The sequence below is a fragment of the Triturus cristatus genome, chromosome 1_1 (genome assembly GCF_964204655.1).
Source record: "Triturus cristatus chromosome 1_1, aTriCri1.1, whole genome shotgun sequence".
NCBI lineage: Eukaryota > Metazoa > Chordata > Amphibia > Caudata > Salamandridae > Triturus > Triturus cristatus.
The window spans coordinates 762,516,589-762,582,083 of NC_140579.1; positions in this window are offsets into that span (position 1 = coordinate 762,516,589).

The window sequence follows — 65,495 nt, forward strand, 5'->3', positions numbered from 1 at the left end:
AGTGCAGTGGTGTTTGGGCAGTGAAGGTGGTGATGCTGTGGGTAGTGTTTCAGGGTTTAGGGCAGTGCAGTGGTGTTCAGGCAGTGTAGGGGGATGTGCTGTGGGTGGTGTTTTAGGGTTTAGGGCAGTGGTGTTCAGGCAGTGTAGGGGGTCTTGCTGGGGGTGGTGTTTCAGGGTTTAAGGCAGTGCAGTGGTATTTGGGCAGTGTAGGGGGTCATGCAGGGGGGTGGTGTTTCAGGGTTTTGGGCAGTGCAGTGGTGTTCGAGCAGTGTAGGGGTCATGCTGGGTGTGGTGTTTCAGGGTTTAGGGCAGTGCAGTGGTGTTCGGGCAGTGAAGGGGGTCATGCTGTGGGTGGTGTTTCAGGGTTTAGGGCAGTGGTGTTCAGGCAGTGTAGGGGGTCTTGCTGGGGGTGGTGTTTCAGGGTTTAAGGCAGTGCAGTGGTATTCGGGCAGTGTAGGGGGTCATGCAGGGGGGTGGTGTTTCAGGGTTTAGGGCAGTGCAGTGATGTTCGAGCAGTGTAGGGGTCATGCTGGGTGTGGTGTTTCAGGGTTTAGGGCAGTGCAGTGGTGTTCAGGCAGTGTTAGGGGTCATGCTGTGGCGGGTGTTTTAGGGGTTAGGGCAGTGCAGTGGTGTTCGGGCAGTGTAGTGGTCGTGCTGGGGCTGGTGTTTTATGGTTTAGGGCAGTGCAGTGGTGTTCGAGCAGTGTTGGGCTTGTGCTGGGTGTGGTGTTTCATGGTTTATGGTAGTGGTGTTCGGGCAGTGTAGGGGGTCATGCTGGGACTGGTGTTCTAGGGTTTAGGGCAGTGCAGTGGTGTTCGGGCAGTGTGGGGTTCATGCTGGGGGTGGTGTTTTAGGATTTAGGGCAGTGGTGTTCGGGCAGTGTAGGGCGACATACTGGGGGTGGTGTTTCAGGGTTTAGGGCAGAGCAGTGGTGTTCTGGCAGTGTAGGGGGTCATGCTTGGGGTGGTGTTTCAGGGTTTAGGGCAGTGCAGTGGTGTTCGAGCAGTGTAGGGGTCATGCTGGGTGTTGTGTTTCAGGGTTTAGGGCAGTGTAGTGGTGTTCGGGCAGTGTAGGGGGATGTGCTTGGGGTGGTGTTTCAGGGTTTAGGGCAGAGTAGTGGTGTTCGGGCAGTGTAGGGTGTCATGCTTGGGGTGGTGTTTCAGGGTTTAGGGCAGTGTAGTGGTGTTCGGGCAGTGTAGGTTGTCATGCATGGGGTGGTGTTTTAGGGTTTAGGGCAGTGCAGTGGTTTTCAGGCAGTGTAGGGGTCTTGCTGTGGGTGGTGTTTCAGGGTTTAGGGCAGTGGTGTTCGGGCAGTGTATTGTGTCTTGCTGGGGGTGGTGTTTCAGGGTTTAGGGCAGTGCAGTGGTGTTCGGGCAGTGCAGGGTGTCTTGCTGCGGTGGTGTTTAAGGGTTTAGGGCAGTGGTGTTCGGGCAGTGTAGGGGGTCTTGCTGGGGGTGGTGTTACAGGGTGTGGGGCAGTGCAGTGGTATTCAGGCAGTGTAGGGGGTCATGCAGGGGGTGGTGTTTCAGGGTTTAGGGTAGTGCAGTGGTGTTCGGGCAGTGTAGGGGGTCGTGCTGGGGGTGGTGTTTTAGGGTTTAGGGCAGTGCAGTGGTGTTTGGGCAGTGTAGGGGGTAGTGCTGGGGCTGGTGTTTCAGGGTTTAGGGCAGTGGTGTTCGGGCAGTGTAGGGGGTCTTGATGGGGGTGGTGTTTCAGGGTTTAGGGCAGTGGTGTTCAGGCAGTGTAGGGGGTCTTGCTGGGGGTGGTTTTTCAGGGTTTAAGGCAGTGCAGTGGTATTCGGGCAGTGTAGGGGGTCATGCAGGGGGGTGGTGTTTCAGGGTTTAGGGCAGTGCAGTGGTGTTCGAGCAGTGTAGGGGTCATGCTGGGTGTGGTGTTTCAGGGTTTAGGGCAGTGCAGTGGTGTTCGGGCAGTGTTAGGGGTCGTGCTGTGGCGGGTGTTTTAGGGGTTAGGGCAGTGCAGTGGTGTTCGGGCAGTGTAGGGGTCGTGCTGGGGCTGGTGTTTTATGGTTTAGGGCAGTGCAGTGGTGTTCGAGCAGTGTTGGGCTTGTGCTGGGTGTGGTGTTTCATGGTTTATGGTAGTGGTGTTCGGGCAGTGTAGGGGGTCATGCTGGGACTGGTGTTCTAGGGTTTAGGGCAGTGCAGTGGTGTTCGGGCAGTGTGGGGTTCATGCTGGGGGTGGTGTTTTAGGATTTAGGGCAGTGGTGTTCGGGCAGTGTAGGGCGACGTACTGGGGGTGGTGTTTCAGGGTTTAGGGCAGAGCAGTGGTGTTCTGGCAGTGTAGGGGGTCATGCTTGGGGTGGTGTTTCAGGGTTTAGGGCAGTGCAGTGGTGTTCGAGCAGTGTAGGGGTCGTGCTGGGTGTTGTGTTTCAGGGTTTAGGGCAGAGCAGTGGTGTTCGGGCAGTGTATGGGGATATGCTTGGGGTGGTGTTTCAGGGTTTAGGGCAGAGTAGTAGTAGTGTTCGGGCAGTGTAGGGGGTCATGCTTGGGGTGGTGATTCAGGGTTTAGGGCAGAGCAGTGGTGTTCGGGCAGTGTAGGGGTTAGAGCTGGGGGTGGTGTTTCAGGGTTTAGGGCAGTGTAGTGGTGTTCGGGCAGTGTAGGTTGTCATGCATGGGGTGGTGTTTTAGGGTTTAGGGCAGTGCAGTGGTTTTCAGGCAGTGTAGGGGTCTTGCTGTGGGTGGTGTTTCAGGGTTTAGGGCAGTGGTGTTCGGGCAGTGTATTGTGTCTTGCTGGGGGTGGTGTTTCAGGGTTTAGGGCAGTGCAGTGGTGTTCGGGCAGTGCAGGGTGTCTTGCTGCAGTGGTGTTTAAGGGTTTAGGGCAGTGGTGTTCGGGCAGTGTAGGGGGTCTTGCTGGGGGTGGTGTTACAGGGTGTGGGGCAGTGCAGTGGTATTCAGGCAGTGTAGGGGGTCATGCAGGGGGTGGTGTTTCAGGGTTTAGGGTAGTGCAGTGGTGTTCGGGCAGTGTAGGGGTCATGCTGGGGTGGTGTTTTATGGTTTAGAGCAGTGCAGTAGTGTTTGGGCAGTGAAGGGGGTCGTGCTGGGGGTGGTGTTATAGGGTTTAGGGCAGGGCAGTGGTGTTCGGGCAGTGTAGGGTTTATGCTAGGGGTGGTGTTTTAGGGTTAAGGGTAGTGCAGTGGTGTTTGGGCAGTGAAGGGGGTCATGCTGTGGGTAGTGTTTCAGGGTTTTGGGCAGTGCAGTGGTGTTCGAGCAGTGTAGGGGTCATGCTGGGTGTGGTGTTTCAGGGTTTAGGGCAGTGCAGTGGTGTTCGAGCAGTGTAGGGGTCATGCTGGGTGTGGTGTTTCAGGGTTTAGGGCAGTGCAGTGGTGTTCAGGCAGTGTAGGGGGATGTGCTGTGGGTGGTGTTTTAGGGTTTAGGGCACTGGTGTTCAGGCAGTGTAGGGGGTCTTGCTGGGGGTGGTGTTTCAGGGTTTAAGGCAGTGCAGTGGTATTCGGGCAGTGTAGGGGGTCATGCAGGGGGGTGGTGTTTCAGGGTTTTGGGCAGTGCAGTGGTGTTTGAGCAGTGTAGGGGTCATGCTGGGTGTGGTGTTTCAGGGTTTAGGGCAGTGCAGTGGTGTTTGGGCAGTGTGGGGTTCATGCTGGGGGTGGCGTTTTAGGGTTTAGGGCAGTGCAGCGGTGTTCGGGCAGTGTAGGGCGACGTACTGGGGGTGGTGTTTCAGGGTTTAGGGCAGAGCAGTGGTGTTCGAGCAGTGTAGTGGGACGTGCTGGGGGTGTGGTTTTAGGGTTTAGGGCAGTGGTGTTCAGGCAGTTTAGGGGGTCTTGTTGGGGTGGTATTTCAGGGTTTAGGGCAGTGCAGTGGTATTCGAGCAGTGTAGGGGGTCATGCAGTGGGGTGGTGTTTCAGGGTTTAGGGCAGTGCATTGGTGTTCGGGCAGTTCTGGGGGTAGTGTTTCAGGGTTTAGGGCAGTGCAGTGGTGTTCGAGCAGTGTAGGGTTTATGCTGGGGGTGGTGTTTTAGGGTTAAGGGCAGTGCAGTGGTGTTCGGGCAGTATAGGGCGACGTACTGGGGGTGGTGTTTCAGGGTTAAGGGCATAGCAGTGGTGTTCGAGCAGTGAAGGGGGTCATGCTGTGGGTGGTATTTTAGGGTTTAGGGCAGTGCAGTGGTGTTTGGGCAGTGTAGGGTGTCTTGCTTGGTGTGGTGTTTCAGGGTTTAGGGCAGTGGTGTTCGGGCGGTGTAGGGGGTCATGCTGGGGTGGTGTTTTATGGTTTAGAGCAGTGCAGTAGTGTTCGGGTAGTGTAGGGCGTCGTGCTGGGGGAGGTGTTTTAGGGTTTATGGCAGTAGTGTTCGGGCAGTGAAGGGGGTCGTGCTGGGGGTGGTGTTATAGGGTTTAGGGCAGGGCAGTGGTGTTCGGGCAGTGTAGGGTTGATGCTGGGGGTGGTGTTTCAGGGTTAAGGGCAGAGCAGTGGTGTTCGGGCAGTGAAGTGGGTCATGCTGTGGGTGGTGTTTCAGGGTTTAGGGCAGTGCAGTGGTGTTCAGGCAGTGTAGGGGGATGTGCTGTGGGTGGTGTTTTAGGGTTTAGGGCAGTGGTGTTCAGGCAGTGTAGGGGGTATTGCTGGGGGTGGTGTTTCAGGGTTTAAGGCAGTGCAGTGGTATTCGGGCAGTGTAGGGGGTCATGCAGGGGGGTGGTGTTTCAGGGTTTTGGGCAGTGCAGTGGTGTTCGAGCAGTGTAGGGGTCATGCTGGGTGTGGTGTTTCAGGGTTTAGGGCAGTGCAGTGGTGTTCGGGCAGTGTGGGGTTCATGCTGGGGGTGGCGTTTTAGGGTTTAGGGCAGTGCAGTGGTGTTCGGGCAGTGTAGGGCGACATACTGGGGGTGGTGTTTCAGGGTTTAAGGCAGAGCAGTGGTGTTCGAGCAGTGTAGGAGGTCGTGCTTGGGGTGGTGTTTCAGGGTTTAGGGCAGTGCAGTGGTATTCGGGCAGTGTAGGGGGTCATGCAGTGGGGTGGTGTTTCAGGGTTTAGGGCAGTGCATGGTGTTCGGGCAGTTCTGGGGGTAGTGTTTCAGGGTTTAGGGCAGTGCAGTGGTGTTCGAGCAGTGTAGGGTTTATGCTGGGGGTGGTGTTTTAGGGTTAAGGGCAGTGCAGTGGTGTTCGGGCAGTATAGGGCGACGTACTGGGGGTGGTGTTTCAGGGTTAAGGGCATAGCAGTGGTGTTCGGGCAGTGAAGGGGGTCATGCTGTGGGTGGTGTTTCAGGGTTTAGGGCAGTGCAGTGGTGTTCAGGGTGTGTAGGGGATGTGCTGTGGGTGGTGTTTTAGGGTTTAGGGCAGTGGTGTTCAGGCAGTGTAGGGGGTCTTGCTGGGGGTGGTGTTTCAGGGTTTAAGGCAGTGCAGTGGTATTCGGGCAGTGTAGAGTGTCATGCAGGGGGGTGGTGTTTCAGGGTTTAGGGCAGTGCAGTGGTGTTCGAGCAGTGTAGGGGTCATGCTGGGTGTGTTGTTTCAGAGTTTAGGGCAGTGCAGTGGTGTTCGGGCAGTGTTAGGGGTCGTGCTGTGGATGATGATTTAGGGGTTAGGGCAGTGCAGTGGTGTTCGTGCAGTGTAGGGGTCGTGCTGGGGCTGCTGTTTTATGGTTTAGGGCAGTGCAGTGGTGTTCGAGCAGTGTAGGGGTTGTGCTGGGTGTGGTGTTTCATGGTTAAGGGTAGTGGTGTTCGGGCAGTGTAGGGGGTCATGCTGGGACTGGTGTTCTAGGGTTTAGGGCAGTGCAGTGGTGTTCGGGCAGTGTGGGGTTCATGCTGGGGGTGGTGTTTTAGGGTGTAGGGCAGTGCAGTGGTGTTCGGGCAGTGTAGGGCGAAGTACTGTGGGTGGTGTTTCAGGGTTTAGGGCAGAGCAGTGGTGTTCGGGCAGTGTAGGGGGTCGTGCTTGGGGTGGTGTTTCAGGGTTAGGGCAGTGGTGTTCAGACAGTGTAGGGGGACGTGCTGGGGGTGTGGTTTTAGGGTTTAGGGCAGTGGTGTTCAGGCAGTGTAGGGGATCTTGCTGGGGGTGGTATTTCAGGGTTTAGGGCAGTGCAGTGGTATTCGGGCAGTGTAGGGGGTCATGCAGGGTGGTGGTGTTTCAGGGTTTAGGGCAGTGCATTGGTGTTCGGGCAGTTCTGGGGGTAGTGTTTCAGGGTTTAGGGCAGTGCAGTGCTGTGGTGTTCGAGCAGTGTAGGGGGATGTGCTTGGGGTGGTGTTTCAGGGTTTAGGGCAGAGCAGTAGTGTTCGGGCAGTGTAGGGGTTCAAGCTGGGGGTGGTGTTTCAGGGTTTAGGGCAGTGCAGTGGTGTTCGAGCAGTGTAGGGGTCGTGCTGGGTGTTGTGTTTCAGGGTTTAGGGCAGTGCAGTGGTGTTCGAGCAGTGTAGGGGTCGTGCTGGGTGTTGTGTTTCAGGGTTTAGGGCAGTGTAGTGGTGTTCGGGCAGTGTAGGGGGATGTGCTTGGGGTGGTGTTTCAGGGTTTAGGGCAGAGTAGTAGTGTTCGGGCAGTGTAGGGTTCATGCTTGGGGTGGTGATTCAGGGTTTAGGGCAGAGCAGTGGTGTTCGGGCAGTGTAGGGGTTAGAGCTGGGGGTGGTGTTTCAGGGTTTAGGGCAGTGTAGTGGTGTTCGGACAATGTAGATTGTCATGCATGGGGTGGTGTTTTAGGGTTTAGGGCAGTGCAGTGGTTTTCAGGCAGTGTAGGGGTCTTGCTGTGGGTGGTGTTTCAGGGTTTAGGGCAGTGGTGTTCGGGCAGTGTATTGTGTCTTGCTGGGGGTGGTGTTTCAGGGTTTAGGGCAGTGCAGTGGTGTTCGGGCAGTGCAGGGTGTCTTGCTGCGGTGGTGTTTAAGGGTTTAGGGCAGTGGTGTTCGGGCAGTGTAGGGGGTCTTGCTGGGGGTGGTGTTACAGGGTGTGGGGCAGTGCAGTGGTATTCAGGCAGTGTAGGGGGTCATGCAGGGGGTGGTGTTTCAGGGTTTAGGGTAGTGCAGTGGTGTTCGGGCAGTGTAGGGGGTCGTGCTGGGGGTGGTGTTTTAGGGTTTAGGGCAGTGCAGTGGTGTTTGGGCAGTGTAGGGGGTAGTGCTGGGGCTGGTGTTTCAGGGTTTAGGGCAGTGGTGTTCGGGCAGTGTAGGGGGTCTTGATGGGGGTGGTGTTTCAGGGTTTAGGGCAGTGGTGTTCAGGCAGTGCAGGGGGTCTTGCTGGGGGTGGTTTTTCAGGGTTTAAGGCAGTGCAGTGGTATTCGGGCAGTGTAGGGGGTCATGCAGGGGGGTGGTGTTTCAGGGTTTAGGGCAGTGCAGTGGTGTTCGAGCAGTGTAGGGGTCATGCTGGGTGTGGTGTTTCAGGGTTTAGGGCAGTGCAGTGGTGTTCGGGCAGTGTTAGGGGTCGTGCTGTAGCCGGTGTTTTAGGGGTTAGGGCAGTGCAGTGGTGTTCGGGCAGTGTAGGGGTCATGCTGGGCCTGGTGTTTTATGGTTTAGGGCAGTGCAGTGGTGTTCGAGCAGTGTTGGGCTTGTGCTGGGTGTGGTGTTTCATGGTTTATGGTAGTGGTGTTCGGGCAGTGTAGGGGGTCATGCTGGGACTGGTGTTCTAGGGTTTAGGGCAGTGCAGTGGTGTTCGGGCAGTGTGGGGTTCATGCTGGGGGTGGTGTTTTAGGATTTAGGGCAGTGGTGTTCGGGCAGTGTAGGGCGACGTACTGGGGGTGGTGTTTCAGGGTTTAGGGCAGAGCAGTGGTGTTCTGGCAGTGTAGGGGGTCATGCTTGGGGTGGTGTTTCAGGGTTTAGGGCAGTGCAGTGGTGTTCGAGCAGTGTAGGGGTCGTGCTGGGTGTTGTGTTTCAGGGTTTAGGGCAGTGTAGTGGTGTTCGGGCAGTGTAGGGGGATATGCTTGGGGTGGTGTTTCAGGGTTTAGGGCAGAGTAGTAGTGTTCGGGCAGTGTAGGGGGTCATGCTTGGGGTGGTGATTCAGGGTTTAGGGCAGAGCAGTGGTGTTCGGGCAGTGTAGGGGTTAGAGCTGGGGGTGGTGTTTCAGGGTTTAGGGCAGTGTAGTGGTGTTCGGGCAGTGTAGGTTGTCATGCATGGGGTGGTGTTTTAGGGTTTAGGGCAGTGCAGTGGTTTTCAGGCAGTGTAGGGGTCTTGCTGTGGGTGGTGTTTCAGGGTTTAGGGCAGTGGTGTTCGGGCAGTGTATTGTGTCTTGCTGGGGGTGGTGTTTCAGGGTTTAGGGCAGTGCAGTGGTGTTCGGGCAGTGCAGGGTGTCTTGCTGCGGTGGTGTTTAAGGGTTTAGGGCAGTGGTGTTCGGGCAGTGTAGGGGGTCTTGCTGGGGGTGGTGTTACAGGGTGTGGGGCAGTGCAGTGGTATTCAGGCAGTGTAGGGGGTCATGCAGGGGGTGGTGTTTCAGGGTTTAGGGTAGTGCAGTGGTGTTCGGGCAGTGTAGGGGGTCGTGCTGGGGGTGGTGTTTTAGGGTTTAGGGCAGTGCAGTGGTGTTTGGGCAGTGTAGGGGGTAGTGCTGGGGCTGGTGTTTCAGGGTTTAGGGCAGTGGTGTTCGGGCAGTGTAGGGGGTCTTGATGGGGGTGGTGTTTCAGGGTTTAGGGCAGTGCAGTGGTGTTTGGGCAGTGTAGGGTGTCTTGCTTGGTGTGGTGTTTCAGGGTTTAGGGCAGTGGTGTTCGGGCAGTGTAGGGGTCGTGCTGGGGTGGTGTTTTATGGTTTAGAGCAGTGCAGTAGTGTTCGGGCAGTGAAGGGGGTCGTGCTGGGGGTGGTGTTATAGGGTTTAGGGCAGGGCAGTGGTGTTCGGGCAGTGTAGGGTTTATGCTAGGGGTGGTGTTTTAGGGTTAAGGGTAGTGCAGTGGTGTTTGGGCAGTGAAGGGGGTCATGCTGTGGGTAGTGTTTCAGGGTTTTGGGCAGTGCAGTGGTGTTCGAGCAGTGTAGGGGTCATGCTGGGTGTGGTGTTTCAGGGTTTAGGGCAGTGCAGTGGTGTTCGAGCAGTGTAGGGGTCATGCTGGGTGTGGTGTTTCAGGGTTTAGGGCAGTGCAGTGGTGTTCAGGCAGTGTAGGGGGATGTGCTGTGGGTGGTGTTTTAGGGTTTAGGGCACTGGTGTTCAGGCAGTGTAGGGGGTCTTGCTGGGGGTGGTGTTTCAGGGTTTAAGGCAGTGCAGTGGTATTCGGGCAGTGTAGGGGGTCATGCAGGGGGGTGGTGTTTCAGGGTTTTGGGCAGTGCAGTGGTGTTTGAGCAGTGTAGGGGTCATGCTGGGTGTGGTGTTTCATGGTTTAGGGCAGTGCAGTGGTGTTTGGGCAGTGTGGGGTTCATGCTGGGGGTGGCGTTTTAGGGTTTAGGGCAGTGCAGTGGTGTTCGGGCAGTGTAGGGCGACGTACTGGGGGTGGTGTTTCAGGGTTTAGGGCAGAGCAGTGGTGTTCGAGCAGTGTAGTGGGACGTGCTGGGGGTGTGGTTTTAGGGTTTAGGGCAGTGGTGTTCAGGCAGTTTAGGGGGTCTTGTTGGGGTGGTATTTCAGGGTTTAGGGCAGTGCAGTGGTATTCGGGCAGTGTAGGGGGTCATGCAGTGGGGTGGTGTTTCAGGGTTTAGGGCAGTGCATTGGTGTTCGGGCAGTTCTGGGGGTAGTGTTTCAGGGTTTAGGGCAGTGCAGTGGTGTTCGAGCAGTGTAGGGTTTATGCTGGGGGTGGTGTTTTAGGGTTAAGGGCAGTGCAGTGGTGTTCGGGCAGTATAGGGCGACGTACTGGGGGTGGTGTTTCAGGGTTAAGGGCATAGCAGTGGTGTTCGAGCAGTGAAGGGGGTCATGCTGTGGGTGGTATTTTAGGGTTTAGGGCAGTGCAGTGGTGTTTGGGCAGTGTAGGGTGTCTTGCTTGGTGTGGTGTTTCAGGGTTTAGGGCAGTGGTGTTCGGGCAGTGTAGGGGGTCATGCTGGGGTGGTGTTTTATGGTTTAGAGCAGTGCAGTAGTGTTCGGGTAGTGTAGGGCGTCGTGCTGGGGGAGGTGTTTTAGGGTTTATGGCAGTAGTGTTCGGGCAGTGAAGGGGGTCGTGCTGGGGGTGGTGTTATAGGGTTTAGGGCAGGGCAGTGGTGTTCGGGCAGTGTAGGGTTGATGCTGGGGGTGGTGTTTCAGGGTTAAGGGCAGAGCAGTGGTGTTCGGGCAGTGAAGTGGGTCATGCTGTGGGTGGTGTTTCAGGGTTTAGGGCAGTGCAGTGGTGTTCAGGCAGTGTAGGGGGATGTGCTGTGGGTGGTGTTTTAGGGTTTAGGGCAGTGGTGTTCAGGCAGTGTAGGGGGTATTGCTGGGGGTGGTGTTTCAGGGTTTAAGGCAGTGCAGTGGTATTCGGGCAGTGTAGGGGGTCATGCAGGGGGGTGGTGTTTCAGGGTTTTGGGCAGTGCAGTGGTGTTCGAGCAGTGTAGGGGTCATGCTGGGTGTGGTGTTTCAGGGTTTAGGGCAGTGCAGTGGTGTTCGGGCAGTGTGGGGTTCATGCTGGGGGTGGCGTTTTAGGGTTTAGGGCAGTGCAGTGGTGTTCGGGCAGTGTAGGGCGACATACTGGGGGTGGTGTTTCAGGGTTTAAGGCAGAGCAGTGGTGTTCGAGCAGTGTAGGAGGTCGTGCTTGGGGTGGTGTTTCAGGGTTTAGGGCAGTGCAGTGGTATTCGGGCAGTGTAGGGGGTCATGCAGTGGGGTGGTGTTTCAGGGTTTAGGGCTGTGCTTTGGTGTTCGGGCAGTTCTGGGGTAGTGTTTCAGGGTTTAGGGCAGTGCAGTGGTGTTCGAGCAGTGTAGGGTTTATGCTGGGGGTGGTGTTTTAGGGTTAAGGGCAGTGCAGTGGTGTTCGGGCAGTATAGGGCGACGTACTGGGGGTGGTGTTTCAGGGTTAAGGGCATAGCAGTGGTGTTCGGGCAGTGAAGGGGGTCATGCTGTGGGTGGTGTTTCAGGGTTTAGGGCAGTGCAGTGGTGTTCAGGGTGTGTAGGGGATGTGCTGTGGGTGGTGTTTTAGGGTTTAGGGCAGTGGTGTTCAGGCAGTGTAGGGGGTCTTGCTGGGGGTGGTGTTTCAGGGTTTAAGGCAGTGCAGTGGTATTTGGGCAGTGTAGAGTGTCATGCAGGGGGGTGGTGTTTCAGGGTTTAGGGCAGTGCAGTGGTGTTCGAGCAGTGTAGGGGTCATGCTGGGTGTGTTGTTTCAGAGTTTAGGGCAGTGCAGTGGTGTTCGGGCAGTGTTAGGGGTCGTGCTGTGGATGATGATTTAGGGGTTAGGGCAGTGCAGTGGTGTTCGTGCAGTGTAGGGGTCGTTCTGGGGCTGCTGTTTTATGGTTTAGGGCAGTGCAGTGGTGTTCGAGCAGTGTAGGGGTTGTGCTGGGTGTGGTGTTTCATGGTTAAGGGTAGTGGTGTTCGGGCAGTGTAGGGGGTCATGCTGGGACTGGTGTTCTAGGGTTTAGGGCAGTGCAGTGGTGTTCGGGCAGTGTGGGGTTCATGCTGGGGGTGGTGTTTTAGGGTGTAGGGCAGTGCAGTGGTGTTCGGGCAGTGTAGGGCGAAGTACTGTGGGTGGTGTTTCAGGGTTTAGGGCAGAGCAGTGGTGTTCGGGCAGTGTAGGGGGTCGTGCTTGGGGTGGTGTTTCAGGGTTTAGGGCAGTGCAGTGGTGTTCAGACAGTGTAGGGGGACATGCTGGGGGTGTGGTTTTAGGGTTTAGGGCAGTGGTGTTCAGGCAGTGTAGGGGATCTTGCTGGGGGTGGTATTTCAGGGTTTAGGGCAGTGCAGTGGTATTCGGGCAGTGTAGGGGGTCATGCAGGGTGGTGGTGTTTCAGGGTTTAGGGCAGTGCATTGGTGTTCGGGCAGTTCTGGGGGTGGTATTTCAGGGTTTAGGGCAGAGCAGTAGTGTTCGGGCAGTGTAGGGGTTCAAGCTGGGGGTGGTGTTTCAGGGTTTAGGGCAGTGTAGTGGTGTTCGGGCAGTGTAGGGTGTCATGCATGGGGTGGTGTTTCAGGGTTTAGGGCAGTGCAGTTGTTTTCAGGCAGTGTAGGGGTCTTGCTGTGGGTGGAGTTTCAGAGTTTAGGGCAGTGCAGTGGTATTTGGGCTGTGTAGGGTGGTTGTGCAGGGAGTGGTGTTTTAGGGTTTAGGGCAGTGCAGTGGTGTTCGGGCAGTGTCATGGGTCATGCTTGGGCTGGTGTTTTAGGGTTTAGGGCAGTGCAGTGGTCTTCGGGCAGTGTAGGGGGTCGTGCTGGGGGTGGTGTTTCAGGGTTTAGGGCAGTGCAGTGGTGTTAGGGCAGTGTAGGGGGTCGTGCTGGGGCTGGTGTTTCAGGGTTTTGGGCAGAGCAGTGGTGTTCGGGCAGTGTAGGGGGTCGTGCTTGGGGTGGTGTTTCAGGGTTTAGGGCAGTGCAGTGGTGTTTGGGTAGTGTAGGGGGGTCATGATGGGGCTGGTGATTCAGGGTTTAGGGCAGTGTAGTAGTGTTCGGGCAGTGTATGGGGTCATGCAGGGGGTGGTGTTTTAGGGTTTAGGGCAGTGCAGTGATTTTCAGGCAGTGTAGGGGGTCTTGCTGTGGGTGGTGTTTCAGGGTATAGGGCAGTGGTGTTGGGGCAGTGTAGGGGATCTTGCTGGGTGTGGTGTTTCAGGGTTTAGGGCAGTGCAGTGGTTTTTGGGCAGTGTAGGGGGTCTTGCCAGGGGTGGTGTTTCAGGGTTTGGGGAAGTGGTGTCCGGGCAGTGTAGGGGGTCTTGCTGGGGGTGGTGTTTGAGGGTATAGGGCAGTGCAGTTGTGTCCGGGCAGTGTAGAGGGTCTTGCTGGGGGTGGTGTTTCAGGGTTTAGGGCAGAGCAGTGGTATTGGGCCGTGTAGTGTGTCATAATGGGGCTGGTGATTCAGGGTTCAGGTCAGTGTAGTGGTGTTCGGGCAGTGTAGGGGGTGGTACAGGGGGTGGTGTTTCAGGGTTTAGGGCAGTGCAGTGGTGTCCAGGCAGTGTAGAAGGTCTTGCTGGGGGTGGTGTTTGAGGGTATAGGGCAGTGCAGTGGTGTTCGGGCAGTGTAGAGGGTCTTGCTGGGGGTGGTGTTTAATGGTTTAGGGCAGTGGTGTTCGGGAAGTGTAGGGGATCTTGCCGGGGTGGTGTTTCAGGGTTTAGGGCAGTGCAGTGGTATTTGGGCTGTGTAGGGGGTTGTGCAGGGGGGTGGTGTTTCAGGGTTTAGGGCAGTGCAGTGGTGTTCTGGAAGTGCCGGGGTGGTGTTTCAGGGTTTAGGGCAATGCAGTGGTGTTTGGGCAGTGTAGGGGTCATGCAGGGGGTGGTGTTTCAGGGTTTAGGGCAGTGCAGTGCTGTTCGGGTAGTGTAGGGGGTCGTGCTGGGGCTGGTGTTTCAGAGTTTAGGGAAGTGCAGTCGTGTTTGGGCAGTGTAGGGGGTTGTGCTGTCTGGTGGAGTTTCAAGGTTTAGAGCAGTACAGTGGTGTTCGGGCATTGAAGGGGGACGTGCTGGGGGTGGTGTTTCAGGGTTTAGGGCAGTGAAGTGGTATTTGGGCTGTGTTGGGGCTTGTGCAGGGGGGTGGTGTTTCAGGGTTTAGGGAAGTGCAGTGGTGTTCTGGCAGTGCCGGGGTGGTGTTTCAGGGTTTAGGGCAATGCAGTGGTGTTTGGGCAGTGTAGTGGTCATGCTGGGTGTGGTGTTTAAGGGTTTAGGGCAGTGTAGTAGTGTTCGGGCAGTGTAGGGGGTCGTGCTGGTGGTGGTGTTTCAGGGTTTAGGGCAGTGCAGTGGTGTTCAGGCACTATAGGGGGTCGTGCTGGGGTGGTGTATTAAGGTTTAGGGCAGTGCAGTGGTGTTAGGGCAGTGTAGGGGGACATACTGGGGTGGTGTTTCAGGGTTTAGGGCAGAGTAGTGGTGATCGGGCAGTGTAGAGGGTCGTGCTGGGGGTGGTGTTTCAGGGTTTAGGGCAGTGCAGTGGTGTTCGGGCAGTGTTTGTGTTTTAGGGTTTAGGGCAGTGCAGTGGTGTTCGGGCAGTGTAGGGGGTCATGCAGGGGGTGGTGTTTCAAGGTTTAGGGGAGTGCAGTGGTGTTCAGGCAGTGTAGGGTGTCGTGCAGGAGGTGGTGTTTCAAGGTTTTGGGCAGTGCACTGGTATTTGGGCTGTGTATGGGGTTGTGCAGGGGGGTGGTGTTTCTGTGTTTAGGGCAGTGCAGTGGTGTTCTGGCAGTGCCGGGTGTGGTGTTTCAGGGTTTAGGGCAGTGTAGTGGTGTTTGGGCAGTGTAGTGGTCATGCTGGGTGTGGTGTTTTAGGGTTTAGGGCAGTGCAGTGGTTTTCAGGCAGTGTAGGGGGTTGTTCTGGGGCTTATGTTTTATGGTTTAGGGTAGTGCAGTGGTGTTCAGGCAGTGCAGGGGGCTTGCTTGTGGTGGTGTTTTAGGGTTTATTTATTTATTTTTTATTTTATGGTTTTCTAGAGCGCGTAGTCACCCAGAGGGTATCCCAGCGCTGAAGCTTTTAACTCACAGGGGGAGACAGTCAGGAGTGAAAGTGGCTCAGGGGAAGAGTAGGGTTTTGAGAGATTTCCTGAACCGCAGGAGGTTAGGTTCTGCTCTGAGGCTCAGGGGGAGTGCGTTCCATATTTTTCCCGTGTTGACCGAAAAGCGGCGGCCACCTATACGGGCCTTCTTCACCTTGGGGATCGTGATGAAGTTTCCGTGTTCGGAACGAAGCGCTCTCGTGGGTCTGTAGGGTGTGATCCAGTTATTTAGGATTGGGGGGCCAGTGTTGTGAAGTACCTTGTGGGCCAGACAGAGGGCCTTGAAAGTTACCCTTTCCCTAATAGGGAGCCAATGCAGCATCCTCAATGCGGGCTTGGCAAATGTTCTGGCCGGGGTGTTCGTTAGAAGTCGGGCTGCGGCATTTTGGGCTTTTTGCAGAGTTTGGAGAGTGGATTCTGGGGATCCCAGGTAAATGGCGTTGCTGTAGTCCAGCCTGGATAAAATTAGGCCTTGGATCAGCATGAGACGCGACTGGAAAGGCAGAAGAGGAATCACCTTCCTGCAAGATCTAAGTAGTCCGTAGCATGTGCCGGCCGTCTTTCTTGCTTGTGTCCTGAAGGAGAGATCAGTCTCCAGCCACACTCCCAGACTCTTGACCTCCGTCTTGGGGGTGGGGGGTTCACCCATACAGGCGGGCCAGATGTTAGGGGGGAGGTTCGTGGTGTTATGCCCTAGGAGCAGGATTTCTGTTTTGGAGCCGTTTAATTTCAGGGCAGAGTTACTCATCCACTGATGTACGTTGGAGAGGCAGTCGTGGAGGTTGGAGGGCTCTAGCTTGGGGTGGGAAAGCGTCACCACCAGCTGTGTATCGTCGGCGTAGCTGACGATAGTGACTCCAAAGGGTGAGACCAGTTCCTCCAGTGGGGCCATGTACACGTTGAACAACGTGGGGCTCAGGAATGAGCCCTGTGGCACACCGCACTGGAGGGGGATGGAGGGGGAGCGGCTTTCACCTTCCCATACTTGGAAGGAGCGTCGGGAGAGGAAAGACGAGAGCCATTTCAACGCCCTGTCTTTTACCCCGATATTATCGAGACGTTGGGTTAAGACCTGGTGACTGACCGTGTCAAAGGCCGCACTCAGGTCTAGGAGGACCACTGCCACTGATCCTCCTGTATCGATAATTTCCCTGGTCTTTTCTACTGCTGCGAGGAGAGCAGTGTCCGTACCCTGACCTGGTCTAAAGCCTGTCTGTGAGTCATTGAGGAGTTGGTTTGACTCCAGGAAGTGTGACAGTTTTTTGTTCGTAAGTTTTTCGGCGACCTTACCTATCCAGGGGAGGAGTGAGATAGGTCTATAGTTGGATAGATCTGCCGGGTCTAGAGATGGTTTTTTGAGAAGCCCTTTTACGACGGCCTCCTTCCAGTTTGAAGGGACCTCACCCTGTGCCAACGAGATGTTAATGAGGGCTGTCAATTGGGGGACTATGGTCTGAGAGATGTTTTTGACTAACCGTATGGGGACTGGGTCGCTAGGGGCTCCGCTCTTGGTTGATGTGAGAGTAGCCATCACTTCCTCTTCTGTCACTGGGCCGAACGATGCTAGATAAGGTTTATCGGGTGGGGGCGGCGGTTCCTTAGTTCTCTCTATGGAGTCAGGGTTAGCGGCCGGAAGGGAGGTGAGGATTTTTTTGATTTTTTCGTCAAAGAAGGTGGCCAACTTGACGCATTTTTCCTCCGCTGCTTTGGGGTCCATGGGTTTCTGCGGTGGGTCAGGGACATGGAGGAGCTCTTTGAGGATGGAGAAGGTCTCCTTGGCTGAGCAAGCGGAGCTTTTTATTTTTTCCTCGTAGAAGGCACTTTTTGCGTCGTGTAGGGCTCGTTTATACGCTTTCATGGAGGATTGATAAGCACTTTTCTCTGCTGTTGACTTGTTTTTCCTCCAAGTGCGTTCTGACTTTTTGCATTCCTTCTTAAGGGCGTTGAGGGCAGGTGAGTACCAGGGAGCGGGGTTGATTCTTTTAACGTGTTTTAAAGTACTGGTAAGTGGGATGAGACTGTCTAGGGGATGGGCTAGCCAATCGTTGAATTCTCTGTCCGCGGTGTTCGGGTCCACGGATAGAGGGCCAACGGTTTCACGTAATTTAGCTTCCCATTCCTCTGGTACTAGCTTGTGCCACCGTCTAGTTCGTATCCTTGTTTTCTGTTTGAGTGCTGGTGTCGTTTTGAGTGACCAGTGCATAGGGATCAGCATATGGTCTGTCCAAGGTAGAGGGGTGGGATCCTGGGCATTTAGGTTCTTGATGTTGGTGAAAATTGGATCCAGGAGTTGTCCTTTCTCATGGGTGGCCTTAGAATTTCGAAGATGGAGATCGGCTGTAGTGAGCTCAGCAAGTAAGTTGGCTGCGGCATTGTCCGCGGGGTCAAGAAAGTGCATGTTAAGGTCCCCTAGGAGGAGGAAGTTAGAGACTGAAATAGTCTTGAGTGAGATGTGATCCATCAGAGTACTGGTGAATTCTCCTAGAGAGCCTGGCGGACGGTACACTAACAGTCCCGAGAGGGAGATTGATGGTGAGATCTGGATGGTGAAATTGCAGTTTTCAAAGTCTTTGACGGTTCCAGATTCGATTCTACATTTAAGATGGTCTTTGTAGAGTATGGCTAGGCCGCAGTGCAGTGCTGTTCGGGCAGTGTAGGGGGTCGTGATGGGGGTGATGTTTTAGAGTTTAGGGCAGTTTTGTTCGGGCAGTGCAGGGGGTCGTGCTGGGGGTGGTGTTTTAGGGTTTAGGGCAGTGTAGTAGTGTTCGGGCAGTGTAGGGGGTCGTGCTGGGGCTGGTGTTTCAGGGTTTAGGGCAGTGCAGCGGTGTTTGGGCAGTGTAGGTGGTCGTGCTGGGGTGGTGTTTCAGGGTTTAGGGCAGTGCAGTGGTGTTCGGGTAGTGTAGGGGGTCTTGCTGGGGCTGGTGTTTCAGAGTTTAGGGAAGTGCAGTGGTGTTTGGGCAGTGTAGGGGTCGTGCTGGGGCTGGTGTTTCAGGATTTAGCCAGAGCAGTTGTGTTCGGGCAGTGCAGGGGGTCGTGCTGGGGGTGGTGTTTTAGGGTTTAGGGCAGTGTAGTAGTGTTCGGGCAGTGTAGGGGGACGTGCTGGGGGTGGTGTTTCAGGGTTTAGGGCAAAGCAGTGGTGTTGGGGCAGTGTAGTGGGTCAAAATGGGGCTGGTGATTCAGGGTTTAGGGCAGTGTAGTGGTGTTCGGGCAGTGTATGGGGGCGTGCAGGGGTTGGTGTTTCAGGGTTAGGGCAGTGCAGTGATTTTCAGGCAGTGTAGTGGGTCTTGCTGTGGGTGGTGTTTCAGGGTTTAGGGCAGTGGTGTTGGGGCAGTGTAGGGGATCTTGCTGAGTGTGGTGTTTCAGGGTTTAGGGCAGTGCAGTGGTATTCGGGCAGTGTAGGGGGTGGTACAGGGGGTGGTGTTTCAGGGTTTAGGGCAGTGCAGTGTTTTTCGGGCAGTGTAGGGGGTCTTGCCGGGGGTAGTGTTTCAGGGTTTGGGGCAGTGGTGTCCGGGAAGTGTAGGGGGCTTGCTGGGGGTGGTGTTTCAGGGTTTAGGGCAGTGCAGTGGTGTTCGGGCAGTGTAGAGGGTCTTGCTGGGGGTGGTGTTTCAGGGTTTAGGGCAGTGGTGTTCGGGCAGTGTAGGGGGTCTTGCTGGGGTGGTGTTTCAGGGTTTAGGGCAGTGCAGTGGTATTTGGGCTGTGTAGGGGCTTGTGCAGGGGGGTGGTGTTTCAGGGTTTAGGGAAGTGCAGTGGTGTTCTGGCAGTGCCAGGGTGGTGTTTCAGGGTTTAGGGCAGTGCAGTGGTGTTCGGGCAGTGTTATGGGTCGTGCTGGGGCTGGTGTTTTATGGTTTAGGGTAGTGCAGTGGTGTTCAGGCAGTGTAGGGGGCTTGCTAGTGGTGGTGTTTTAGGGTTTAGGACAGTGCAGTGCTGTTCGGGCAGAGTAGGGGGTCGTGCTGGGGTGGTGTTTTAGGGTTTAGGGCACTGGTGTTCGGGCAGTGTAGGGGGTCGTGCTGGGGGTGGTGTTTTAGGGTTTAGGGCAGTGTAGTGGTGTTCGGGCAGTGTAGGGGGTCGTGCTGGGGGTTGTGTTTCAGGGTTTAGGGCAGTGCAGTGGTGTTCGGTCAGTGTAGGGGGTCGTGCTGGGGGTGGTGTTTTAGGGTTTAGGGCAGTGGTGTTTGGGAAGTGTAGGGGGTCGTGCTGGGGGTGTGTTTTAGGGTTTAGGGCAGTGCAGTGGTGTTCGGGCAGTGTAGGGGGACGTGCTGGGGGTGTGTTTTAGGGTTTAGGGCAGTGCAGTGGTGTTCGGGCAGTGTAGGGGGTCATGCAGGGGGTGGTGTTTCAAGGTTTAGGGGAGTGCAGTGGTGTTCAGGCAGTGTAGGGTGTCGTGCAGGGGGTGGTATTTCAAGGTTTTGGACAGTGCACTGGTATTTGGGCTGTGTAGGGGGTTGTGCAGTGCAGTGGTGTTCTGGCAGTGCTGGGTGTGGTGTTTCAGGGTATAGGGCAGTGCAGTGGTATTCGGGCAGTGTAGGGGGTGGTGTTTCAGGGTTTAGGGCAGTGCAGTGGTGTTCTGGCAGTGCCAGGGGTGGTGTTTCAGGGTTTAGGGCAGTGCAGGGGTTTTCGGGCAGTGTAAGGGGTTGCGCTGGGGCTGGTGTTTTAGGGTTTAGGGCAGTGCAGTGGTGTTTGGGCAGTGTAGGGGGTTGTTCTGGGGCTTATTTTTTATGGGGTAGGGTAGTGCAGTGGTGTTCAGGCAGTGTAGGGGGCTTGCTGGTGGTGGTGTTTTAGGGTTTAGGGCAGTGCAGTGCTGTTCGGGCAGTGTAGAGGGTTGTGCAGGGGGGTGGTGTTTCTGGGTTTAGGGCAGTGCAGTGGTGTTCTGGCAGTGCCGAGTGTGGTGTTTCAGGGTTTAGGGCAGTGCAGTGGTGTTTGGGCAGTGTAGTGGTCATGCTGGGGCTGGTGTTTTAGGGTTTAGGGCAGTGCAGTGGTTTTCAGGCAGTGTGGGGGTTGTTCTGGGGCTTATGTTTTATGGTTTAGGGTAGTGCAGTGGTGTTCCGGCAGTGCAGGGGCTTGCTTGTGGTGGTGTTTTAGGGTTTAGGGCAGTGCAGTGCTGTTCGGGCAGTGTAGGGGGTTGTGATGGGGGTGATGTTTTAGAGTTTAGGGCAGTTTTGTTTGGGCAGTGCAGGGGGTTGTGCTGGGGGTGGTGTTTTAGGGTTTAGGGCAGTGAAGTGTGTTCGGGCAGTGTAGGGGGTCTTGCTGGGGGTTGTGTATCAGGGTTTAGGGCAGTGCAGCGGTGTTCGGGCAGTGTAGGTGGTCGTGCTGGGGTGGTGTTTTAGCGTTTAGGGCAGGGCAGTTGTGTTCGGGCAGTGTAGGGGGTTGTGCTGGGGGTGGTGTTTTAGGGTTTAGGACAGTGCAGTGGTGTTAGGGCAGTATAGGGGGACATACTGGGGGTGGTTGTTCAGGGTTTAGGGCAGTGCAGTGGTGTTCGGGCAGTGTAGGGGGATATGCTGGGAGTGTGTTTTAGGGATTAGGGCAGTGCAGTGGTGTTCGGGCAGTGTAGGGAGTTATGCAGGGGTGGTGTTTCAAGGTGTAGGGCAGTGCAGTGGTGTTCGGGCAGTGTAGGGGGTTGTGCTGGGGCTGGTGTTTTAGGGTTTAGGGCAGTGGTGTTCGGGCAGTTTAGGGGGTCTTGATGGGGTGGTGTTTTAGGGTTTAGGGCAGTGGCATTTGGGCAGTGTAGGGGATTGTGCTGGGGTGGTGTTTTAGGGTTTAGGGCAGTGCAGTGGTGTTCGGGCAGTGTAGAGTTCGTGCTGGGGTTGGTGTTTTAGGGTTTAGGGCAGTGCAGTGGTGTTCGGGCAGTGTGGGGCGACGTACTGGGGGTGGTGTTTCAGGGATTAGGGCAGAGCAGTGGTGTTCGGGCAGTGTAGGGGGTCATGCTGGGGGTGGTGTTTTAGGGTTTAGGGCAGTGGTGTTCAGGCAGTGTAGGGGGTCTTGCTGGGGGTGGTGTTTCAGAGTTTAGATCAGTGCAGTGGTGTTCGAGCAGTGTAGGAGTCGTGCTGGGTGTGGTGTTTCAGGGATTAGGGCAGTGCAGTGGTGTTCAGCTAGTGTAGGGGGTCATGCTGGGCATGGTGTTGTAGGGTTTAGGGCAGTGCAGTGGTGTTTGGGCAGTGTAGGGGGTCATGCTGGGGGTGGTGTTTTCGGGTTTAGGACAGTGCAGTGGTGTTCGGGCAGTGTAGGGGGTCGTGCAGCGGGTGGTGTTTCAGGGTTAAAGGCAGTGCAGTGGTGTTGGGGTAGTGTAGGGGATCTTGCTGAAGGTGGTGTATCAGGGTTTAGGGCAGTGCAGTGCCATTTGGGCGGTGTAGGGGTGGTACAGGGGGTCAGGGTTTAGGGCAGTGCAGTGGTTTTCGGGCAGTGTAGGGGGTCTTGCCGGGGAATGTGTTTCAGGGTTTTGGGCAGTGGTGTCCGGGCAGTGTAGGAGGTCTTGCTGGGGGTGGTGTTTCAGGGCTTAGGGCAGTGCAGTGGTTTTTGGACAGTGTAGGGGGTCTTGCTGGGGGTGGTGTTTCAGGGTTTACGGCAGTGGTGTTCGGGCAGTGTAGGGGATCTTGCTGGGGGTGGTGTTTCAGGGTTTAGAGCAGTGCAGTGGTATTTGGGCTGTGTAGGGGGTCATGCTGGGGGTGGTTTTTCAGGGTTTAGGGCAGTGCAGTGGTGTTCAGGCAGTGTAGGGGGCTTGCTGGTGGTGGTGTTTTAGGGTTTAGGGCAGTGCAGTGCTGTTCGGGCAGTGTAGGGGGTCGTGCTGGGGGTGGTGTTTTACTGTTTAGGGCAGTGGTGTTCGGGCAGTGTAGGGTGTTGTGATGGTGGTGGTTTAGGGTTTAGGGCAGTGCAGTGGTGTTAGTGCAGTGTAGGGGGAGATACTGGGGGTGGTGTTTCAGGGTTTAGGGCAGAGCAGTGGTGTTCGGGCAGTGTAGGGTGTTGTGCTGGGGGTGGTGTTTCAGGGTTTAGGGCAGTGCAGTCGTGTTCGGGCAGTGTAGGGGGACGTGCTGGGGTGTGTTTTAGGGTTTAGGGCAGTGCAGTGGTGTTTGGGCAGTGTAGGGAGTCATGCTGGGGGTGGTGTTTTAGGGTTTAGGACAGTGCAGTGGTGTTCGGGCAGTGTAGGGGGTCGTGCAGCGGGTGGTGTTTCAGGGTTTAGGGCAGTGCAGTGGTGTTCGGGCAGTGTAGGGGGTCGTGCAGGGGGTGATGTTTCAGGGTTTAGGGCAGTGCAGTGGTGTTGGGGTAGTGTAGGGGATCTTGCTGAAGGTGGTGTATCAGGGTTTAGGGCAGTGCAGTGTCATTTGGGTGGTGTAGGGGGTGGTACAGGGGGTGGTGTTTCAGGGTTTAGGGCAGTGCAGTGGTTTTCGGGCAGTGTAGGGGGTCTTGCTGGGGAATGTGTTTCAGGGTTTTGGGCAGTGGTGTCCGGGCAGTGTAGGAGGTCTTGCTGGGGGTGGTGTTTCAGGGCTTAGGGCAGTGCAGTGGTTTTCAGACAGTGTAGGGGGTCTTGCTGGGGGTGGTGTTTCAGGGTTTAGGGCAGTGGTGTTCGGGCAGTGTAGGGGATCTTGCTGGGGGTGGTGTTTCAGGGTTTAGAGCAGAGCAGTGGTATTTGGGCTGTGTAGGGGTTTGTGCAGGGGTGGTGTTTCAGGGTATAGGGCAGTGTAGTGGTGTTCTGGCAGTGCCAGGGGTGGTGTTTCAGGGTTTAGGGCAGTGCAGTTGTTTTCGGGCAGTGTAAGGGGTTGTGCTGGGGCTGGTGTTTTAGGGTTTAGGGCAGTGTAGTGGTGTTCGGGCAGGGTAGGGGGTTGTGCTGGGGCTGGTGTTTTATGGTTTAGGGTAGTGCAGTGGTGTTCAGGCAGTGTAGGGGGTCATGCTGGGGGTGGTGTTTTAGGGTTTAGGGCAGTGCAGTGCTGTTCGGGCAGTGTAGGGGTCGTGCTGGGGTGGTGTTTTACTGTTTAGGGCAGTGGTGTTCAGGCAGTGTAGGGGGCTTGCTGGTGGTGGTGTTTTAGGGTTTTGGGCAGTGTAGTGGTGTTCGGGCAGTGTAGGGGGTCGTGCTGGGGTGGTGTTTTAGGGTTTTGGGCAGTGCAGTGGTGTTCGGGCAGTGTAGGGGGTCGTGCTGGGGGTGGTGTTTTAGGGTTTAGGGCAGTGGTGTTCGGGCAGTGTAGGGGGTCGTGCTAGGGGTGGTGTTTTAGGGTTTAGGGCAGTGCAGTGGTGTTCAGGCAGTGTAGGGGGTTGTGCTGGGGGTGGTGTTTTAGGGTTTAGGGCAGTGCAGTGGTGTTCAAGCAGTGTAGGGGGTCATGCAGGGGGTAGTGTTTCAAGGTTTAGGGGAGTGCAGTGGTGTTCAGGCATTGTAGGTGTCATGCTGAGTGTGGTGTTTCAGGGTTTAGGGCAGTGCAGTGGTGTTCGGGTAGTGTAAGGGGTTGTGCTGGGGCAAGTGTTTTAGGGTTTAGGGCAGTGCAGTGGTGTTTGGGCAGTGTAGTGGTCATGCTGGGTGTGGTATTTCGGAGTTTAGGGCAGTGCAGTAGTGTTCGGGCAGTGTAAGGGGTCGTGCTGGGGCTGGTGTTTTAGGGTTTAGGGCAGTGCAGTGGTTTTCAGGCATTGTGGGGGTTGTTCTGGGGCTTATGTTTTATGGTTTAGGGTAGTTCCAGTGGTGTTCAGGCAGTGCAGGGGGCTTGCTTGTGGTGGTGTTTTAGGGTTTAGGGCAGTGCAGTGCTGTTCGGGCAGTTTAGGGGGTCGTGATGGGGGTGATGTTTTAGAGTTTAGGGCAGTTTTGTTCGGGCAGTGCAGGGGGTCATGCTGGGGTGGTGTTTTAGGGTTTAGGGCAGTGAAGTGTGTTCGGGCAGTGTAGGGGGTCTTGCTGGGGGTTGTGTATCAGGGTTTAGGGCAGTGTAGCGGTGTTCGGGCAGTGTAGGTGGTCGTGCTGGGCTGGTGTTTTAGCGTTTAGGGCAGTGCAGTGGTGTTTGGGCAGTGTAGGGGGTTGTGCTGGGGGTGGTGTTTTAGGGTTTAGGGCAGTGCAGTTGTGTTCGGGCAGTGTAGGGGGTTGTGCTGGGGGTGGTGTTTTAGGGTTTAGGGCAGTGCAGTGGTGTTCAGTCAGTGTAGGGGGTTGTGCTGGGGGTGGTGTTTTAGGGTTTAGAGCAGTGCAGTGGTGTTAGGGCAGTGTAGGGGGACATACTGGGGGTGGTGTTTCAGGGTTTAGGGCAGAGCAGTGGTGTTCAGGCAGTGTAGGGGGTCGTGCTGGGGGTGGTTTTTCAGGGTTTAGGGCAGTGGAGTGGTGTTCGGGCAGTGTAGGGGGATATGCTGGGAGTGTGTTTTAGGGATTAGGGCAGTGCAGTGGTGTTCGGGCAGTGTAGGGGGTTATGCAGGGGGTGGTGTTTCAAGGTGTAGGGCAGTGCAGTGGTTTTCGGACAGTGTAGGGGGTCTTGCTGGGGGTGGTGTTTCAGGGTTTAGGGCAGTGGTGTTCGGGCAGTGTAGGGGATCTTGCTGGGGGTGGTGTTTCAGGGTTTAGAGCAGTGCAGTGGTATTTGGGCTGTGTAGGGGTCATGCTGGGGGTGGTGTTTCAGGGTTTAGGGCAGTGCAGTGGTGTTCAGGCAGTGTAGGGGGCTTGCTGGTGGTGGTGTTTTAGGGTTTAGGGCAGTGCAGTGCTGTTCGGGCAGTGTAGGGAGTCGTGCTGGGGGTGGTGTTTTACTGTTTAGCGCAGTGGTGTTCGGGCAGTGTAGGGTGTTGTGATGGTGGTGGTGGTTTAGGGTTTTGGGCAGTGTAGTGGTGTTCGGGCAGTGTAGGGGGTCATGCTGGGGTGGTGTTTTAGGGTTTAGGGCAGTGCAGTGGTGTTCGGGCAGTGTAGGGGGTCGTGCTGGAGGTGGTGTTTTAGGGTTTAGGGCAGAGCAGTGGTGTTCGGGCAGTGTAGGGTGTCGTGCTGGGGGTGGTGTTTCAGGGTTTAGGGCAGTGCAGTCGTGTTCGGGCAGTATAGGGGGACGTGCTGGGGGGTTGTTTTAGGGCTTAGGGCAGTGCAGTGGTGTTTGGGCAGTGTAGGGGGTCATGCTGGGCGTGGTGCTTTAGGGTTTAGGACAGTGCAGTGGTGTTCGGGCAGTGTAGGGGGTCGTGCAGCGGGTGGTGTTTCAGGGTTTAGGGCAGTGCAGTGGTGTTCGGGCAGTGTAGGGGGTCGTGCAGGGGGTGATGTTTCTGGGTTTAGGGCAGTGCAGTGGTGTTGGGGTAGTGTAGGGGATCTTGCTGAAGGTGGTGTATCAGGGTTTAGGGCAGTGCAGTGTCATTTGGGCGGTGTAGGGGGTGGTACAGGGGGTGGTGTTTCCTGGGTTTAGGGCAGTGCAATGGTTTTCGGGCAGTGTAGGGGGTCTTGCCGGGGAATGTGTTTCAGGGTTTTGGGCAGTGGTGTCCGGGCAGTGTAGGAGGTCTTGCTGGGGGTGGTGTTTCAGGGCTTAGGGCAGTGCAGTGGTTTTCGGACAGTGTAGGGGGTCTTGCTGGGGGTGGTGTTTCAGGGTTTAGGGCAGTGGTGTTCGGGCAGTGTAGGGGATCTTGCTGGGGGTGGTGTTTCAGGGTTTAGAGCAGAGCAGTGGTATTTGGGCTGTGTAGGGGGTCGTGCTGGGGGTGTGTTTTAGGGTTTAGGGCAGTGCAGTGGTGTTCGAGCAGTGTAGGGGGTCATGCAGGGGGTAGTGTTTAAAGGTTTAGGGGAGTGCAGTGGTGTTCAGGCATTGTAGGTGTCATGCTGAGTGTGGTGTTTCAGGGTTTAGGGCAGTGCAGTGGTGTTCGGGTAGTGTAAGGGGGTGTGCTGGGGCTAGTGTTTTAGGGTTTAGGGCAGAGCAGTGGTGTTCGGGCAGTGTAGGGGGTCATGCTGGGAGTGGTGTTTCAGGGTTTAGGGCAGTGCAGTGGTGTTCGGGCCGTGTAGGGGTCGTGCTGGGGCTGGTGTTTCAGGGTTTAGGGAAGTGCAGTGGTGTTTGGGCATTGTAGGTGGTCGTGCTGGGTGTGGTGTTTCAGGGTTTAGGGCAGAGCAGTGGTATTTGGGGAGTGTAGGGGTTGTGCTGGGGCTGGTGTTTCAGGGTTTAGGGCAGAACAGTGGTGTTCTGGCAGTGCCGGGGGTGGTATTTCAGGGTTTAGGGCAGTGCAGTGGTGTTTGGGCAGTGTAGGGGTCATGCTGGGTGTGGTGGTTTAGGGCAGTGCAGTGGTGTTCGGGCAGTGTAAGGGGTTGTGCTGGGGCTGGTGTTTTAGGGTTTAGGGCAGTGGTGTTCAGGCAGTGTAGGGGGTCATGCTGGGGGTGGTGTTTTAGGGTTTAAGGTAGTGTAGTGATGTTCGGGCAGTGTAGGGGGTCGTGCTGGGTGTTGTGTTTCAGGGTTTAGGGCAGTTCAGTGGTGTTCGGGCAATGTAGGGGGTCGTGCTGGGGTCGTGTTTTAGGGTTTTGGGCAGTGCAGTGGTGTTCGGGCAGTGTTGTGGGTTGTGCTGGGGGTGGTGTTTTAGGGATTAGGGCAGTGCAGTGGTGTTAGGGCAGTGTAGGGGGACATACTGGGGGTGGTGTTTCAGGGTTTAGGGCAGTGGTGTTCGGGCAGTGTAGGGGGTCGTGCTGTGGCTGGTGTTTTAGGGTTTAGGGCAGTGGTGTTCGGGCAGTGTAGGGGGTCGTGCTGGGGTTGGTGTTTTAGGGTTTAGTGCAGTGGTGTTCGGGCAGTGTTGTGGGTTGTGCTGGGGGTGGTGTTTTAGGGATTAGGGCAATGCAGTGGTGTTAGGGCAGTGTAGGGGGACATACTGGGGGTGGTGTTTCAGGGTTTAGGGCAGAACAGTGGTGTTCAGGCAGTGTAGGGGGTCATGCTGGGGGTGATGTTTTAGGGTTTAGGGTAGTGCAGTGGTGTTCAAGCAGTGTAGGGGGACGTGCTGGGGGTGCGTTTTAGGGTTTAGGGCAGAGCAGTGGTGTTTGATTAGTGTAGGGGGTCATGCAGGGGGTGGTGTTTCAAGGTTTAGTGGAGTGCAGTGGTGTTCAGGCTGTGTAGGGGGTCATGCAGGGGGTGGTGTTTCAGGGTTTAGGGCACTGCAGTGGTTTTCTTGCAGTGTAGGGGTTCTTGCTGGGGGTGGTGTTTCAGGGTTTAGGGCAGTGCAGTGGTGTTCGGGCAGTGTATGGGGTCTTGCTGGGGGTGGTGTTTCAGGGTGTAGGGCAGGGAAGTGGTATTCAGGCAGTGTAGGGGGTCGTGCAGGGGGGTCGTGTTTCAGGGTTTAGGGTAGTGCAGTGGTGTTCAGGCAGTGTAGGGGGTCGTGCTGGGGGTGGTGTTTTAGGGTTTATGGCAGTGCAGTGGTGTTTGGGCAGTGTAGGGGGTTGTGCTGGGGCTGGTGTTTCAGGGTTTAGGGCAGTGCAGAGGTGTTCGGGCAGTGTAGGGGGTTGTGCTGGGGCTGGTGTTTCAGGGTTTAGGGCAGTGGTGTTCAGGCCGTGAAGGGGGTCTTGATGGGGGAGGTGTTTCAGGGTTTAGGGCAGTGCAGTGGCGTTCGGTCAGTGTAGGGGGTCTTGCTTGGGGTGGTGTTTCAGGGTTTAGGGCATTGGTGTTCAGGTAGTGTAGGGGATCACGCTGGGGTGGTGTTTCAGGGTTTAGGGCAGTGGTGTTCGGGCAGTGTAGGGGGTCGTGCTGGGAGTGGTGTTTTAGGATTTAGGGCAGTGCAGTGGTGTTCGGGTAGTGTAAGGGGTTGTGCTGGGGCTAGTGTTTTAGGGTTTAGGGCAGAGCAGTGGTGTTCGGGCAGTGTAGGGGGTCATGCTGGGAGTGGTGTTTCAGGGTTTAGGGCAGTGCAGTGGTGTTCGGGCCGTGTAGGGGTCGTGCTGGGGCTGGTGTTTCAGGGTTTAGGGAAGTGCAGTGGTGTTTGGGCATTGTAGGTGGTCGTGCTGGGTGTGGTGTTTCAGGGTTTAGGGCAGAGCAGTGGTATTTGGGGAGTGTAGGGGTTGTGCTGGGGCTGGTGTTTCAGGGTTTAGGGCAGAACAGTGGTGTTCTGGCAGTGCCGGGGGTGGTATTTCAGGGTTTAGGGCAGTGCAGTGGTGTTTGGGCAGTGTAGGGGTCATGCTGGGTGTGGTGTTTCAGGGTTTAGGGCAGTGCAGTGGTGTTCGGGCAGTGTAAGGGGTTGTGCTGGGGCTGGTGTTTTAGGGTTTAGGGCAGTGGTGTTCAGGCAGTGTAGGGGGTCATGCTGGGGGTGGTGTTTTAGGGTTTAGGGTAGTGTAGTGATGTTCGGGCAGTGTAGGGGGTCGTGCTGGGTGTTGTGTTTCAGGGTTTAGGGCAGTTCAGTGGTGTTCGGGCAATGTAGGGGGTCGTGCTGGGGTCGTGTTTTAGGGGTTTGGGCAGTGCAGTGGTGTTCGGGCAGTGTTGTGGGTTGTGCTGGGGGTGGTGTTTTAGGGATTAGGGCAGTGCAGTGGTGTTAGGGCAGTGTAGGGGGACATACTGGGGGTGGTGTTTCAGGGTTTAGGGCAGTGGTGTTCGGGCAGTGTAGGGGGTCGTGCTGTGGCTGGTGTTTTAGGGTTTAGGGCAGTGGTGTTCGGGCAGTGTAGGGGGTCGTGCTGGGGGTGGTGTTTTAGGGTTTAGTGCAGTGGTGTTCGGGCAGTGTTGTGGGTTGTGCTGGGGGTGGTGTTTTAGGGATTAGGGCAATGCAGTGGTGTTAGGGCAGTGTAGGGGGACATACTGGGGGTGGTGTTTCAGGGTTTAGGGCAGAACAGTGGTGTTCAGGCAGTGTAGGGGGTCATGCTGGGGGTGATGTTTTAGGGTTTAGGGTAGTGCAGTGGTGTTCAAGCAGTGTAGGGGGACGTGCTGGGGGTGCGTTTTAGGGTTTAGGGCAGAGCAGTGGTGTTTGGTTAGTGTAGGGGGTCATGCAGGGGGTGGTGTTTCAAGGTTTAGTGGAGTGCAGTGGTGTTCAGGCTGTGTAGGGGGTCATGCAGGGGGTGGTGTTTCAGGGTTTAGGGCACTGCAGTGGTTTTCTTGCAGTGTAGGGGTTCTTGCTGGGGGTGGTGTTTCAGGGTTTAGGGCAGTGCAGTGGTGTTCGGGCAGTGTATGGGGTCTTGCTGGGGGTGGTGTTTCAGGGTGTAGGGCAGGAAAGTGGTATTCAGGCAGTGTAGGGGGTCGTGCAGGGGGGTCGTGTTTCAGGGTTTAGGGTAGTGCAGTGGTGTTCGGGCAGTGTAGGGGGTCGTGCTGGGGGTGGTGTTTTAGGGTTTATGGCAGTGCAGTGGTGTTTGGGCAGTGTAGGGGGTTGTGCTGGGGCTGGTGTTTCAGGGTTTAGGGCAGTGCAGAGGTGTTCGGGCAGTGTAGGGGGTTGTGCTGGGGCTGGTGTTTCAGGGTTTAGGGCAGTGGTGTTCAGGCCGTGAAGGGGGTCTTGATGGGGGAGGTGTTTCAGGGTTTAGGGCAGTGCAGTGGCGTTCGGTCAGTGTAGGGGGACTTGCTTGGGGTGGTGTTTCAGGGTTTAGGGCATTGGTGTTCAGGTAGTGTAGGGGATCACGCTGGGGTGGTGTTTCAGGGTTTAGGGCAGTGGTGTTCGGGCAGTGTAGGGGGTCGTGCTGGGAGTGGTGTTTTAGGATTTAGGGCAGTGCAGTGGTGTTCGGGTAGTGTAAGGGGTTGTGCTGGGGCTAGTGTTTTAGGGTTTAGGGCAGAGCAGTGGTGTTCGGGCAGTGTAGGGGGTCGTGCTGGGAGTGGTGTTTCAGGGTTTAGGGCAGTGCAGTGGTGTTCGGGCCGTGTAGGGGTCGTGCTGGGGCTGGTGTTTCAGGGTTTAGGGAAGTGCAGTGGTGTTTGGGCATTGTAGGTGGTCGTGCTGGGGGTGGTGTTTCAGGGTTTAGGGCAGAGAAGTGGTATTCGGGGAGTGTAGGGGTTGTGCTGGGGCTGGTGTTTCAGGGTTTAGGGCAGAACAGCGGTGTTCTGGCAGTGCCGGGGGTGGTATTTCAGGGTTTAGGGCAGTGCAGTGGTGTTTGGGCAGTGTAGGGGTCATGCTGGGTGTGGTGTTTCAGGGTTTAGGGCAGTGCAGTGGTGTTCGAGCAGTGTAAGGGGTTGTGCTGGGGCTGGTGTTTTAGGGTTTAGGGCAGTGGTGTTCAGGCAGTGTAGGGGGTCGTGCTGGGGGTGGTGTTTTAGGGTTTAGGGCAGTGTAGTGATGTTCGGGCAGTATAGGGGATCGTGCTGGGTGTTGTGTTTATGGGTTTAGGGCAGTTCAGTGGTGTTCGGGCAATGTAGGGGGTCGTGCTGGGGTGGTGTTTTAGGGTTTAGGGCAGTGCAGTGGTGTTCGGGCAGTGTTGTGGGTTGTGCTGGGGGTGGTTTTTTAGGGATTAGGGCAGTGCAGTGGTGTTAGGGCAGTGTAGGGGGACATACTGGGGGTGGTGTTTCAGGGTTTAGGGCAGTGGTGTTCGGGCAGTGTAGGGGGTCGTGCTCTGGCTGGTGTTTTAGGGTTTAGGGCAGTGGTGTTCGGGCAGTGTAGGGGGTCGTGCTGGGGGTGGTGTTTTAGGGTTTAGGGCAGTGCAGTGGTGTTCGGGCAGTGTTGTGGGTTGTGCTGGGGGTGGTGTTTTAGGGATTAGGGCAGTGCAGTGGTGTTAGGGAAGTGTAGGGGGACATACTGGGGGTGGTGTTTCAGGGTTTAGGGCAGAACAGTGGTGTTCAGGCAGTGTAGGGGTCATGCTGGGGGTGGTGTTTTAGGGTTTAGGGTAGTGCAGTGGTGTTCAAGCAGTGTAGGGGGACGTGCTGGGGGTGCGTTTTAGGGTTTAGGGCAGATCAGTGGTGTTTGGGCAGTGTAGGGGGTCATGCAGGGGGTGGTGTTTCAAGGTTTAGTGGAGTGCAGGGGTGTTCAGGCAGTGTAGGGGGTCGTGCAGGGGGTGGTGTTTCAGGGTTTAGGGCACTGCAGTGGTTTTCTTGCAGTGTAGGGGTTCTTGCTGGGAGTGGTGTTTCAGGGTTTAGGGCAGTGCAGTGGTGTTCGGGCAGTGTAGGGGGTCTTGCTGGGGGTGGTGTTTCAGGGTGTAGGGCAGGGAAGTGGTATTCAGGCAGTGTAGGGGGTCGTGCAGGGGGTGGTGTTTCAGGGTTTAGTGTAGTGCAGTGGTGTTCGGGCAGTGTAGGGGGTCGTGCTGGGGGTGGTGTTTTAGGGTTTATGGCAGTGCAGTGGTGTTTGGGCAGTGTAGGGGGTTGTGCTGGGGCTGGTGTTTCAGGGTTTAGGGCAGTGCAGAGGTGTTCAGGCAGTGTAGGGGGTTGCGCTGGGGCTGGTGTTTCAGGGTTTAGGGCAGTGGTGTTCGGGCCGTGAAGGGGGTCTTGATGGGGGAGGTGTTTCAGGGTTTAGGGCAGAGCAGTGTTGTTCGGGCAGGGTAGGGGGTCGTTCTGGGGGTGGTGTTTCAGGGTTTAGGGCAGTGCAGTGGCGTTCGGTCAGTGTAGGGGGACTTGCCTGGGGTGGTGTTTCAGGGTTTAGGGCATTGGTGTTCAGGCAGTGTAGAGGGTCATGCTGGGGTGGTGTTTTATGGTTTAGAGCAGTACAGTGGTGTTCGGGTAGTGTAGGGGGTCACGCTGGGGTGGTGTTTCAGGGTTTAGGGCATTGGTGTTCGGGCAGTGCAGGGGGTCGTGCTGGGAGTGGTGTTTTAGGGTTTAGGGCAGTGCAGTGGTGTTCGGGCAGTTTAAGATTCGTGCTGGGGGTGGTGTTTTAGGGTTTAGGGCAGTGCAGTGGTGTTAGGGCAGTGTAGGGTGACATACTGGGGGTGGTGTTTCAGGGTTTAGGGCAGTGCAGTGGTGTTCAGGCAGGGTAGGGGGGCGTGCTGGGGTGGTGTTTTAGGGTTTAGGGCAGTGGTGTTCAGGCAGTGTAGGGGGTCTTGCTGGGGGTGGTGTTTCAGGGTTTAGGGCAGTGCAGTGGTATTTTGGCAGTGTAGGGGGTCATGCAGGGGTGTGGTGTTTCTGGGTTTAGAGCAGTGCAGTGGTGTTCAAGCAGTGTAGGGGTCGTACTGGGTGTGGTGTTTCAGGGTTTCGGGCAGTGCAGTGGTGTTTGGGCAGTGTAGGGGGTCATGCAGGAGGTGGTGTTTCAGGGTTTAGGGCAGTGCAGTGGTGTTCGGGCAGTGTAGGGGGTCGTGCAGGGCGTGATGTTTCAGGGTTAAGGCAGTGCAGTGGTGGTTGGGCAGTGTAGGGCATTGTGCAGGGGGTGGTGTTTCAGGGTTTAGGGCAGTGCAGTAGTGTTCGGGCCGTGTAGGGGGGGTCATGCAGGGGGTGGTGTTTCAGGGTTTAGGGCAGTGCAGTGGTGTTCGGGCAGTGTAGGGAGTCGTGCAGGGGGTGATGTTTCAGGGTTAAGGCAGTGCAGTGGTGGTTGGGCAGTGTAGGGGATTGTGCAGGGGGTGGTGTTTCAGGGTTTAGGGCAGTGCAGTAGTGTTCGGGCAGTGTAGGGTGTCATGCTGGGGATGGTGTTTCAGGGATTAGGGCAGTGCAGTCATGTTCGGGCAGTGTAGGGGGATGTGCTGGGGGTGTGTTTTAGGGTTTAGGGCAGTGCAGTGGTGTTCGAGCAGTGTAGGGGGTCATGCAGGGGGTAGTGTTTCAAGGTTTAGGGGAGTGCAGTGGTGTTCAGGCAGTGTAGGTGTCATGCTGGGTGTGGTGTTTCAGGGTTTATGGCAGTGCAGTGGTGTTCGGGCAGTTTAAGGGGTAGTGCTGGGGCTGGTGTTTTAGGGTTTAGGGCGGAGCAGTGGTGTTCCGGCAGTGTAGGTGGTCGTGCTGGGGGTGGTGTTTCAGGGTTTAGGGCAGTGCAGTGGTGTTCGGGCCGTGTAGGGGGTCGTGCTGGGGCTGGTGTTTCAGGGTTTAGGGAAGTACAGTGGTGTAAGGGCATTGTAGGTGGTCATGATGGGGGTCGTGTTTCAGGGTTTAGGGCATAACAGTGGTGTTCTGGCAGTGCCGGGGGTGGTATTTCAGGGTTTAGGGCAGTGCAGTGGTGTTTGGGCAGTGTAGGGGTCATGCTGGGTGTGGTGTTTCAGGGTTTAGGGCAGTGCAGTGGTTTTCGGGCAGTGTAAGGGGTTGTGCTTGGGCTGGTGTTTTAGGGTTTAGGGCAGTGGTGTTCAGGCAGTGTAGGGGGTCATGCTGGGGGTGGTGTTTTAGGGTTTAGGGCAGTGTAGTGGTGTTCGGGCAGTGTAGGGGGTCATGCTGGGGGTTGTGTTTCAGGGTTTAGGGCAGTGCAGTGGTGTTCGGGCAGTGTAGGGAGTCGTGCAGGGGTGATGTTTCAGGGTTAAGGCAGTGCAGTGGTGGTTGGGCAGTGTAGGGGATTGTGCAGGGGGTGGTGTTTCAGGGTTTAGGGCAGTGCAGTAGTGTTCGGGCAGTGTAGGGTGTCGTGCTGGGGGTGGTGTTTCAGGGTTTAGGGCAGTGCAGTCATGTTCGGGCAGTGTAGGGGGATGTGCTGGGGGTGTGTTTTAGGGTTTAGGGCAGTGCAGTGGTGTTCGAGCAGTGTAGGGGGTCATGCAGGGGGTAGTGTTTCAAGGTTTAGGGGAGTGCAGTGGTGTTCAGGCAGTGTAGGTGTCATGCTGGGTGTGGTGTTTCAGGGTTTAGGGCAGTGCAGTGGTGTTCGGGCAGTGTAAGGGGTTGTGCTGGGGCTGGTGTTTTAGGGTTTAGGGCAGAGCAGTGGTGTTCCGGCAGTGTAGGGGGTCATGCTGGGGGTGGTGTTTAAAGGGTTTAGGGCAGTGCAGTGGTGTTCGGGCCATGTAGGGGGTCATGCTGGGGCTGGTGTTTCAGGGTTTAGGGAAGTACAGTGGTGTAAGGGCATTGTAGGTGGTCATGCTGGGGGTCGTGTTTCAGGGTTTAGGGCAGAGCAGTGGTATTCGGGCAGTGTAGGGGTCGTGCTGGGGCTGGTGTTTCAGGTTTTAGGGCAGAACAGTGGTGTTCTGGCAGTGCCGGGGGTGGTATTTCAGGGTTTAGGGCAGTGCAGTGGTGTTTGGGCAGTGTAGGGGTCATGCTGGGTGTGGTGTTTCAGGGTTTAGGGCAGTGCAGTGGTGTTCGGGCCATGTAGGGGGTCGTGCTGGGGCTGGTGTTTCAGGGTTTAAGGAAGTACAGTGGTGTAAGGGCATTGTAGGTGGTCATGCTGGGGGTCGTGTTTCAGGGTTTAGGGCAGAGCAGTGGTATTCGGACAGTGTAGGGGTCGTGCTGGGGCTGGTGTTTCAGGTTTTAGGGCAGAACAGTGGTGTTCTGGCAGTGCCGGGGGTGGTATTTCAGGGTTTAGGGCAGTGCAGTGGTGTTTGGGCAGTGTAGGGGTCATGCTGGGTGTGGTGTTTCAGGGTTTAGGGCAGTGCAGTGGTGTTTGGGCAGTGTAAGGGGTTGTGCTTGGGCTGGTGTTTTAGGGTTTAGGGCAGTGGTGTTCAGGCAGTGTAGGGGGTCGTGCTGGGGGTGGTGTTTTAGGGTTTAGGGCAGTGTAGTGAGGTTCGGGCAGTGTAGGGGGTCATGCTGGGGGTTGTGTTTCAGGGTTTAGGGCAGTGCAGTGGTGTTCGGGCAATGTAGGGGGTCGTGCTGGGGTGGTGTTTTAGGGTTTTGCGCAGTTCAGTGGTGTTCGGGCAGTGTAGGGGGTCATGCTGGGGGTGGTGTTTTAGGGTTTAGGGCAGTGCAGTGGTGTTCGGGCAGTGTTGTGGGTTGTGCTGGGGGTGGTGTTTTAGGGTTTAGGGCAGTGCAGTGGTGTTAGGGCAGTGTAGGGGGACATACTGGGGGTGGTGTTTCAGGGTTTAGGGCAGAGCAGTGGTGTTCGGGCAGTGTAGGGGGTCATGCTGGGGGTAGTGTTTCAGGGTTTTGGGCAGTGCAGTGGTGTTCGAGCAGTGTAGGGAGACGTGCTGGGGGTGTGTTTTAGGGTTTAGGGCAGTGCAGTGGTGTTCGGGCAGTGTAGGGGGTCATGCAGGGGGTGGTGTTTCAAGGTTTAGTGGAGTGCAGTGGTGTTCAGGCAGTGTAGGGGGTCGTGCAGGGGGTGGTGTTTCAGGGTTTAGGGCACTGCAGTGGTTTTCTTGCAGTGTAGGGGTTCTTGCTGGGGTGGTGTTTCAGGGTTTAGTGCAGTGGTGTTTGGGCAGTGTATTGTGTCTTGCTGGGGGTGGTGTGTCAGGGTTTAGGGCAGTGCAGTGGTGTTCGGGCAGTGCAGGGGGTCTTGCTGGGTTGGTTTTTAAGGGTTTATGGCAGTGGTGTTCGGGCAGTGTAGGGGGTCTTGCTGGGGGTGGTGTTTCAGGGTGTAGGGTAGGGCAGTGGTATTCAGGCAGTGTAGGGGGTCATGCAGGGGGTGGTGTTTCAGGGTTTAGGGTAGTGCAGTGGTGTTCGGGCAGTGTAGGGGGTCATGCTGGGGGTGGTGTTTTAGGATTTAGGGCAGTGCAGTGGTGTTTGGGCAGTGTAGGGGGTTGTGCTGGGGCTGGTGTTTCAGGGTTTAGGGCAGTGCAGTGGTGTTTGGGCAGTGTAGGGGGTTGTGCTGGGGCTGGTGTTTCAGGGTTTAGGGCATTGGTGTTCGGGCCATGAAGGGGGTCTTTATAGGGGAGGTGTTTCATGGTTTAGGGCAGTGCAGTGGCGTTCGGTCAGTGTAGGGGGTCTTGCTTGGGGTGGGGTTTCAGGGTTTAGGGCAGTGGTGTTCGGGCAGTATAAGGGGTCGTGCTGGGGTGGTTTTTTAGAGTTTAGGGCAGTGGTGTTCGGGCAGTGTAGGTGGTCGTGCTGGGGGTGGTGTTTTAGGGTTTAGGGCAGTGCAGTGGTGTTCGGGCAGTGTTGTGGGTTGTGCTGGGGGTGGTGTTTTAGGGTTTAGGGCATTGCAGTGGTATTAGGGCAGTGTAGGGGGACATGCTGGGGGTGGTGTTTCAGGGTTTAAGGCAGAGCAGTGGTGTTTGGGCAGTGTAGGGGGTCATGCTGGGGGTGGTGTTTCAGGGTTTAGGGCAGTGCAGTGGTGTTCGAGCAGTGTAGGGGGACGTGCTGGGGGTGTCTTTTAGGGTTTAGGGCAGCGCAGTGGTGTTCGGGCAGTGTAGGGGGTCATGCAGGGGGTGGTGTTTCAAGGTTTAGTGGAGGGCAGTGGTGTTCAGGCAGTGTAGGGGGTCGTGGGGGGGTGGTGTTTCAGGGTTCAGGGCACTGCAGTGGTTTTCTTGCAGTGTAGGGGTTCTTGCTGGGGTGGTGTTTCAGGGTTTAGTGCAGTGGTGTTCGGGCAGTGTATTGTGTCTTGCTGGGGTGGTGTTTCAGGGTTTAGGGCAGTGCAGTGGTGTTCGGGCAGTGCAGGGGGTCTTGCTGGGTTGGTGTTTAAGGGTTTATGGTAGTGGTGTTCGGGCAGTGTAGGGGGTCTTGCTGGTGGTGGTGTTTCAGGGTGTAGGGTAGGGCAGTGGTATTCAGGCAGTGTAGGGGGTCATGCAGGGGGTTGTGTTTCAGGGTTTAGGGTAGTGCAGTGGTGTTCGGGCAGTGTAGGGGGTCGTGCTGGGGGTGGTGTTTTAGGATTTAGGGCAGTGCAGTGGTGTTTGGGCAGTGTAGGGGGTTGTGCTGGGGCTGGTGTTTCAGGGTTTAGGGCAGTGCAGTGGTGTTCGGGCAGTGTAGGGGGTTGTGCTGGGGCTGGTGTTTCAGGGTTTAGTGCAGTGGTGTTCGGGCCATGAAGGGGGTCTTGATAGGGGAGGTGTTTCATGGTTTAGGGCAGTGCAGTGGCGTTCGGTCAGTGTAGGGGGTCTTGCTTGGGGTGGTGTTTCAGGGTTTAGGGCAGTGGTGTTCGGGCAGTGTAGGGGGTCATGCTGGGGTGGTGTTTTATGGTTTAGAGCAGTGCAGTGGTGTTCGGGCAGTGCAGGGGGTCGTGCTGGGGGTGGTGTTTCAGGGTTTAGGGCAGTGGTGTTCGGGCAGTGTAGGGGGTCGTGCTGGGAGTGGTGTTTTAGGGTTTAGGGCAGTGCAGTGGTGTTCGGGCAGTGTAAGATTCGTGCTGGGGGTGGTGTTTTAGGGTTGAGGGCATTGCAGTGGTGTTCGGGCAGTGTAGGGCGACGTACTGGGGGTGGTGTTTCAGGGTTTAGGGCAGAGCAGTGTTGTTCGGGCAGTGTAGGGGGTCGTGCTGGGGGTGGTGTTTCAGGGTTTAGGGCAGTCCACAGTTCTCAAAATGGCAATTTTCTACCTCAAATAGGCTTCTTTAGGTGTCTGTGCACTTCGTAGCGCCTCCGGTACGCTTCGTACGAGGTTTTGAACGTGTCTTGCCGTTTCTCACGCTTCTCGCGTGAGCACGCGTACGCTGGACGTGAACCGTACGGACAGTACCCTCGTAGGTACGCGTCGTACACGTCCGGTACGCCTCTTGCAGAACCTCCCGCTTCCCGCGTGAGCAACGTCCTATATATTCAATGGAGTACGGACCGTACCTTCACGGGGGCCTCGCACAGCTGATACGAAGGTTGCCAAAGTTCACGCTTCACGCGTGAACAGCGTAGCGGTACGGCAGCGCCAGTACGGTCCGAACTAAGCAACGGACGGGTCGTACCAGCGCGCGCAGCTCACAGTACCTTTGTTCTTTGGGGGAGATGGTTGTAACAGCCTCAAGGTGAATTCAAAGTCTTTCAGTCTTTTCCTCATCTCCTTCAGCAGCAAGGCACCCACCACAGGCCAGTCTCTCAGGCTTAGAGACAGTACTCCTCCATGCAGCTTTCCCAGGTCCTTCTCTTCGGGCAGAGGTTCTTCTTGGCGCAAACAGGATCTGATTTCTTAGGAGCAGGGCTCCTTCTTTTATAGCACCATTCTTTTGTTCTTTGTCGCCAGGGGGCCTGGGCCTAGCTCAGTCCAGTTCTGGAGCACTTTGTTGTGGTCACTCTGCTCTTTCCTTTCAGCAGCAGGGCAGAGACATCAGCCGCTCCACAGGGGGCGGAGCCAGCATGGTGGTGGCAGAGCACAGGTCTATTCAGAGTCAAAGGTGTACTCCTCCCACCCATCCTGGTGTAATCTCTCTACCCACCACCTGGCAGCCAGCCTGTCTCCTGGAATTCCCCAGCCCTGCTCCTTACTGTTACTAGGCAGAACACACACACACAGCAGAGGCGGACTGAAATGGCCAGGTCAGTAAATACTAACTTTCTAAAAGTAATATTTACAAACACAGGATATTAAAATAAACTTTACTAAAAGAAGTATTTTATTATTCTGAGTTCAGGCATACTAAACTTGACTTTCTACCATGCTCTCTCAGTCCACTGGGATTACAGCGTGTAGTAATTCCAGCAGCCCATTCTGGCCTATGGAGAGCAGGTAGCCTTCAATAGTGAAAAACAAAAATGGCTGTAATTCACTATTAGGACATGCCACACACATCAGGGCATGTCCTACCTTATACCTACAATGCACCCTGCCCTTGGGCCTACCAGAGGGGTGACTAATATGTAGTTAAGTGAAGGTTGGGGGACTGGCAAGTAGGTGAACTTGCGCAGTCAGCGCGACAGTACCAGACTGCACGCAGGTTCTGCAGTGGCAGACCTTAGACACATTTTACTAGGCCGCTTCTGTGGGTGGCACAACCAGTGCTGCAAGCCCACCAGCAGCATTTGTATTTACAAGCCCTGGCACTCCTGGTGCACTTTACTAGGGGCTGATAGTAAACCAAATAAGCCAAACATGGACAACAATCAATGTATACATTTTTCATAGGGAGAGCATGTGCACCTTAGCACTGATCAGCAGTGGTAAGGTGCCCAGAGTCATAAAACAGCCAACAACAGGTCAGGAAAAATACAGGAGGAAGGCAAAAAGTTTAGGGATGACCCTGCAAAAAGGGCCAAGTCAACAAGGGAGTTGTGCTGTCGGTGGAGTTTCAAGGTTTAGGGCAGTGAAGTGGTGTTCGGGCAGTGTAGGGGGCCATGCTGGGGGTGGTGTTTTAGGGTTTAGGGCAGAGCAGTGGTGTTCGGGCAGTGTAGGGGTCGAGCTGGGGGTGGTGTTTCAGGGTTTAGGGCAGTGCAGTGGTGTTTGGGCAGTGTCGGGGGTCATGCAGGGGGTGGTGTTTCAGGGTTTAGGGCACTGCAGTGGTTTTAATGCAGTGTAGGGGGACTTGCTGTGGGTGGTGTTTCAGGGTTTAGGGCAGTGGTGTTGGGGCAGTGTAAGGGATCTTGCTGAGGGTGGTGTTTCAGGGTTTAGGGCAGTGCAGTGGTTTTTTGCCAGTGTAGGGGGTCTTGCTGGGGGTGGTGTTTTAGGGTTTAGGGCAGAGCAGTGGTGTTCGGGCATTGTAGGGGGTCGAGCTGGGGGTGGTGTTTCAGGGTTTAGGGCAGTGCACTGGTGTTTGGGCAGTGTTGGGGGTCGTGCAAGGGGTGGTGTTTCAGGGTTTAGGGCAGTGCAGTGGTTTTACGCAGTGTAGGGGGTCTTGCTGTGGGTGGTGTTTCAGGGTTTAGGGCAGTGGTGTTGGGGCAGTGTAGGGGATCGTGCTGACGGTGGTGTTTCAGGGTTTAGGGCAGTGCAGTGGTTTTCGGGCAGTGTAGGGGGTCTAGCAGGGGGTGGTGTTTCAGGGTTTAGGGCAGTGGTGTTCAGGCAGTGTAGGGGGACTTGCTGGGGATGGTGTTTCAGGGTTTTGGGCAGTGCAGTGGTATTTGGGCTGTGTAGGGGGTTGTGCGGGGGGGGGTGTTTCAGGGTGTAGGGCAGTGCAGTGGTGTTCTGGCAGTGCCGGGGTGGTGTTTCAGAGTTTAGGGCAGGTCAGTGGTGTTTGGGCAGTGTAGGGGGTCGTGCTGGGGGTGGTGTTTCAGGGTTTAGGGCACTGCAGTGGTGTACGGGCAGTGTAGGGGGTCGTGCTGGGGCTGGTGTTTCAGAGTTTAGGGAAGTGCAGTGGTGTTCGGGCAATGTAGGGGGTCGTGCTGGCGGTGGTGTTTCAGGGATTAGGGCAGAGCAGTGGTGTTCGGGCAGTGTAGGGGTCATGCTGGGTCTGGTGTTTCAGGATTTAGGCCAGAGCAGTGGTGTTCAGGCAGTCTAGGGGTCGTGCTGGGGGTGGTGTTTTAGGGTTTAGGGTAGTGCAGTGGTGTTCGGGCAGTGTTGGGGGACGTGCTGGGGGTGGTGTTTTAGGGTTTAGGGCAGAGCAGTGGTGTTGGGGCATTGTAGGGGGTCGAGCTGGGGGTGGTGTTTCAGGGTTTAGGGCAGTGCACTGGTGTTTGGGCAGTGTTGGGGGTCGTGCAGGGGGTGGTGTTTCAGGGTTTAGGGCAGTGCAGTGGTTTTACGCAGTGTAGGGGGTCTTGCTGTGGGTGGTGTTTCAGGGTTTAGGGCAGTGGTGTTGGGGCAGTGTAGGGGATCGTGCTGAGGGTGGTGTTTCAGGGTTTAGGGCAGTGCAGTGGTTTTCGGGCAGTGTAGGGGGTCTAGCAGGGGGTGGTGTTTCAGGGTTTAGGGCAGTGGTGTTCAGGCAGTGTAGGGGGTCTTGCTGGGGATGGTGTTTCAGGGTTTTAGGCAGTGCAGTGGTATTTGGGCTGTGTTCGGGGTTGTGCAGGGGGGTGGTGTTTCCGGGTTTAGGGCAGTGCAGTGGTGTTCTGGCAGTGCCGGGGGTTGTGTTTCAGGGTTTTGGGCAGTGCAGTGGTATTTGGGCTGTGTAGGGGGTTGTGCAGGGGGGTGGTGTTTCAGGGTTTAGGGCAGTGCAGTGGTGTTTTGGCAGTGCCGGGGTGGTGTTTCAGGGTTTAGGGCAGTGTAGTGGTGTTTGGGCAGTGTAGTGGTCATGCTAGGTTTGGTGTTTCAGGGTTTAGGGCAGTGCAGTGGTGTTCTGGTAGTGTAAGGGGTCGTGCTGGGGCTGGTTTTTTAGGGTTTAGGGCAGTGCAGTGGTGTTCGGGCAATGTAAGGGGTTGTGCTGGGGCTGGTGTTTTATGGTTTAGGGTAGTGCAGTGGTGTTCAGGCAGTCTAGGGGGCTTGCTGGTGGTGGTGTTTTAGGGTTTAGGGCAGTGCAGTGCTGTTCGGGCAGTGTTTGGGGTCATGCTGAGGGTGGTGTTTTAGGGTTTAGGGCAGTGGTGATCAGGCAGTGTAGGGGGTCGTGCAGGGGGTGATGTTTCAGGGTTAAGGCAGTGCAGTGGTGGTTGGGCAGCGTAGGGGATTGTGCAGGGGGTGGGGTTTCAGGGTTTAGGGCAGTGCAGTAGTGTTCGGGCCGTGTAGGGGGGTCATGCAGGGGGTGGTGTTTCAGGGTTTAGGGCAGTGCAGTGGTGTTCGGGCAGTGTAGTGGGTTGTGCTGGGGGTGGTGTTTTAGGGTTTAGGGCAGTGCAGTGGTGTTAGGGCAGGGTAGGGGGACATACTGGGGGTGGTGTTTCAGGATTTAGGGCAGAGCAGTGGTGTTCGGGCAGTGTAGGGGGTCGTGCTGGGGGGAGTTTCACGGTTAAGGGCAGTGCAGTGGTATTCGGGCAGTGTACGGGGTGGTACAGGGGGTGGTGTTTCAGGGTTTAGGGCAGAGCAGTGGTGTTTGGGCAGTGTAGGGGTCGTGCTGGGGCTGGTGTTTCAGGATTTAGGTCAGAGCAGTGGTGTTCGGGTAGTGTAGGGGGTTGTGCTGTTGGTGGAGTTTCAAGGTTTAGGGCAGTGCAGTGGTGTTCGGGCAGTGTAGGGGGATGTGCTGGGGGTGGTGTTTTAGGGTTTAGGGCAGAGTAGTGGTGTTCGGGCAGTGTAGGGGGTCGTAATGCGGCTGGTGATTTAGGGTTTAGGGCAGTGCAGTGGTGTTCGGACAGTGTAGGGGGATGTGCTGGGGGTGGTGTTTCAGGGTTTAGGGCCGTTTAGTGGTGTTCGGGCAGCGTAGGGGGTCTTGCTGGGGATGGTGTTTCAGGGTTTTGGGCAGTGCAGTGGTATTTGGGCTGTGTAGGGGGTTGTGCAGGGGGGGGGTGTTTCAGGGTGTAGGGCAGTGCAGTGGTGTTCTGGCAGTGCCGGGGTGGTGTTTCAGAGTTTAGGGCATGTCAGTGGTGTTTGGGCAGTGTAGGGGGTCGTGCTGGGGGTGGTGTTTCAGGGTTTAGGGCACTGCAGTGGTGTACAGGCAGTGTAGGGGGTCGTGCTGGGGCTGGTGTTTCAGAGTATAGGGAAGTGCAGTGGTGTTCGGGCAATGTAGGGGGTCGTGCTGGCGGTGGTGTTTCAGGGATTAGGGCAGAGCAGTGGTGTTCGGGCAGTGTAGGGGTCATGCTGGGTCTGGTGTTTCAGGATTTAGGCCAGAGCAGTGGTGTTCGGGCAGTCTAGGGGTCGTGCTGGGGGTGGTGTTTTAGGGTTTAGGGTAGTGCAGTGGTGTTCGGGCAGTGTTGGGGGACGTGCTGGGGGTGGTGTTTTAGGGTTTAGGGCAGAGCAGTGGTGTTGGGGCATTGTAGGGGGTCGAGCTGGGGGTGGTGTTTCAGGGTTTAGTGCAGTGCACTGGTGTTTGGGCAGTGTTGGGGGTCGTGCAGGGGGTGGTGTTTCAGGGTTTAGGGCAGTGGTGTTGGGGCAGTGTAGGGGATCGTGCTGAGGGTGGTGTTTCAGGGTTTAGGGCAGTGCAGTGGTTTTCGGGCAGTGTAGGGGGTCTAGCAGGGGGTGGTGTTTCAGGGTTTAGGGCAGTGGTGTTCAGGCAGTGTAGGGGGTCTTGCTGGGGATGGTGTTTCAGGGTTTTAGGCAGTGCAGTGGTATTTGGGCTGTGTTCGGGGTTGTGCAGGGGGGTGGTGTTTCCGGGTTTAGGGCAGTGCAGTGGTGTTCTGGCAGTGCCGGGGGTGGTGTTTCAGGGTTTTGGGCAGTGCAGTGCAGTGGTATTTGGGCTGTGTAGGGGGTTGTGCAGGGGGGTGGTGTTTCAGGGTTTAGGGCAGTGCAGTGGTGTTTTGGCAGTGCTGGGGTGGTGTTTCAGGGTTTAGGGCAGTGTAGTGGTGTTTGGGCAGTGTAGCGGTCATGCTGGGTTTGGTGTTTCAGGGTTTAGGGCAGTGCAGTGGTGTTCTGGTAGTGTAAGGGGTCATGCTGGGGCTGGTTTTTTAGGGTTTAGGGCAGTGCAGTGGTGTTCGGGCAATGTAAGGGGTTGTGCTGGGGCTGGTGTTTTATGGTTTAGGGTAGTGCAGTGGTGTTCAGGCAGTGTAGGGGGCTTGCTGGTGGTGGTGTTTTAGGGTTTAGGGCAGTGCAGTGCTGTTCGGGCAGTGTTTGGGGTCATTCTGAGGGTGGTGTTTTAGGGTTTAGGGCAGTGGTGATCAGGCAGTGTAGGGGGTCGTGCAGGGGGTGATGTTTCAGGGTTAAGGCAGTGCAGTGGTGGTTGGGCAGCGTAGGGGATTGTGCAGGGTGTGGTGTTTCAGGGTTTAGGGCAGTGCAGTAGTGTTCGGGCCGTGTAGGGGGGGTCATGCAGGGGGTGGTGTTTCAGGGTTTAGGGCAGTGCAGTGGTGTTCGGGCAGTGTAGTGGGTTGTGCTGGGGGTGGTGTTTTAGGGTTTAGGGCAGTGCAGTGGTGTTAGGGCAGGGTAGGGGTAAATACTGGGGGTGGTGTTTCAGGGTTTAGGGCAGAGCAGTGGTGTTCGGGCAGTGTAGGGGGTCGTGCTGGGGGGAAGTTTCACGGTTAAGGGCAGTGCAGTAGTATTCGGGCAGTGTAGGGGGTGGTACAGGGGGTGGTGTTTCAGGGTTTAGGGCAGAGCAGTGGTGTTTGGGCAGTGTAGGGGTCGTGCTGGGGCTGGTGTTTCAGGATTTAGGTCAGAGCAGTGGTGTTCGGGCAGTGTAGGGGGTTGTGCTGTTGGTGGAGTTTCAAGGTTAAGGGCAGTGCAGTGGTGTTCGGGCAGAGTAGGGGGATGTGCTGGGGGTGGTGTTTCAGGGTTTAGGGCCGTTTAGTGGTGTTCGGGCAGCGTATGGGGTCGCACAGGGGGTGGTGTTTCAGGGTTTAGGGCAGTGGTGTTGGGGCAGTGTAGGGGATCTTGCTGAGGGTGGTGTATCAGGGTTTAGGGCAGTGCAGTGGTATTCGGGCAGTGTAAGGGGTGGTACAGGGGGTGGTGTTTCAGGGTTTAGGGCAGTGCAGTGGTGTTCGGGCAGTGTAGGGGTTCTTGCCAGGGGTGGTGTTTCAGGGTTTTGGGCAGTGGTGTCCAGGCAGTTTAGGGGGTCTTGCTGGGGGTGGTGTTTCAGGGTTTAGGGCAGTGCAGTGGTGTTCGGGCAGTGTAGGGGGTCTTGCTGGGGGTGGTGTTTCAGGGTTTAGGGCAGTGGTGTTCGGGCAGTGTAGGGGGTCTTGCTGGGGTGGTGTTTCAGGGTTTAGGGCAGTGCAGTGGTGTTCTGGCAGTGCCGGGTGGTGTTTCAGGGTTTAGGGCAGTGCAGTGGTGTTCGGACAGTGTAGGGGGCTTGCTGGTGGTGGTGTTTTAGGGTTCAGGGCAGTGTAGTGCTGTTCGGGCAGAGTAGGGGGTCATGCTGGGGGTGGTGTTTTAGTGTTTAGGGCAGTGGTGTTTGGGCAGTGTAGGGGGTCATGCTGGGGGTGGTGCTTTAGGGTTTAGGGCAGTGGAGTGGTGTTCGGGCAGTGTATGGGGTCGTGCTGGGGGTGGTGTTTTAGGGTTTAAGGCAGTGCAGTGGTGTTCGGGCAGTGTAGGGGGTCACGCTGGGGGTGGTATTTTGGGGTTTAGGGCAGTGGTGTTCAGGCAGTGTAGGGGGTCATGCTGGGGGTGGTGCTTTAGGGTTTAGGGCAGTGCAGTGGTGTTAGGGCAGTGTAGGGGGACATACTGGGGGTGGTGTTTCAGGGTTTAGGGGAGTGCAGTGGTGTTCAGGCAGTGTAGGGGGTCGTGCAGGGGGTGGTGTTTCAGGGTTTAGGGCAGTGCAGTGGTATGTGGGCTGTGTAGGGGGTTGTGCAGGGGGGTGGTGTTTCAGGGTTTAGGGCAGTGCAGTGGTGTTCTGGCAGTGCCGGGTGTGGTGTTTCAGGGTTTAGGGCAGTGCAGTGGTGTATGGGCAGTGTAGTGGTCATGCTGGGTGTCGTGTTTCAGGGTTTAGGGCAGTGCAGTGGTGTTTGGGCAGTGTAGTGGTCATGCTGGGTGTGGTGTTTCAGGGTTTAGGGCAGTGCAGTAGTGTTTGGGCAGTGTAAGGGGTCGTGATGGGGCTGGTGTTTTAGGGTTTAGGGCAGTGCAGTGGTGTTCGGGCAGTGTAGGGGGTTGTTCTGGGGCTTATGTTTTATGGTTTAGGGTAGTGCAGTGGTGTTCAGGCAGTGTAGGGGGCTTGCTGGTGGTGGTGTTTTAGGGTTTAGTGCAGTGCTGTTTGGGCAGTGTAGGGGGTCGTGCTGGGGGTGGTGTTTTAGGGTTTAGGGCAGAGCAGTGGTGTTCGGGCAGTGCAGGGGGTCGTAATGGGGCAGGTGATTCAGGGTTTAGGGCAGAGCAGTGGTGTTCGGGCAGTGTAGGGGTTCGAGCTGGAGGTGGTGTTTCAGGGTTTAGGGCAGTGTAGTGGTGTTCGGGCAGTGTATGGGGTCATGCAGGGGTTGGTGTTTCAGGGTTTAGGGCAGTGGTGTTGGGGCAGTGTAGGGGATCTTGCTGAGGGTGGTTTTTCAGGGTTTAGGGTAGTGCAGTGGTATTCGGGCAGTGTAGGGCGTGGTACAGGTGGTGCTGTTTCAGGGTTTAGGGCAGTGCAGTGGTTTTCGGTTAGTGTAGGGGGTCTTGCCGGGGGTGGTGTTTCAGGGTTTTGGGCAGTGGTGTCCGGGCCGTGTAGGGGGTGTTGCTGTGGGTGGTGTTTCAGGGTTTAGGGCAGTGCAGTAGTGTTCGGGCAGTGTAGGGTGTCTTGCTGGTGGTGGTGTTTTAGGGTTTATGGCAGTGGTGTTCGGGCAGTGTAGGGGGTCGTGCATAGGGGTATTTCAGGGTTTAGGGCAGTGCAGTGGCTTTCTTGCAGTGTAGGGGTTCTTGCAGGGGTGGTGTTTCAGGGTTTACGGCAGTGCAGTGGTTTTCTTGCAGTGTAGGGGTTCTTGCTGGGGTGGTGTTTCAGGGTTTAGGGCAGTGGTGTTCGGCAGTGTAGGGGATCTTGCTGAGGGTGGTGTTTCACGGTTAAGGGCAGTGCAGTGGTATTCAGGCAGTGTAGGGGGTGGTACAGGGGGTGGTGTTTCAGGGTTTAAGGCAGTGCAGTGGTGTTCGGGTAGTGTAGGGGGTCATGCTGGGGCTGGTGTTTCAGAGTTTAGGGAAGTGCAGTGGTGTTTGGGCAGTTTAGAGGGTCGTGCTGGGGTGGTGTTTCAGGGTTTAGGGCAGAGCAGTGGTGTTTGGGCAGTGTAGGGGTCGTGCTGGGGCTGGTGTTTCAGGATTTAGGTCAGAGCAGTGGTGTTCGGGCAGTATAGGGGGTTGTGCTGTTGGTGGAGTTTCAAGGTTTAGGGCAGTGCCGTGGTGTTCGGGCAGTGTAGGGGGATGTGCTGGGGGTGGTGTTTTAGGGTTTAGAGCAGAGTAGTGGTGTTCGGGCAGTGTAGGGGGTCGTAATGCGGCTGGTGATTTAGGGTTTAGGGCAGTGCAGTGGTGTTCGGACAGTGTAGGGGGATGTGCTGGGGGTGGTGTTTCAGGGTTTAGGGCCGTTTAGTGATGTTCGGGCAGTGTATGGGGTCGCGCAGGGGGTGGTGTTCAGGGTTTAGGTCAGAGCAGTGGTGTTCGGGCAGTGTAGGGGGTTGTGCTGTTGGTGGAGTTTCAAGGTTAAGGGCAGTGCAGTGGTGTTCGGGCAGAGTAGGGGGATGTGCTGGGGGTGGTGTTTCAGGGTTTAGGGCCGTTTAGTGGTGTTCGGGCAGCGTATGGGGTCGCACAGGGGGTGGTGTTTCAGGGTTTAGGGCAGTGGTGTTGGGGCAGTGTAGGGGATCTTGCTGAGGGTGGTGTATCAGGGTTTAGGGCAGTGCAGTGGTATTCGGGCAGTGTAAGGGGTGGTACAGGGGGTGGTGTTTCAGGGTTTAGGGCAGTGCAGTGGTGTTCGGGCAGTGTAGGGGTTCTTGCCGGGGGTGGTGTTTCAGGGTTTTGGGCAGTGGTGTCCAGGCAGTTTAGGGGGTCTTGCTGGGGGTGGTGTTTCAGGGTTTAGGGCAGTGCAGTGGTGTTCGGGCAGTGTAGGGGGTCTTGCTGGGGGTGGTGTTTTAGGGTTTAGGGCAGTGCAGTGGTGTTCGGGCAGTGTAGGGGGTCTTGCTGGGGTGGTGTTTCAGGGTTTAGGGCAGTGCAGTGGTGTTCTGGCAGTGCCGGGTGGTGTTTCAGGGTTTAGGGCAGTGCAGTGGTGTTCGGACAGTGTAGGGGGCTTGCTGGTGGTGGTGTTTTAGGGTTCAGGGCAGTGCAGTGCTGTTCGGGCAGAGTAGGGGGTCATGCTGGGGGTGGTGTTTTAGTGTTTAGGGCAGTGGTGTTTGGGCAGTGTAGGGGGTCATGCTGGGGGTGGTGCTTTAGGGTTTAGGGCAGTGTAGTGGTGTTCGGGCAGTGTGTGGGGTCGTGCTGGGGGTGGTGTTTTAGGGTTTAAGGCAGTGCAGTGGTGTTCGGGCAGTGTAGGGGGTCACGCTGGGGGTGGTATTTTGGGGTTTAGGGCAGTGGTGTTCAGGCAGTGTAGGGGGTCATGCTGGGGGTGGTGCTTTAGGGTTTAGGGCAGTGCAGTGGTGTTAGGGCAGTGTAGGGGGACATACTGGGGGTGGTGTTTCAGGGTTTAGGGGAGTGCAGTGGTGATCGGGCAGTGTAGAGGGTCGTGCGGGGGTGGTGTTTCAGGGTTTAGGGCAGTGCAGTGGTATGTGGGCTGTGTAGGGGGTTGTGCAGGGGGGTGGTGTTTCAGGGTTTAGGGCAGTGCAGTGGTGTTCTGGCAGTGCCGGGTGTGGTGTTTCAGGGTTTAGGGCAGTGCAGTGGTGTTTGGGCAGTGTAGTGGTCATGCTGGGTGTCGTGTTTCAGGGTTTAGGGCAGTGCAGTGGTGTTTGGGCAGTGTAGTGGTCATGCTGGGTGTGGTGTTTCAGGGTTTAGGGCAGTGCAGTAGTGTTTGGGCAGTGTAAGGGGTCGTGATGGGGCTGGTGTTTTAGGGTTTAGGGCAGTGCAGTGGTGTTCGGGCAGTGTAGGGGGTTGTTCTGGGGCTTATGTTTTATGGTTTAGGGTAGTGCAGTGGTGTTCAGGCAGTGTAGGGGGCTTGCTGGTGGTGGTGTTTTAGGGTTTAGTGCAGTGCTGTTTGGGCAGTGTAGGGGGTCGTGCTGGGGGTGGTGTTTTAGGGTTTAGGGCAGAGCAGTGGTGTTCGGGCAGTGCAGGGGGTCGTAATGGGGCAGGTGATTCAGGGTTTAGGGCAGAGCAGTGGTGTTCGGGCAGTGTAGGGGTTCGAGCTGGAGGTGGTGTTTCAGGGTTTAGGGCAGTGTAGTGGTGTTCGGGCAGTGTATGGGGTCATGCAGGGGTTGGTGTTTCAGGGTTTAGGGCAGTGGTGTTGGGGCAGTGTAGGGGATCTTGCTGAGGGTGGTTTTTCAGGGTTTAGGGTAGTGCAGTGGTATTCGGGCAGTGTAGGGGGTGGTACAGGTGGTGCTGTTTCAGGGTTTAGGGCAGTGCAGTGGTTTTCGGTTAGTGTAGGGGGTCTTGCCGGGGGTGGTGTTTCAGGGTTTTGGGCAGTGGTGTCCGGGCCGTGTAGGGGGTGTTGCTGGGGGTGGTGTTTCAGGGTTTAGGGCAGTGCAGTAGTGTTCGGGCAGAGTAGGGTGTCTTGCTGGTGGTGGTGTTTTAGGGTTTATGGCAGTGCAGTGGTTTTCTTGCAGTGTAGGGGTTCTTGCTGGGGTGGTGTTTCAGGGTTTAGGGCAGTGGTGTTCGGCAGTGTAGGGGATCTTGCTGAGGGTGGTGTTTCACGGTTAAGGGCAGTGCAGTGGTATTCGGGCAGTGTAGGGGTTGGTACAGGGGGTGGTGTTTCAGGGTTTAAGGCAGTGCAGTGGTGTTCGGGTAGTGTAGGGGGTCATGCTGGGGCTGGTGTTTCAGAGTTTAGGGAAGCGCAGTGGTGTTTGGGCAGTTTAGAGGGTCGTGCTGGGGTGGTGTTTCAGGGTTTAGGGCAGAGCAGTGGTGTTTGGGCAGTGTAGGGGTCGTGCTGGGGCTGGTGTTTCAGGATTTAGGTCAGAGCAGTGGTGTTCGGGCAGTATAGGGGGTTGTGCTGTTGGTGGAGTTTCAAGGTTTAGGGCAGTGCCGTGGTGTTCGGGCAGTGTAGGGGGATGTGCTGGGGGTGGTGTTTTAGGGTTTAGAGCAGAGTAGTGGTGTTCGGGCAGTGTAGGGGGTCGTAATGCGGCTGGTGATTTAGGGTTTAGGGCAGTGCAGTGGTGTTCGGACAGTGTAGGGGGATGTGCTGGGGGTGGTGTTTCAGGGTTTAGGGCCGTTTAGTGATGTTCGGGCAGTGTATGGGGTCGCGCAGGGGGTGGTGTTCAGGGTTTAGGGCAGTGGTGTTGGGGCAGTGTAGGGGATCTTGCTGAGGGTGGTGTATCAGGGTTTAGGGCAGTGCAGTGGTATTCGTGCAGTGTAGGGGGTGGTACAGGGGGTGGTGTTTCAGGGTTTAGGGCAGTGCAGTGGTTTTCGGTTAGTGTAGGGGGTCTTGCCGGGGGTGGTGTTTCAGGGTTTTGGGCAGTGGTGTCCGGGCCGTGTAGGGGGTGTTGCTGGGGGTGGTGTTTCAGGGTTTAGGGCAGTGCAGTAGTGTTCGGGCAGAGTAGGGTGTCTTGCTGGTGGTGGTGTTTTAGGGTTTATGGCAGTGCAGTGGTTTTCTTGCAGTGTAGGGGTTCTTGCTGGGGTGGTGTTTCAGGGTTTAGGGCAGTGGTGTTCGGCAGTGTAGGGGATCTTGCTGAGGGTGGTGTTTCACGGTTAAGGGCAGTGCAGTGGTATTCGGGCAGTGTAGGGGGTGGTACAGGGGGTGGTGTTTCAGGGTTTAAGGCAGTGCAGTGGTGTTCGGGTAGTGTAGGGGGTCATGCTGGGGGTGGTGTTTCAGGGTTTTGGGCAGTGGTGTCCGGGCAGTTTAGGGGGTCTTGCTGGGGGTGGTGTTTCAGGGTTTAGGGCAGTGCAGTGGTGTTCGGGCAGTGTAGGGGGTCTTGCTGGGGGTGGTGTTTCAGGGTTTAGGGCAGTGGTGTTCGGGCAGTGTAGGGGGTCTTGCTGGAGGTGGTGTTTCAGGGTTTAGGGCAGTGCAGTGGTGTTCGGGCAGTGTAGGGGGTCATGCAGGGGGTGGTGTTTCAGGGTTTAGGGCAGTGCAGTGGTGTTCGGGCAGTGTAGGGGGCTTGCTGGTGGTGGTGTTTTAGGGTTTAGGGCAGTGCAGTGCTGTTCGGGCAGAGTAGGGGGTCATGCTGTGGGTGGTGTTTTAGGGTTTAGGGCAGTGGTGTTTGGGCAGTGTAGGGGGTCATGCTGGGGGTGGTGTTTTAGGGTTTAGGGCAGTGTAGTGGTGTTCGGGCAGTGTATGGGGTCGTGCTGGGGGTGGTGTTTTAGGGTTTAGGGCAGTGCAGTGGTGTTCGGGCAGTGTAGGGGGTCACGCTGGGGGTGGTATTTTGGGGTTTAGGGCAGTGGTGTTCAGGCAGTGTAGGGGGTCATGCTGGGGGTGGTGCTTTAGGGTTTAGGGCAGTGCAGTGGTGTTAGGGCAGTGTAGGGGGACATACTGGGGGTGGTGTTTCAGGGTTGAGGGCAGTGCAGTGGTGATTGGGCAGTGTAGAGGGTCGTGCTGGGGGTGGTGTTTCAGGGTTTAGGGCAGTACAGTGGTCGAGCAGTGTAGGGGGAATGTGCTGGGGGTGTAGTTTAGGGCAGTGCAGTGGTGTTCGGGCAGTATAGGGGGTCATGCAGGGGGTGGTGTTTCAAGGTTTAGGGGAGTGCAGTGGTGTTCAGGCAGTGTAGGGGGTCGTGCAGGGGGTGGTGTTTCAGGGTTTAGGGCAGTGCAGTGGTATGTGGGCTGTGTAGGGGGTTGTGCAGGGGGGTGGTGTTTCAGGGTTTAGGGCAGTGCAGTGGTGTTCTGGCAGTGCCGGGTGTGGTGTTTCAGGGTTTAGGGCAGTGCAGTGGTGTTTGGGCAGTGTAGTGGTCATACTGGGTGTGGTGTTTCAGGGTTTAGGGCAGTGCAGTGGTGTTTGGGCAGTGTAGTGGTCATGCTGGGTGTGGTGTTTCAGGGTTTAGGGCAGTGCAGTAGTGTTTGGGCAGTGTAAGGGGTCGTGATGGGGCTGGTGTTTTAGGGTTTAGGGCAGTGCAGTGGTGTTCGGGCAGTGTAGGGGGTTGTTCTGGGGCTTATGTTTTATGGTTTAGGGTAGTACAGTGGTGTTCAGGCAGTGTAGGGGGCTTGCTGGTGGTGGTGTTTTAGGGTTTAGTGCAGTGCTGTTTGGGCAGTGTAGGGGGTCGTGCTGGGGGTGGTGTTTTAGGGTTTAGGGCAGAGCAGTGGTGTTCGGGCAGTGTAGGGGGTCGTAATGGGGCAGGTGATTCAGGGTTTAGGGCAGTACAGTGGTGTTCGAGCAGTGTAGGGGGATGAGCTGGGGGTGTAATTTAGGGTTTAGGGCAGTGCAGTGGTGTTCGGGCAGTGTAGGGGGTCATGCAGGGGGTGGTGTTTCAAGGTTTAGGGGAGTGCAGTGGTGTTCAGGCAGTGTAGGGGGTCGTGCAGGGGGTGGTGTTTCAGGGTTTAGGGCAGTGCAGTGGTATGTGGGCTGTGTAGGGGGTTGTGCAGGGGGGTGGTGTTTCAGGGTTTAGGGCAGTGCAGTGGTGTTCTGGCAGTGCCGGGTGTGGTGTTTCAGGGTTTAGGGCAGTGCAGTGGTGTTTGGGCAGTGTAGTGGTCATGCTGGGTGTGGTGTTTCAGGGTTTAGGGCAGTGCAGTGGTGTTTGGGCAGTGTAGTGGTCATGCTGGGTGTGGTGTTTCAGGGTTTAGGGCAGTGCAGTAGTGTTTGGGCAGTGTAAGGGGTCGTGATGGGGCTGGTGTTTTAGGGTTTAGGGCAGTGCAGTGGTGTTCGGGCAGTGTAGGGGGTTGTTCTGGGGCTTATGTTTTATGGTTTAGGGTAGTGCAGTGGTGTTCAGGCAGTGTAGGGGGCTTGCTGGTGGTGGTGTTTTAGGGTTTAGTGCAGTGCTGTTTGGGCAGTGTAGGGGGTCGTGCTGGGGGTGGTGTTTTAGGGTTTAGGGCAGAGCAGTGGTGTTCGGGCAGTGTAGGGGGTCGTAATGGGGCAGGTGATTCAGGGTTTAGGGCAGTGCAGTGGTGTTCGGGCAGTGTAGGGGGATGTGCTGGGGGTGGTGTTTTAGGGTTTAGGGCAGAGCAGTGGTGTTCGGCAGTGTAGGGGTTCGAGCTGGAGGTGGTGTTTCAGGGTTTAGGGCAGTGTAGTGGTGTTCGGGCAGTGTATGGGGTCATGCAGGGGTTGGTGTTTCAGGGTTTAGGGCAGTGGTGTTGGGGCAGTGTAGGGGATCTTGCTGAGGGTGGTGTTTCAGGGTTTAGGGTAGTGCAGTGGTATTCGGGCAGTGTAGGGGGTGGGGTGCTGTTTCAGGGTTTAGGGCAGTGCAGTGGTTTTCGGTTAGTGTAGGGGGTCTTGCCGGGGGTGGTGTTTCAGGGTTTTGGGCAGTGGTGTCCGGGCCGTGTAGGGGGTGTTGCTGGGGGTGGTGTTTCAGGGTTTAGGGCAGTGCAGTAGTGTTCGGGCAGTGTAGGGGGTCTTGCTGGGGTAGTGTTTCAGGGTTTAGGGCAGTGGTGTTCGGGCAGTGTAGGGGGTCTTGCTGGTGTGGTGTTTCAAGGTTTAGGGCAGTGCAGTGGTATTTGGGCTGTGTAGGGTGTTGTGCAGGGGGGGTGGTGTTTCAGGGTTTAGGGCAGTGCAGTGGTGTTCGGGCAGTGTAGGGTGTCTTGCTGGGGGTGGTGTTTTAGGGTTTATGGCAGTGGTGTTCGGGCAGTGTAGGGGGTCGTGCATGGGGGTATTTCAGGGTTTAGGGCAGTGCAGTGGTTTTCTTGCAGTGTAGGGGTTCTTGCAGGGGTGGTGTTTCAGGGTTTACGGCAGTGCAGTGGTTTTCTTGCAGTGTAGGGGTTCTTGCTGGGGTGGTGTTTCAGGGTTTAGGGCAGTGGTGTTCGGCAGTGTAGGGGATCTTGCTGAGGGTGGTGTTTCACGGTTACGGGCAGTGCAGTGGTATTCGGGCAGTGTAGGGGGTGGTACAGGGGGTGGTGTTTCAGGGTTTAAGGCAGTGCAGTGGTGTTCGGGTAGTGTAGGGGGTCATGCTGGGGCTGGTGTTTCAGAGTTTAGGGAAGTGCAGTGGTGTTTGGGCAGTGTAGGGGTCGTGCTGGGGCTGGTGTTTCACAATCTAGGTCAGAGCAGTGGTGTTCGGGCAGTATAGGGGGTTGTGCTGTTGCTGGAGTTTCAAGGTTTAGGGCAGTGCAGTGGTGTTCGGGCAGTGTAGGGGGATGTGCTGGGGGTGGTGTTTTAGGGTTTAGGGCAGAGTAGTGGTGTTCGGGCAGTGTAGGGGGTCGTAATGCGGCTGGTGATTTAGGGTTTAGGGCAGTGCAGTGGTGTTCGGACAGCGTATGGGGTTGCGCAGGGGGTGGTGTTTCAGGGTTTAGGGCAGTGGTGTTGGGGCAGTGTAGGGGATCTTGCTGAGGGTGGTGTATCAGGGTTTAGGGCAGTGCAGTGGTATTCGGGCAGTGTAGGGGGTGGTACAGGGGGTGGTGTTTCAGGGTTTAGGGCAGTGCAGTGGTGTTCGGGCAGTGTAGGGGTTCTTGCCGGGGGTGGTGTTTCAGGGTTTTGGGCAGTGGTGTCCGGGCAGTTTAGGGGGTCTTGCTGGGGGTGGTGTTTCAGGGTTTAGGGCAGTGCAGTGGTGTTCGGGCAGTGTAGGGGGTCTTGCTGGGGGTGGTGTTTCAGGGTTTAGGGCAGTGGTGTTCGGGCAGTGTAGGGGGTCTTGCTGGGGTGGTGTTTCAGGGTTTAGGGCAGTGCAGTGGTGTTCTGGCAGTGCCGGGGTGGTGTTTCAGGGTTTAGGGCAGTGCAGTGGTGTTCAGGCAGTGTAGGGGGCTTGCTGGTGGTGGTGTTTTAGGGTTTAGTGCAGTGCTGTTTGGGCAGTGTAGGGGGTCGTGCTGGGGGTGGTGTTTTAGGGTTTAGGGCAGAGCAGTGGTGTTCGGGCAGTGTAGGGGGTCGTAATGGGGCAGGTGATTCAGGGTTTAGGGCAGTGCAGTGGTGTTCGGGCAGTGTAGGGGGAAGTGCTGGGGGTGGGGTTTTAGGGTTTAGGGCAGAGCAGTGGTGTTCGGGCAGTGTAGGGGTTAGAGCTGGAGGTGGTGTTTCAGGGTTTAGGGCAGTGTAGTGGTGTTCGGGCAGTGTATGGGGTCATGCAGGGGTTGGTGTTTCAGGGTTTAGGGCAGTGGTGTTGGGGCAGTGTAGGGGATCTTGCTGAGGGTGGTGTTTCAGGGTTTAGGGTAGTGCAGTGGTATTCGGGCAGTGTAGGGGGTGGTACAGGGGGTGCTGTTTCAGGGTTTAGGTCAGTGCAGTGGTTTTCGGTTAGTGTAGGGGGTCTTGCCGGGGGTGGTGTTTCAGGGTTTTGGGCAGTGGTGTCCGGGCCGTGTAGGGGGTCTTGCTGGGGGTGGTGTTTCAGGGTTTAGGGCAGTGCAGTAGTGTTCGGGCAGTGTAGGGGGTCTTGCTGGGGGTAGTGTTTCAGGGTTTAGGGCAGTGGTGTTCGGGCAGTGTAGGGGGTCTTGCTGGTGTGGTGTTTCAGGGTTTAGGGCAGTGCAGTGGTATTTGGGCTGTGTAGGGTGTTGTGCAGGGGGGTGGTGTTTCAGGGTTTAGGGCAGTGCAGTGGTGTTCGGGCAGTGTAGGGTGTCTTGCTGGGGGGTGGCGTTTTAGGGTTTATGGCAGTGGTGTTCGGGCAGTACAGGGGGTCGTGCATGGGGGTATTTCAGGGTTTAGGGCAGTGCATTGGTTTTCTTGCAGTGTAGGGGTTCTTGCAGGGGTGGTGTTTCACGGTTAAGGGCAGTGCAGTGGTATTCGGGCAGTGTAGGGGGTGGTACAGGGGGTGGTACAGGGGGTGGTGTTTCAGGGTTTAGGGCAGTGCAGTGGTGTTCGGGTAGTGTAGGGGGTCATGCTGGGGCTGGTGTTTCAGAGTTTAGGGAAGTGCAGTGGTGTTTGGGCAGTTTAGAGGGTCGTGCTGGGGTGGTGTTTCAGGGTTTAGGGCAGAGCAGTGGTGTTTGGGCAGTGTAGGGGTCGTGCTGGGGCTGGTGTTTCAGGATTTAGGTCAGAGCAGTGGTGTTCGGGCAGTATAGGGGGTTGTGCTGTTGGTGGAGTTTCAAGGTTTAGGGCAGTGCAGTGGTGTTCGGGCAGTGTAGGGGGATGTGCTGGGGGTGGTGTTTTAGGGTTTAGGGCAGAGTAGTGGTGTTCGGGCAGTGTAGGGGGTCGTAATGCGGCTGGTGATTTAGGGTTTAGGGCAGTGCAGTGGTGTTCGGACAGTGTAGGGGGATGTGCTGGGGGTGGTGTTTCAGGGTTTAGGGCCGTTTAGTGATGTTCGGGCAGCATATGGGGTCGCGCAGGGGGTGCTGTTTCAGGGTTTAGGGCAGTGGTGTTGGGGCAGTGAAGGGGATATTGCTGAGGGTGGTGTTTCAGGGTTTAGGGCAGTGCAGTGGTGTTCGGGCAGTCTAGGGGTTCTTGCCGGGGGTGGTGTTTCAGGGTTTTGGGCAGTGGTGTCCGGGCAGTTTAGGGGGTCTTGCTGAGGGTGGTGTTTCAGGGTTTAGGGCAGTGCAGTGGTGTTCGGGCAGTGTAGGGGGTCTTGCTGGGGGTGGTGTTTCAGGGTTTAGGGCAGTGGTGTTCGGGCAGTGTAGGGGGTCTTGCTGGGGTGGTGTTTCAGGGTTTAGGGCAGTGCAGTGGTGTTCTGGCAGTGCCGAGGTGGTGTTTCAGGGTTTAGGGCAGTGCAGTGGTGTTCGGGCAGTGTAGGGGGCTTGCAGGTGGTGGTGTTTTAGGGTTTAGGGCAGTGCAGTGCTGTTCGGGCAGAGTAGGGGGTCGTGCTGGGGGTGGTGTTTTAGGGTTTAGGGCAGTGGTGTTTGGGCAGTATAGGGGGTCATGCTGGGGGTGGTGCTTTAGGGTTTAGGGCAGTGTAGTGGTGTTCGGGCAGTGTATGGGGTCGTGCTGGGGGTGGTGTTTTAGGGTTTAGGGCAGTGCAGTGGTGTTCGGGCCATGTAGGGGGTCACGCTGGGGGTGGTATTTTAGGGTTTAGGGCAGTGGTGTTCAGGCAGTGTAGGGGGTCATGCTGGGGGTGGTGCTTTAGGGTTTAGGGCAGTGCAGTGGTGTTAGGGCAGTGTAGGGGGACATACTGGGGGTGGTGTTTCACGGTTGAGGGCAGTGCAGTGGTGATCGGGCAGTGTAGAGGGTCGTGCTGGGGGTGGTGTTTCAGGGTTTAGGGCAGTACAGTGGTGTTCGAGCAGTGTAGGGGGATGAGCTGGGGGTTTAATTTAGGGTTTAGGGCAGTGCAGTGGTGTTCGGGCAGTGTAGGGGGTCATGCAGGGGGTGGTGTTTCAAGGTTTAGGGGAGTGCAGTGGTGTTCAGGCAGTGTAGGGGGTCGTGCAGAGGGTGGTGTTTCAGGGTTTAGGGCAGTGCAGTGGTATGTGGGCTGTGTAGGGGGTTGTGCAGGGGGGTGGTGTTTAAGGGTTTAGGGCAGTGCAGTGGTGTTCTGGCAGTGCCGGGTGTGGTGTTTCAGGGTTTAGGGCAGTGCAGTGGGGTTTGGGCAGTGTAGTGGTCATGCTGGGTGTGGTGTTTCAGGGTTTAGGGCAGTGCAGTGGTGTTTGGGCAGTGTAGTGGTGATGCTGGGTGTGGTGTTTCAGGGTTTAGGGCAGTGCAGTAGTGTTTGTGCAGTGTAAGGGGTCGTGATGGGGCTGGTGTTTTAGGGTTAGGCCAGTGCAGTGGTGTTTGGGCAGTGTAGGGGGTTGTTCTGGGGCTTATGTTTTATGGTTTAGGGTAGTGCAGTGGTGTTCAGGCAGTGTAGGGGGCTTGCTGGTGGTGGTGTTTTAGGGTTTAGTGCAGTGCTGTTTGGGCAGTGTAGGGGGTCGTGCTGGGGGTGGTGTTTTAGGGTTTAGGGCAGAGCAGTGGTGTTCGGGCAGTGTAGGGGGTCGTAATGGGGCAGGTGATTCAGGGTTTAGAGCAGTGCAGTGGTGTTCGGGCAGTGTAGGGGGATGTGCTGGGGGTGGTGTTTTAGGGTTTAGGGCAGAGCAGTGGTGTTCGGGCAGTGTAGGGGTTCGAGCTGGAGGTGGTGTTTCAGGGTTTAGGGCAGTGTAGTGGTGTTCGGGCAGTGTATGGGGTCATGCAGGGGTTGGTGTTTCAGGGTTTAGGGCAGTGGTGTTGGGGCAGTGTAGGGGATCTTGCTGAGGGTGGTGTTTCAGGGTTTAGGGTAGTGCAGTGGTATTCGGGCAGTGTAGGGGGTGGTACAGGGGGTGCTGTTTCAGGGTTTAGGGCAGTGCAGTGGTTTTCGGTTAGTGTAGGGGGTCTTGCCGGGGGTGGTGTTTCAGGGTTTTGGGCAGTGGTGTCTGGGCCGTGTAGGGGGTGTTGCTGGGGGTGGTGTTTCAGGGTTTAGGGCAGTGCAGTAGTGTTCGGGCACTGTAGGGGGTCTTGCTGGGGGTAGTGTTTCAGGGTTTAGGGCAGTGGTGTTCGGGCAGTGTAGGGGGTCTTGCTAGTGTGGTGTCTCAGGGTTTAGGGCAGTGCAGTGGTATTTGGGCTGTGTAGGGTGTTGTGCAGGGGGGGTGTTTCAGGGTTTAGGGCAGTACAGTGGTGTTCGGGCAGTGTAGGGTGTCTTGCTGGGGGTGGTGTTTTAGGGTTTATGGCAGTGGTGTTCGGGCAGTGTAGGGGGTCGTGCATGGGGGTATTTCAGGGTTTAGGGCAGTGCAGTGGTTTTCTTGCAGTGTAGGGGTTCTTGCAGGGGTGGTGTTTCAGGGTTTACGGCAGTGCAGTGGTTTTCTTGCAGTGTAGGGGTTCTTGCTGGGGTGGTGTTTCAGGGTTTAGGGCAGTGGTGTTCGGCAGTGTAGGGGATCTTGCTGAGGGTGGTGTTTCACGGTTACGGGCAGTGCAGTGGTATTCGGGCAGTGTAGGGGGTGGTACAGGGGGTGGTGTTTCAGGGTTTAAGGCAGTGCAGTGGTGTTCGGGTAGTGTAGGGGGTCTTGCTGGGGGTGGTGTTTCAGGGTTTAGGGCAGTGGTGTTCAGGCAGTGTAGGGGGTCTTGCTGGGGTAGTGTTTCAGGGTTTAGGGCAGTGCAGTGGTGTTCTGGCAGTGCCGGGGTGGTGTTTCAGGGTTTAGGGCAGTGCAGTGGTGTTCGGGCAGTGTAGGGGGCTTGCTGGTGGTGGTGTTTTAGGGTTTAGGGCAGTGCAGTGCTGTTCGGGCAGAGTAGGGGGTCATGCTGGGGGCGGTGTTTTAGGGTTTAGGGCAGTGGTGTTTGGGCAGTGTAGGGGGTCATGCTGGGGGTGGTGTTTTAGGGTTTAGGGCAGTGTAGTGGTGTTCGGGCAGTGTATGGGGTCGTGCTGGGGGTGGTGTTTTAGGGTTTAGGGCAGTGCAGTGGTGTTTGGGCAGTGTAGGGGGTCACGCTGGGGGTGGTATTTTGGGGTTTAGGGCAGTGGTGTTCAGGCAGTGTAGGGGGTCATGCTGGGGGTGGTGCTTTAGGGTTTAGGGCAGTGCAGTGGTGTTAGGGCAGTGTAGGGGGACATACTGGGGGTGGTGTTTCAGGGTTGAGGGCAGTGCAGTGGTGTTTGGGCAGTGTAGGGGTTCTTGCCGGGGGTGGTGTTTCAGGGTTTTGGGCAGTGGTGTCCGGGCAGTTTAGGGGGTCTTGCTGGGGGTGGTGTTTCAGGGATTAGGGCAGTGCAGTGGTGTTCGGGCAGTGTAGGGGGTCTTGCTGGGGGTGGTGTTTCAGGGTTTAGGGCAGTGGTGTTCGGGCAGTGTAGGGGGTCTTGCTGGGGTGGTGTTTCAGGGTTTAGGGCAGTGCAGTGGTGTTCGGGCAGTGTATGGGGTCATGCAGGGGTTGGTGTTTCAGGGTTTAGGGCAGTGGTGTTGTGGCAGTGTAGGGGATCTTGCTGAGGGTGGTGTTTCAGGGTTTAGGGTAGTGCAGTGGTATTCGGACAGTGTAGGGGGTGGTACAGGGGGTGCTGTTTCAGTGTTTAGGGCAGTGCAGTGGTTTTCGGTTAGTGTAGGGGGTCTTGCCGGGGGTGGTGTTTCAGGGTTTTGGGCAGTGGTGTCTGGGCCGTGTAGGGGGTGTTGCTGGGGGTGGTGTTTCAGGGTTTAGGGCAGTGCAGTAGTGTTCGGGCACTGTAGGGGGTCTTGCTGGGGGTAGTGTTTCAGGGTTTAGGGCAGTGGTGTTCGGGCAGTGTAGGGGGTCTTGCTGGTGTGGTGTCTCAGGGTTTAGGGCAGTGCAGTGGTATTTGGGCTGTGTAGGGTGTTGTGCAGGGGGGTGTTTCAGGGTTTAGGGCAGTACAGTGGTGTTCGGGCAGTGTAGGGTGTCTTGCTGGGGGTGGTGTTTTAGGGTTTATGGCAGTGGTGTTCGGGCAGTGTAGGGGGTCGTGCATGGGGGTATTTCAGGGTTTAGGGCAGTGCAGTGGTTTTCTTGCAGTGTAGGGGTTCTTGCAGGGGTGGTGTTTCAGGGTTTACGGCAGAGCAGTAGTTTTCTTGCAGTGTAGGGGTTCTTGCTGGGGTGGTGTTTCAGGGTTTAGGGCAGTGGTGTTCGGCAGTGTAGGGGATCTTGCTGAGGGTGGTGTTTCACGGTTAAGGGCAGTGCAGTGGTATTTGGGCAGTGTAGGGGGTGGTACAGGGGGTGGTGTTTCAGGGTTTAAGGCAGTGCAGTGGTGTTCGGGTAGTGTAGGGGGTCATGCTGGGGCTGGTGTTTCAGAGTTTAGGGAAGTGCAGTGGTGTTTGGGCAGTGTAGGGGTCGTGCTGGGGCTGGTGGTTCAGGATTTAGGTCAGAGCAGTGGTGTTCGGGCAGTATAGGGGGTTGTGCTGTTGGTGGAGTTTTAAGGTTTAGGGCAGTGCAGTGGTGTTCTGGCAGTGTAGGGGGATGTGCTGGGGGTGGTGTTTTAGGGTTTAGGGCAGAGTAGTGGTGTTCGGGCAGTGTAGGGGGATGAGCTGGGGGTTTAATTTAGGGTTTAGGGCAGTGCAGTGGTGTTCGGGCAGTGTAGGGGGTCATGCAGGGGGTGGTGTTTCAAGGTTTAGGGGAGTGCAGTGGTGTTCAGGCAGTGCAGGGGGTCGTGCAGGGGGTGGTGTTTCAGGGTTTAGGGCAGTGCAGTGGTATGTGGGCTGTGTAGGGGGTTGTGCAGGGGGGTGGTGTTTAAGGGTTTAGGGCAGTGCAGTGGTGTTTGGGCAGTGTAGTGGTCATGCTGGGTGTGGTGTTTCAGGGTTTAGGGCAGTGCAGTGGTGTTTGGGCAGTGTAGTGGTCATGCTGGGTGTGGTGTTTCAGGGTTTAGGGCAGTGCAGTAGTGTTTGGGCAGTGTAAGGGGTCGTGATGGGGCTGGTGTTTTAGGGTTAGGCCAGTGCAGTGGTGTTCGGGCAGTGTAGGGGGTTGTTCTGGGGCTTATGTTTTATGGTTTAGGGTAGTGCAGTGGTGTTCAGGCAGTGTAGGGGGCTTGCTGGTGGTGGTGTTTTAGGGTTTAGTGCAGTGCTGTTTGGGCAGTGTAGGGGGTCGTGCTGGGGGTGGTGTTTTAGGGTTTAGGGCAGAGCAGTGGTGTTCGGGCAGTGTAGGGGGTCGTAATGGGGCAGGTGATTCAGGGTTTAGGGCAGTGCAGTGGTGTTCGGGCAGTGTAGGGGGATGTGCTGGGGTGGTGTTTTAGGGTTTAGGGCAGAGCAGTGGTGTTCGGGCAGTGTAGGGGTTCGAGCTGGAGGTGGTGTTTCAGGGTTTAGGGCAGTGTAGTGGTGTCCGGGCAGTGTATGGGGTCATGCAGGGGTTGGTGTTTCAGGGTTTAGGGCAGTGGTGTTGGGGCAGTGTAGGGGATCTTGCTGAGGGTGGTGTTTCAGGGTTTAGGGTAGTGCAGTGGTATTCGGGCAGTGTAGGGGGTGGTACAGGGGGTGCTGTTTCAGGGTTTAGGGCAGTGCAGTGGTTTTCGGTTAATGTAGGGGGTCTTGCTGGGGGTGGTGTTTCAGGGTTTTGGGCAGTGGTGTCTGGGCCGTGTAGGGGGTGTTGCTGGGGGTGGTGTTTCAGGGTTTAGGGCAGTGCAGTAGTGTTCGGGCACTGTAGGGGGTCTTGCTGGGGGTAGTGTTTCAGGGTTTAGGGCAGTGGTGTTCGGGCAGTGTAGGGGGTCTTGCTGGTGTGGTGTTTCAGGGTTTAGGGCAGTGCAGTGGTATTTGGGCTGTGTAGGGTGTTGTGCAGGGGGTGGTGTTTCAGGGTTTAGGGCAGTGCAGTGGTGTTCGGGCAGTGTAGGGTGTCTTGCTGGGGGTGGTGTTTTAGGGTTTATGGCAGTGGTGTTCGGGCAGTGTAGGGGGTCGTGCATGGGGGTATTTCAGGGTTTAGGGCAGTGCAGTGGTTTTCTTGCAGTGTAGGGGTTCTTGCAGGGGTGGTGTTTCAGGGTTTACGGCAGTGCAGTGGTTTTCTTGCAGTGTAAGGGTTCTTGCTGGGGTGGTGTTCCAGGGTATAGGGCAGTGGTGTTCGGCAGTGTAGGGGATCTTGCTGAGGGTGGTGTTTTACGGTTAAGGGCAGTGCAGTGGTATTTGGGCAGTGTAGGGGGTGGTACAGGGGGTGGTGTTTCAGGGTTTAAGGCAGTGCAGTGGTGTTCGGGTAGTGTAGGGGGTCATGCTGGGGCTGGTGTTTCAGAGTTTAGGGAAGTGCAGTGGTGTTTGGGCAGTGTAGGGGTCGTGCTGGGGCTGGTGTTTCAGGATTTATGTCAGAGCAGTGGTGTTCGGGCAGTATAGGGGGTTGTGCTGTTGGTGGAGTTTCAAGGTTTAGGGCAGTGCAGTGGTGTTCGGGCAGTGTAGGGGGATGTGCTGGGGGTGGTGTTTTAGGGTTTAGGACAGTGCAGTGGTGTTCGGACAGCGTATGGGGTCGCGCAGGGGGTGGTGTTTCAGGGTTTAGGGCAGTGCTGTTGGGGCAGTGTAGGGGATCTTGCTGAGGGTGGTGTATCAGGGTTTAGGGCAGTGCAGTGGTATTTGGGCAGTGTAGGGGGTGGTACAGGGGGTGGTGTTTCAGGGTTTAGGGCAGTGCAGTGGTGTTCGGGCAGTGAGGGGTTCTTGCCGGGGGTGGTGTTTCAGGGTTTTAGGCAGTGGTGTCCGGGCAGTTTAGGGGGTCTTGCTGGGGGTGGTGTTTCAGGGTTTAGGGCAGTGCAGTGGTGTTTGGGCAGTGCAGGGGGTCTTGCTGGGGGTGGTGTTTCAGGGTTTAGGGCAGTGGTGTTCGGGCAGTGTAGGGGGTCTTGCTGGGGTAGTGTTTCAGGGTTTAGGGCAGTGCAGTGGTGTTCTGGCAGTGCCGGGGTGGTGTTTCAGGGTTTAGGGCAGTGCAGTGGTGTTCGGGCAGTGTAGGGGGCTTGCTGGTGGTGGTGTTTTAGGGTTTAGGGCAGTGCAGTGCTGTTCGGGCAGAGTAGGGGGTCATGCTGGGGGTGGTGTTTTAGGGTTTAGGGCAGTGGTGTTTGGGCAGTGTAGGGGGTCATGCTGGGGGTGGTGTTTTAGGGTTTAGGGCAGTGTAGTGGTGTTCGGGCAGTGTATGGGGTCGTGCTGGGGGTGGTGTTTTAGGGTTTAGGGCAGTGCAGTGGTGTTTGGGCAGTGTAGGGGGTCACGCTGGGGGTGGTATTTTGGGGTTTAGGGCAGTGGTGTTCAGGCAGTGTAGGGGGTCATGCTGGGGGTGGTGCTTTAGGGTTTAGGGCAGTGCAGTGGTGTTAGGGCAGTGTAGGGGGACATACTGGGGGTGGTGTTTCAGGGTTGAGGGCAGTGCAGTGGTGTTTGGGCAGTGTAGGGGTTCTTGCCGGGGGTGGTTTTTCAGGGTTTTGGGCAGTGGTGTCCGGGCAGTTTAGGGGGTCTTGCTGGGGGTGGTGTTTCAGGGATTAGGGCAGTGCAGTGGTGTTCGGGCAGTGTAGGGGGTCTTGCTGGGGGTGGTGTTTCAGGGTTTAGGGCAGTGGTGTTCGGGCAGTGTAGGGGGTCTTGCTGGGGTGGTGTTTCAGGGTTTAGGGCAGTGCAGTGGTGTTCTGGCAGTGCCGGGGTGGTGTTTCAGGGTTTAGGGCAGTGCAGTGGTGTTCGGGCAGTGTAGGGGGCTTGCTGGTGGTGGTGTTTTAGGGTTTAGGGCAGTGCAGTGCTGTTCGGGCAGAGTAGGGGGTCATGCTGGGGGTGGTGTTTTAGGGTTTAGGGCAGTGGTGTTTGGGCAGTGTAGGGGGTCATGCTGGGGGTGGTGTTTTAGGGTTTAGGGCAGTGTAGTGGTGTTTTGGCAGTGTATGGGGTCGTGCTGGGGGTGGTGTTTTAGGGTTTAGGGCAGTGCAGTGGTGTTCGGGCAGTGTAGGGGGTCACGCTGGGGGTGGTATTTTGGGGTTTAGGGCAGTGGTGTTCAGGCAGTGAAGGGGGTCATGCTAGGGGTGGTGCTTTAGGGTTTAGGGCAGTGCAGTGGTGTTAGGGCAGTGTAGGGGGACATACTAGGAGTGGTGTTTCAGGTTGAGGGCAGTGCAGTGGTGATCGGGCAGTGTAGAGGGTCGTGCTGGGGGTGGTGTTTCAGGGTTTAGGGCAGTACAGTGGTCGAGCAGTGTAGGGGGATGTGCTGGGGGTGTAATTTAGGGTTTAGGGCAGTGCAGTGGTGTTCGGGCAGTGTAGGGGGTCATGCAGGGGGTGGTGTTTCAAGGTTTAGGGGAGTGCAGTGGTGTTCAGGCAGTGAAGGGCGTCGTGCAGGGGGTGGTGTTTCAGGGTTTAGGGCAGTGCAGTGGTATGTGGGCTGTGTAGGGGGTTGTGCAGGGGGGTGGTGTTTCAGGGTTTAGGGCAGTGCATTGGTGTTTGGGCAGTGTAGTGGTCATGCTGGGTGTGGTGTTTCAGGGTTTAGGGCAGTGCAGTGGTGTTTGGGCAGTGTAGTGGTCATGCTGGGTGTGGTGTTTCAGGGTTTAGGGCAGTGCAGTAGTGTTTGGGCAGTGTAAGGGGTCGTGATGGGGCTGGTGTTTTAGGGTTTAGGGCAGTGCAGTGGTGTTCGGGCAGTGTAGGGGGTTGTTCTGGGGCTTATGTTTTATGGTTTAGGGTAGTGCAGTGGTGTTCAGGCAGTGTAGGGGGCTTGCTGGTGGTGGTGTTTTAGGGTTTTGTGCAGGGCTGTTTGGGCAGTGTAGGGGGTCGTGCTGGGGGTGGTGTTTTAGGGTTTAGGGCAGAGCAGTGGTGTTCGGGCAGTGTAGGGGGTCGTAATGGGGCAGGTGATTCAGGGTTTAGGGCAGTGCAGTGGTGTTCGGGCAGTGTAGGGGGAAGTGCTGGGGGTGGGGTTTTAGGCTTTAGGGCAGAGCAGTGGTGTTCGGGCAGTGTAGGGGTTCGAGCTGGAGGTGGTGTTTCAGGGTTTAGGGCAGTGTAGTGGTGTTCGTGCAGTGTATGGGGTCATGCAGGGGTTGGTGTTTCAGGGTTTAGGGCAGTGGTGTTGGGGCAGTGTAGGGGATCTTGCTGAGGGTGGTGTTTCAGGGTTTAGGGTAGTGCAGTGGTATTCGGGCAGTGTATGGGGTGGTACAGGGGGTGCTGTTTCAGGGTTTAGGGCAGTGCAGTGGTTTTCGGTTAGTGTAGGCGGTCTTGCCGGGGGTGGTGTTTCAGGGTTTTGGGCAGTGGTGTCCGGGCCGTGTAGGGGGTCTTGCTGGGGGTGGTGTTTCAGGGTTTAGGGCAGTGTAGTAGTGTTCGGGCAGTGTAGGGGGTCTTGCTGGGGGTAGTGTTTCAGGGTTTAGGGCAGTGGTGTTCGGGCAGTGTAGGGGGTCTTGCTGGTGTGGTGTTTCAGGGTTTAGGGCAGTGCAGTGGTATTTGGGCTGTGTAGGGTGTTGTGCATGGGGGTGGTGTTTCAGGGTTTAGGGCAGTGCAGTGGTGTTCGGGCAGTGTAGGGTGTCTTGCTGGGGGTGGTGTTTTAGGGTTTATGGCAGTGGTGTTCGGGCAGTGTAGGGGGTCGTGCATGGGGGTATTTCAGGGTTTAGGGCAGTGCAGTGGTTTTCTTGCAGTGTAGGGGTTCTTGCTGGGGTGGTGTTTCAGGGTTTAGGGCAGTGGTGTTTGGCAGTGTAGGGGATCTTGCTGAGGGTGGTGTTTCACGGTTAAGGGCAGTGCAGTGGTATTCGGGCAGTGTAGGGGTGGTACAGGGGGTGGTACAGGGGCTGGTGTTTCAGAGTTTAGGGAAGTGCAGTGGTGTTTGGGCAGTTTAGAGGGTCGTGCTGGGGTGGTGTTTCAGGGTTTAGGGCAGAGCAGTGGTGTTTGGGCAGTGTAGGGGTCGTGCTGGGGCTGGTGTTTCAGGATTTAGGTCAGAGCAGTGGTGTTCGGGCAGTATAGGGGGTTGTGCGCTGTTGGTGGAGTTTCAAGGTTTAGGGCAGCGCAGTGGTGTTCGGGCAGTGTAGGGGGATGTGCTGGGGGTGGTGTTTTAGGGTTTAGGGCAGAGTAGTGGTATTCGGGCAGTGCAGGGGGTCGTAATGCGGCTGGTGATTTAGGGTTTAGGGCAGTGGAGTGGTGTTCGGACAGTGTAGGGGGATGTGCTGGGGGTGGTGTTTCAGGGTTTAGGGCCGTTTAGTGATGTTTGGGCAGCGTATGGGGTCGCGCAGGGGGTGGTGTTTCAGCGTTTAGGGCAGTGGTGTTGGGGCTGTGTAGGGGATCTTGCTGAGGGTGGTGTATCAGGGTTTAGGGCAGTGCAGTGGTATTCGGGCAGTGTAGGGGGTGGTACAGGGGGTGGTGTTTCAGGGTTTAGGGCAGTGCAGTGGTGTTCGGGCAGTGTAGGGGTTCTTGCCGGGGGTGGTGTTTCAGGGTTTTGGGCAGTGGTGTCTGGGCAGTTTAGGGGGTCTTGCTGAGGGTGGTGTTTCAGGGTTTAGGGCAGTGCAGTGGTGTTCGGGCAGTATAGGGGGTCTTGCTGGGGGTGGTGTTTCAGGGTTTAGGGCAGTTGTGTTCGGGCAATGTAGGGGGTCTTGCTGGGGTGGTGTTTCAGGGTTTAGGGCAGTGCTTTGGTGTTCTGGCAGTGCCGAGGTGGTGTTTCAGGGTTTAGGGCAGTGCAGTGGTGTTCGGGCAGTGTAGGGGGCTTGCTGGTGGTGGTGTTTTAGGGTTTAGGACAGTGCAGTGCTGTTCGAGCAGAGTAGGGGGTCGTGCTAGGGGGTGGTGTTTTAGGGTTTAGGGCAGTGGTGTTTGGGCAGTGTATGGGGTCGTGCTGGGGGTGGTGTTTTAGGGTTTAGGGCAGTGCAGTGGTGTTCGGGCCGTGTAGGGGGTCACGCTGGGGGTGGTATTTTAGGGTTTAGGGCAGTGGTGTTCAGGCAGTGTAGGGGGTCATGCTGGGGGTGGTGCTTTAGGGTTTAGGGCAGTGCAGTGGTGTTAGGGCAGTGTAGGGGGACATACTTGGGGTGGTGTTTCAGGG